Source organism: Xenia sp. Carnegie-2017, unplaced genomic scaffold (genome assembly GCF_021976095.1).
Source record: "Xenia sp. Carnegie-2017 unplaced genomic scaffold, XeniaSp_v1 HiC_scaffold_13, whole genome shotgun sequence".
Classification (NCBI taxonomy): Eukaryota; Metazoa; Cnidaria; class Anthozoa; order Malacalcyonacea; family Xeniidae; genus Xenia; species Xenia sp. Carnegie-2017.
In genome coordinates this window covers 3,681,165-3,742,324 of record NW_025813436.1, presented here as the reverse complement: position 1 = coordinate 3,742,324, position 61,160 = coordinate 3,681,165, and the positions used below count along the sequence as shown (strand labels likewise).

The 61,160-nt window shown below is 34.6% G+C and overlaps 4 protein-coding genes and 2 long non-coding RNA genes across 7 annotated transcripts; 1 reads left to right on the top strand and 5 right to left on the bottom strand.

Annotated features, from left to right (window-relative positions):
- Positions 1–10,076: 10,076 nt before the first annotated feature.
- LOC124459607 (adhesion G-protein coupled receptor G2-like) lies at positions 10,077–27,564 on the bottom strand. Of its 2 annotated transcripts, XM_047009077.1 has the most exons (12): positions 19,239–19,385; positions 18,940–18,969; positions 18,001–18,518; positions 17,107–17,404; positions 16,228–16,490; positions 14,844–14,996; positions 13,835–13,929; positions 13,118–13,730; positions 12,796–12,917; positions 12,115–12,383; positions 11,418–11,484; positions 10,077–10,843 (listed from the first exon to the last, which is right to left on the bottom strand). In XM_047009077.1, exons 1-12 carry the CDS (start codon positions 19,273–19,275, stop codon positions 10,315–10,317), a joined length of 2,994 nt encoding a protein of 997 aa, XP_046865033.1. In that variant the 5' UTR covers positions 19,276–19,385; the 3' UTR covers positions 10,077–10,314. The 2 variants fall into 2 exon arrangements, with proteins under 2 accessions (XP_046865033.1, XP_046865034.1); XM_047009078.1 differs by lacking the exons at positions 18,001–18,518; positions 18,940–18,969; positions 19,239–19,385 and adding an exon at positions 27,299–27,564 and having other exon boundaries at positions 17,107–17,403.
- LOC124459612 lies at positions 20,060–21,537 on the bottom strand. The gene is made up of 2 exons (XR_006953708.1): positions 21,109–21,537; positions 20,060–20,215 (listed from the first exon to the last, which is right to left on the bottom strand). It is a non-coding gene; the product is annotated as an uncharacterized LOC124459612 (long non-coding RNA).
- LOC124459613 lies at positions 21,536–23,097 on the bottom strand. The gene is made up of 3 exons (XR_006953709.1): positions 22,906–23,097; positions 22,796–22,825; positions 21,536–21,564 (listed from the first exon to the last, which is right to left on the bottom strand). It is a non-coding gene; the product is annotated as an uncharacterized LOC124459613 (long non-coding RNA).
- A 4-nt stretch (positions 27,565–27,568) lies between the features above and the next one.
- LOC124456548 lies at positions 27,569–52,860 on the bottom strand. The gene is made up of 15 exons (XM_047006970.1): positions 52,721–52,860; positions 43,822–44,190; positions 36,859–36,885; positions 36,104–36,568; positions 34,268–34,933; positions 34,154–34,180; positions 33,563–34,015; positions 32,826–33,131; positions 32,279–32,620; positions 32,169–32,198; positions 30,461–30,919; positions 29,248–29,559; positions 28,577–28,918; positions 28,275–28,304; positions 27,569–27,816 (listed from the first exon to the last, which is right to left on the bottom strand). Exons 1-15 carry the CDS (start codon positions 52,806–52,808, stop codon positions 27,569–27,571), a joined length of 4,164 nt encoding a protein of 1,387 aa, XP_046862926.1. The 5' UTR covers positions 52,809–52,860.
- On the top strand, positions 39,843–41,464 carry LOC124459610 (piggyBac transposable element-derived protein 2-like). The gene is made up of 2 exons (XM_047009080.1): positions 39,843–39,903; positions 40,161–41,464. Exon 2 carries the CDS (start codon positions 40,167–40,169, stop codon positions 40,899–40,901), a length of 735 nt encoding a protein of 244 aa, XP_046865036.1. The 5' UTR covers positions 39,843–39,903; positions 40,161–40,166; the 3' UTR covers positions 40,902–41,464.
- A 5,616-nt stretch (positions 52,861–58,476) lies between the features above and the next one.
- On the bottom strand, positions 58,477–60,141 carry LOC124458335. Its single transcript, XM_047008373.1, has 3 exons — positions 59,829–60,141; positions 59,193–59,338; positions 58,477–58,689 (listed from the first exon to the last, which is right to left on the bottom strand). The coding sequence occupies exons 1-3, from the start codon at positions 60,076–60,078 to the stop codon at positions 58,633–58,635; spliced, it is 453 nt and encodes a 150-aa protein (XP_046864329.1). The 5' UTR covers positions 60,079–60,141; the 3' UTR covers positions 58,477–58,632.
- Positions 60,142–61,160: the final 1,019 nt, after the last annotated feature.

Genomic DNA, 61,160 nt, shown 5'->3' with positions numbered 1-61,160 from the left:
ATGATAAGGACTCTTAAAAACGTCATAGAAATACTGCATAAAAGATCTCTTCTTTTGACAAAAATTAAATAACTTAAAAAATACATACGATCTAAAGAATTAAAAATGTAATAAAAGTACCATGAAAATCAGTTCAACCAACCCAATATTATAAAAGTTAGTTTTAATTAATAAGTGCTGTCAAATATCTCCACAGCATCTCGTATTTTTACTGGTTAGCACTATTTTCCACCCAGCAAACCGCCCTTTATTTGAAATATAATATTTTACACAATCTAATATTTTACACAATATAATATTTTATGTAATATTTTACACAATCGTCGAAAAACGACATATTTTCCAGCCTGGATTATAAGTTTATAACTTAAGATGGTTGCATGAAAATTTATACTGCAACATTTATCTCTAAATATTTTCATATGTTGATATTAAAAACTGTATTATAAAAATATAAAATTACTCGCCATCTCAAAACGACCTAGCACCAGTGCATGCATGGTTTCCTTTTAGCTTTTGATTCTTTCCCATTAGCCGCCATCTTTAATTTATTAACGATTGTGTAAAGTAAAGGGCGGTTTGCTGGGTGGAAAATAGTGCTAACCATTTTTACTTGGGATTTCTATCCCAACTCCAACCCAAAACCCACCCAAACTCCTCAATAAAATGGTGCAAGATTCGTGATTGTTGTTGAAAATAATATACGAAAAAAGTTAAAAGAAGCTGTTTTTGGTTTTACTGATTAAGTATTATTGCAAAAATACACAGATATTCTACTAAAAGCCTTTTAATGTCGCTATGTCAAAAATTGTCAATCCATGTATAGGCAACAAATCAATCATTTAATGCTTTGCCTTCAAGTTGCTTCTAAAAGAAAATATTTATTGCTGTCAAACAAGCATGTTAATGAAGCAACACAATTTTTAGAAAAGATCAGCAAGTATATGAATAAACTGATAATTTTAGGTATTTGCTATTAATCAGTGGCGAAAAGTTATTTCTGGAATATAGGGGAGGCAAAACTTGAAATAGTCTCAAGAATTGTGGTTAATTTTGCATTTTTATAACACTTATGGATGCAACATTTGAGAATTTGTCATAATAGCTCCAAATTCCTTGGACGCAAAGGACGCAAAACTGTAATCATGAACAAGTCAGACTATATCAACAAAGCGAAGACCCTCTTACAAGACACCAACACGTATGAACCTCTACAAACAGACCCCAACAAAACCACTACCAACCGCATCAACAAGAAATTAAAACAACTAAAAGACAAAAAGAAACTTAACGAAACCGTCTACAAAAGAATCCGACCCAACGACTCCTCCACCGCCAAATTCTATGGACTACCAAAGATTCACAAAGAAAACAACCCGCTACGACCAATTGTATCTCTTCCTGGATCTCCCACGTATGAACTATCAAAATATCTTTCTAATATTCTGCACCCACTAGTCAAATCATCACATCATACTATCAAAAATGCCACAATAATAAAAATGTAAATTTCCTCACCAATATTAAAAATGTAAAACTAAAACCAGACGAAATCATGATATCTTACGATGTAGTGTCACTTTTCACATCTATACCACTAAACATAGCCAAACAAGTCACAAACGAACTATTTACTAACAACAACTCATGGAAAATCACAACCGAACTAGACCAAGATGATATCATCGACCTGCTCGAGCTCTGCCTCTCCACTGAATTGTCCTTCCAAAATTTATATTACCGACAAATCTCAGGAACACCAATGGGTTCTCCTTTATCCACCTTCCTTACAGAAGCTGCTATGCAAACCTTGAAAAGCAGTCAGTAACCAACAACACACACATCAGACTATGGAGAAGATTTGTTGACGACATCTTTGCTATCGTCGAAAAAGACAAAACAGAACACATTCTACACACAATAAACAACACCACACAGAACATAACCTTCACCATGGACAAAGAACAGAAGAAACAACTTACCTTCCTAGATATTCTACTTACCAGATCACATGACGGCACATTAAACACACAAGTATTCCGCAAAAATACACACACAGACCAAATACTCAACTTTAATAGCAATCACCCAACACAACACAAAATTAGTTGCATACGAACTCTCTTTAACAGGATTAAAACACACTGCAATACAGAAAAAGCCAAGAAGAATGAACGCAACTACTTATACTCTACATTCATAAACAACAATTACCCACGAAACTTTATCAACAAAGTATGAAACAAAATACACAACAAACCACAAACTGAAAAACCTAACGAAGATACAGACGAACCAGTAAAAATAGTGACATTACCATACATAAACGGAACATCAGAAATGACATCAAGACTACTCCGACCATTCAAAATAAACATCGCACATAAACCAACACACAAACTCAAATCATACTTCACTAAACATAAAAACCGAACAACGACATTTGACACAACCAACGCGGTCTACATGATACCATGTAAAGATTGCCCCAAACAGTACATAGGACAAACATTCAAGAAAATTGAAACAAGACTCACTGAACACAAGAATGCCATCAAACGACGCGACCCAAAATCACTACCAGCAGAACATACCTACGATACCAACCACACATTTCACTGGACAAAAACACAACTTCTTGGACGCGCACAGACAAAACACGCACGAGAATTCAAAGAGGCATGGTACAGCAAAGACAACAACACAATAAACAGACATATTGACATCCCCATCATCTATTCACAACTAAAGACAAAACCAAAACAACAAACTAATAACACAACGACTAAAATAAAACACTCGAATTTCATTAACGCAATCCATACACCCGAAACCATGACAACGCATCTTATACCATCCAATAATATCAACTCAACTACTAACCAACCAATCAGACGCTCCAAACGCCTACAAAATCTTCGCAAATAATATATTCTCACATTCTGACGAAGGCTCGAAGCACCGAGTTGAAAGCTTAATAAAAATTTCAAAACAAAAATCCAGAGAATCCTTTATATTATCATATATATATATATATACTGGGCATAATGCTTGACATTGCTACGCCCATTTTTACCTAAACACGCTCATTTTACTGAAACATATCCAATGGTCTTGCGAGTTGCAAATACAGATGCATCGCAAAATTCAGGGGCCTCACAAACGTGGATCTAGATGTATATGGGCTGCTTACATGAGCCCTGCTAGCCGGGCTAAGAGAAGTAGCCGTCTCATAAGAACTTCCTAATAAAACAAAATTTAGTTTACATGAGCCCGTTTGTCGAGATCTCGTTTGAGCTAGCCGGGAAGCCCGGTTAAACGGAGTAATTTTTCCAATGTAAACATGTCATCCCGGCTGACCGGGCTAAAAGTAGAATTACCATGGTAACTAGCTACGGTCATTTTTCGTTCTTTTGTGTAATGACGTCGGACAAATGTATTTTTTAATATATTGATGACCAAAACCGGTACATTTTAATGAAAACGATCAAAAAAACAAAAACAACTAATACAAGAATTGTTATATGTGCAGAAATGTTTGCCAATGTTAGGTTTTTTAATTTTCGCGCCAAACACCACCGGCGACTTCTCACGCGATTATTGCCATGTAAACCCGGGCTTAAAAGTAGTTTGGTCGAAATGGAGGCGGAGTATACAGTATTACTTAATCGCGACATGTAAGAATAAAAGCGAAGAAGAAAAAGTCGCTATGTGCATGATCGGTCGACAAGGACAAGCCATCAGAGATACCTTTGAATTCGAGTTATATAAAGATTGCTAAGAAATAGTGACAGTACCAATACTATTTCAGAAATTCGAACAATATTGTAAACCACGGAAAAATTTAATCGTGGAGAGACATAGATTCTTGACAAGAAATCAGCAAAAGTCGGAAACCATCGACCAATATGTAACTGAACTTAAGACCTTGGCAGCAAGTTGCGAGTGGGGTGAGATCAAGGAGGACCTAATTTGCAGCAGAATTGTCAGTGTTATCATTTCAAAAAGAGTCAGGGAAAGACTTCTTCGAGAACCCGAATTGAAACTCACTCGAGCGATTGAAATCTGTCAAGTGGATGAATTATCGTTACAACAATTAAAACTGTTCGATAACGACAAAGAAATCGATTCCATCCACAGTCCTCGTCATCCACGACGAGAAAACTTCTAAAAGACAGCACGTTGATAAAAGATAGAAGGAAAATCGTGATGAATATAACATAGAAAAGAAATGCATGCATTGTGGAAACAAACATCCTAAACAAAAATGTCCAGCGTTTGGTGGGCAATGTAATAAATGCAAGAAATTCAATCATTACGCCAAGATGTGTCGCTCAAGTGGAAAATTAAACTCAATTGAGACAAAGCGATCTAACAATGGATCTAATCAAGAAGAAGCAAGCGACGATTTCCTATTCCTCGATACAATACAAGCTGCCATAAACGAAACAAGACTTAATCAAAATCAAGCGGAATATGCGACACTGTGCGTGAACAATACTGAAGTCAAGTTAAAACTAGATACTGGGGCAGGGGTGAACGTCATCCCAGTTAAAACATATAAATCGTTAGCAAGCACTACAAGACTACCATTAAAAAAGCCAGCAGTTAATCTTACCGCATACAACGGCAAGCCTGTTCTCGTTAAAGCTGTATGTACTCTGCATTGCAAATACCGAGAAGAAGAGCACGATTTGGAATTCTTTATATCAGATACACCCAGTGAGCCTATACTCAGTATAGCAGCCTGCAAAGAATTAAAACTCGTCAAATTTACTCAAGGACAAAATCACAAGTATCCGATGAGAGCGCGTCAAAGTCAACACAACATGCTTCTACAGATGAATATTCAGAACAAATTCGAACCAAATAAAAACATGTATTTACAGGTCTTGGCTGTCTCTCAAAACTATATCACATGGAAGTGGACCCTGATGTACAGGCGGTCATGCATCCGCCACGAAAACTTCCACATCCTCTGCGAGAGCATCTAGCAAAACCCTCGAATATATGGTGAAGCAAGGAATATTGGTAAAGTCGATGAGCCGTCGGATTAGGTTCAATACGCATCTGTATTGATCCTAAGGACCTCAATAAAGCTTTGGAAAGAGAACATTATCAGCTTCCGACTATCGAAGAAATCACTGCTCGAATGCCAGGTGCATGTTTCCTCTCGATGTTAGATGCAAGATCGGGCTGTTGGCAAATACCTCTGGACGAAGAAAGCTCGAAGCTCGCGACTTTCAATACACCGTTTGGGCGCTTTAGATTTCCCGAATGCCGTTTGGAATCCGAAGTGCGCAAAAAGTGTTTCACAAAAGAATACATGAAATCTTTAAAGATATTGCTGGAGTCGAAACAGACATCGATGACATTCTTGTTTGGGGGAGAACACTTAAAGAACGCGATGAACGTCTCAAGGTAACGCTGGGTCGACCTAGAGAGAGCAATCTAAAGTTTAGGTTAGAAAAATGTCACTTCAGAAAAAAGAGTGTGGTGTATATTGGACATCAGCTCACACACAAAGGTGTCAAACCAGATCCACAGAAAATAGAGGCAATCGTGAACATGCCACAACCCGAGGATAAAAAGGGAATTCAAAGGCTTCTTGGTATGGTCAATTATGTTGGAAAATTCGTACCAAATTTATCGGAAATCACTTCACCTTTACGACAGTTACTTAAAAAAGACATAGCGTAGCACTGGACCGAGAGACATTCTCATGCTTTTGAAGAGATAAAGACCTTACTCTCAAGTCCACAGCCTGGCATCTTAGCATATTATGATTTAATGAAATTAGTTTATCTTCAAGTAGACGCCTCGAAATCGGGACTAGGAGCAGTAATTATTCAATCAAATAGACCAGTAGCATACGCTTCAAGATCTTTGACACGAGCAGAAACAAGATATGCACAGATAGAAAAAGAATTGTTAGCGGTCGTGTTTGGGTGTAATCGTTTCTATCAGTACATTTATGGCAAGCATGTCATAGTAGAATCGGATCATCAGCCACTGGAAACCAGCAAGAAATCATTGGATAAATGACCACTTCGCTTGCAAAGAATGCTCCTGAATTTACAGCGGTTTGATATTGAGATAAAATATAAACAGAGAACTGAATTATACATAGCAGCTACGTTGTCCAGAGCCCATTTGTCAAATTACAAATCAGAGGAAGAAACACTTGATTTGGATTATCAAGCGATCGCTATGATCTCAATGCTACCATTGTCTGACGGCAAACTAAGAGAAATTAAAGAAGAAACTAATAAGGATGAAATGATGAAAGAGCTAGTGAGAGTGATTACTGAAGGTTGGCCAAATGATAAGAAAAATCTTTCAAGCTTCTTAAAACCATTATGGAGCTACAGAGAAGAACTGACAGTAATTGAAGGTGTGGTGCTCAAAGGAGAAAAGATCTTCATTCTACCCTCACTGCGAGGAAGTGTTTTAAATAAAATTCATCTAAGCCACATGGGCATTGAAATAAGTAAACAGCGTGCTCGTGAGCTGGTATAGTGGTCAGGTATAAATAAAGATATTCAGACAGTTGTTGAAAATTGCTCAATTTGTGCTGAATATAGATGCGGCTAAGTAACTACAGTTAAAGAGATAACTACGGCAGTTAGCGTTAACTATAGTTAAAGTTAACTACGTTTTTATACATCTGGCCCCAGGTAATTTCTGTACAGATCAGTGGTTGCTAAGTATTTTTGAAAAAGCAATACTTGGAGTAATGCCATCACATGTTTGTAAATGATGATCGTCCAGGTTAATAAAGTCCTGAGAAGGACTGTTTTTGTTGTTGTTGACTGACGTTTCGACAACCTTAGCGGTAGTCATCTTCAGAGTCAAAAAAAAAATTAGTTACAGTGGTAACTAATTCAGACTAATGTCGTATGATCTTTTTTGTGTTATTTTAACTCATAGAAAATTCCTTATACTTTAGAAGCACAATGTGAAATGCCAAGCAGACATAACAATCCGTCCGCAAAAACACGTGAGGTCAAGAACCACTCAAACAAAACTGCCAAATATGATAAGTAGAGGTATAGACTTTCCATTTCGACGGTCTTAATTTTGTGAAAAATCCAGCATTACGATAATTTTATGCTAAGGTACGGAGGTTGAGTTCATTTCAACAAAAAATCACAGCACACAGACGACGTCATGTGAAATTGAACATTTTGAGGACAGCGCTGTATGGTCTGATACAGAAAGCACGTTGACGATGAGCAATAGCTACAATGGATCAGACTCACAATGTTCAAATGAGTTAAGCGAAAATGAAGAATCCGACAATGACAATGCGACGTTAGTACCAACAATCCAGTCACCTGACTATTCTTTACATTGCTTTTCTCTGTTATATGTTTCTCAGAACGCTACGTTTATCTCTCTCTGATTCTGATGGTAATTTTTATGTTATAGGAAAGATGCTCAAAATGAGAGAAAATACATAGTGTTTGATAGTTGCCAGAGACAGTTAGTAATTCAATGCCCATGTTGTGGTGAAAGCTGTTCCACTGTGACCAAAACGACTGGTGGTATGGTTAACGTACTAGCAAAATGTCATTGTGGTTATGTTCGAGAATGGAATAGCCAACCTCTGCATGTGCAAATGCCTTTGGGTAACTTGGTCTCTGCTGCCAGCATTTTGTTTAGTGGTAGTAGCCCCAGAAAGTTCTTCAATTCCTTCGTCACTCAAACATACAATTTCTGTCAGAGCGCACATATAGCTATATTCAAACAGCGTATTTGATACCCAGTGTTTCAAATGTTTGGCATATGCACCAAAAGCATCTTCTAGAATCAATCAGAGAAAGGAACATTAACCTTGGAGGAGATGGAAGATGTGATTCGCCTAAATATAGTGCCAAGTATGGGTCATATAGCTGCATGGATTTGGAATCTAACAACATTTTAGACACACAACTTGTTCGGTAACAATTCTTCAACAACTGCACATAAAACATGGTTAGAATACTCACATAATTATTTTAAACAGTCCAATGAAGGGACCAACTCTGGAGCGATGGAATTTGGGGGATTAAAAAGATGTCTGGCAAAGTTTGATGAAAGTGGGATGAAGGTGAAGTCAATGACCACAGACAGACATGCTCAAATCAAATCCTACATGTCAAAACAAAGACCAAAAATCGAGCACTACTTTGATGTATGGCATGTAGCAAAAGTTATAGATTGTCATAACAAACCAAACTTTTACACATTTCATCAATAATCAAAATCCAACAGGAATCAAAAAGAAAATTTTGGCAGCATCAAAAAAAAGTGGTTGCAAATTATTGTGAGATTGGGCCCAATCAATTTCCAACCATGTATACTGGTGTGCTGCTTGTCAAGGCAAAGTGGTTGCCAGTTCTCAACCATATATGTGACATCCACGAGGGACATAGTGATATATTCCCAAAATGTGAACATGATATGTTAGAGCCTAGAATGCGGATAAAAAAAGGTATTGTAAGCGAATAAATTTCAAAGTAACATCAACATTCTTTTTTTTGTTAACTAACTTCTCATCTTAGGTTCACAAGCTTATGTTGAGCTGTCTTTGATTGTTGAGTCCAAGTATCTCATGAGAGATATTGGAAAACTCAGTTATCAGAAGCAGACTTCGTCCATCGAAGGTTTCCACCGAGTGGTGATTCTTTTTGCACCAAAACATACCCATTTTTTCTACAGATCAATGGAAGCAAGGTAATATAATTATGATTTGTGAACGATTACTTAAAAAAGTTATCATTGCAAAAGCAATAAGTTGCAATAGTTGTAAACATAAACTTAACATTCATTTGTTGATTGTTTATTGCCTCTCTTCATTTCAATGAGAATGGCAATAAAGCTCAGAAAACAAAGAATGGTGGGCAAACAGAAGAGGCAATTATTTGGAGAGTGGCTTATTCAAAGTCAAAGGAAGGACAGGGGGTCATCAAACCAGTGAAAGTTGACAGCACTTATGGTTAGCACAGAAAAATAAACTTACCTTTTCTCAAAGTGCAATGCAAAGCCAACATAAATAATGATTTGCTTTTCAGGATATGTTAAGGACTTCATGAAAGAAGTTTTGTACTGCAGACGCATTAATCCAACACTGTCCAAAGCTCTTGATGTCGCTGGAGTGAAAGAAATACCTATCCCATTGACTCGCCACAAATCAAAAATCAGCAAAGCTGAAGCCATTAAGCAACATAAATCTCGTTTTGATAAATAAAATGCAACTAACCATTCAACATTTCCAATTCTGTGAATATATTCATCTTTGCTTTCCGATGACGAAAAATTGTCATCATTATGGACCACCTTTCGCGTTGGCCAAAGGCTCAAACATGTAAGGTTGTACCTCATTGTTATTGATGACAATATTATAATCGGCTTCTTCAGAAGGAGAATCCATTAATTTTTGTTAAACAAAAAACAATAACTAGCAAACTACCTTAATAGCAAACTACCGAAAGTCGTGCAAGTCGTAGAACGATATAAGAACGATGCTTGTTTATGTCAACTAATACGTCACTCTTTCCCAGTTCCCAGACTTAAACAATCTCACGGCGTTTTAGCTTTGGGACAAGTAGCAAGGCTTCACGTGCCGTCCCTGATTTCGACTGATTGTATAACACGCGCCACAGGGCGACAAGATATGATGATGATGACGGCGTTTTAGCAATGTTCATCGAATACCGTGTTTTTACCGATTATAACCCTAAATATCTTTTGAAATATTTTGCAGACGACTTTGAAACTTTGTACGTCTTATTTTCACGCTATAGGCCTTACAATAAAATAAAGTTGTCCTCTAGCTTGCATGTGTCCTTTAATCGACAGAATGAAATGAAAAATTGTTAGGAAAACGACATTGCGATCTTTTCCGATAAAACAACGAACACACTAAACGGCCCTTTTAGTCATAGCTCGTACGTCCGACTATCTCCGAGAATAAGGACATACAAACCGCACATGCGCAACGGCTACCCACAAAAATTCTGAAGGGAAGAAAAATTGTACAAGAATGAATTGAGAATATAATTAATCACAAGAGGTGATTAATTAAGGGTGAATTCAATGGACAAGTTAATATATTCCTTAATTTTTCTTGTTTATAAATGAACAGAATTGTTATAGAAGAAAATTGGCTATTATACTGGTAAAACAGCAATTTAAAGTTACTTCTCTCTTCATCATGCAAGCATTGTATACAAATTGTAAAATGTCAAAGGTCCATGGTTAATTTTAACAAAAAATATAACGGTCGTTTGGTTTTCTGGTTGGTTACCAGAATGTACACTGGATGATTTATTACGCTTTAAAAGACGTCATTTCCAGTTTTTCCTGCTCTGGCAAGGTCGTTGAAGTAGGGTTGCTGCTTGTGTAAACATTTCCTTTCTTCTTTTTATTCATGTTGATCTCATGGAATCGGCCTTCGGATGTCGTCTGAGGAGTGTAACGCTTTCGGCTATTTTCCGATCCACGTTGAGTTTGACAAAGTTTTGCGTACTTGGCACGTGTATCCGAAGATAGCAGGCAATAAAATACGAATACTAAAAATCCTTGAAAGGAGTTGAGTATGGCAAACAAATATTGAAAAACTAACTTTGCGTCGCTTAAAGCAAACACGCCAAATATCCAGGTTAGTCCAAGTACAATCAAAATGGCGGTTCCTCGTCGTACGTGCTGCAAACCAGTAGCTTTCTTGTCAGCGGCAACCTTAGATCCAGCATTCAACAGCGAGTGAATTATGAACACAAATGCGACTGCATTAAGAGCAATAATTAAAACAACTGGAGTTAGGAAACCATAATAAAACGGCGAACCTTGTACACGACAGCTGTGAAACAATAAAAGGAAAGATGAAAAAATTCCAATTTTAACAAAAATACTCTACGAGAGGTTAACAAATAATTATAGAATGGTTAAGCAGTTTTAAACTTTTTTATTTCTTTCCAAACGAAATATACTTTCTTTCTTTAGCTACAACTCACACATTAACAAAATCAAAACTCATCAAGGCTCTAAAAGTTGCAGAATAGAGCGGCAAAGACAGATCATGAATGTAAAGAATGAAGATGGTCAGTTAGCAATAACTTATAACTTCTTGGCTGGAAATTATTTGAAAAACTCAGAGCAGAAATGAAAGCTAGGATGAAATGAACAGTCAATTACCAAGCTCATAGAAGACTGTGTGAAATAATTCAAAACGTCAATAATGTAACTGATTATAATCCAAGAGGTTTTTCAACGCAAAAAAAGAATTCGCAATTCCTTTTAGAAATTTCAAATGCTCTTGCACAAAAGGCTACACTAGACGTGTAATTTATTATTTCCACAGAAAACATAAAGACAAACTTTTTCTGGAATAGTAAAATCAATAGATTAGGACAACAATGCAATCATCTACTTACAATTGCTCATCACCATATTTTTCGACTTCTACAGCAGCGCAAATCACCACAATCAATGCTGGAAAACCTGTAAGACACGAAGTTCTGTTTGTCATTCGAACCACATTAATTTTGATGATTGATTTTTTATCTTGCAAATAAGAAATGGATCTTCTCATAATATTTAGGGGTGCTTATGGTTTTTTGAAGACGTGAATGGAAGAGAGTTTGGTTTTTTGATTTTTACCTTTTTCTTCAAACAAATCTGGCAAAAAGTGGTTATATCATTTTACTATTAATGTAACTCATTCTACTAATAATATATATACAAACAACGCGCAAAAGAAAGTTCCTCACTAAACTATGGCTAAATAAATTAATCCAATTGATACTTAAGCACAGCACTAACTAAGCTTATGGTAATCTGATAAAGGCCATCTTCCCATAGTATTTTGCAAGTTAGCTACCACAAGTCACATTAGTGCTTGTTTTTCACATGGAATCGATTTCGTTAGAATTTATGATAATTTATATCCAAAAGTTTGGTTGTGCTAGGTAAAATATTTTTGTTTTGACTTATTGAAAAACAATGAATATAAAAATAAAAAAAGTATCATCATCTCAAATTTACATAACATGACCAAACTCGACGACTGTCGGCGCAACTGCCCCTTGCCAATGAAAGCACGAAATTGGAAAAAATGCTCAAAATACAAACCCCATCCAACAACACAACACTTCAACATGAACTTAGAATAGTATCTTGGCATCACTTTCACAAACGACAAATACATGTTATAAGCTTGGATCGATGTCCAAAAGAACATGGATAACACAAAGTAGTGCATTGCAATGGCCGCTGTCCGACATAGGGCCATCGAGGACGTCCTTGATCTTTCTGCACCCGCAAGAAACACAACTAGCGTCAGAGTCAAAGCCAAACAGAAGTTCAAAAGGATTTGCGTAGGAATCTTGGTTCGAAGATCTCTATTTAATTTGATAAGGTGTAAAAAAAAGATATGACAATGGAAATTTTACAACCTTACATTGCAAAAACCACAAGTCTCTGAAAAATACTATACAATAAAAAGAAAAATTTAGATCACTTTAGCTTCGCTCTGTACACAATGTACAGCTCATGACTGAGTAGATGGTGTAAATAGTCTCGTAAGACTCTTCTAAAGCACTGAAAGTCGATATTGATCATTAAAATAACTGAAAACTGAAAACTGAAGAACGACTTCCTTTTTCGTAGACTGAAACACATTAAAGCAATAAAAATGTAAATGCATTTATATTTTTTCGCTGCCATTTGATGGCTTAGATTCAAATGTAGTACTGGTATGGGAATTATGCTGAATATATATCAGAATTACAAAACTGTGCAACGAATACTTACTTGAATATTAGTACAGTAGTCATAGTCAAAATGAGACCGACCAATGAAATAGCACAGCCAACATAGCTGATTATACTTAGCGCCTGGTCGTGGGTTGGATTTCTGTCGTGGATATAAACATCCTAAAACCAATACAATTATACAATTAAGTTTGAAAATTTGTAGTCCAGGCATTTAATACATAAAAGATCTTTTATCTTTTATGTAATTATACAATTATATAATTTTATGTAAGAATGAACGTAAAAGAAAGCCATAGCGCAATGATCAATCAAAAAGCGAGAGTAATCGTGAACATTTATAAATAAGAAAATTTATTTACCATTAATATTGCAAAGTTGGTCAGATGTGTACAATGACACCTAACAATGCCATTCTTTATTCCTTGAAAAGAACATCCATCCGGTGCCCAGTCTCCAGTGCCGTTATTTGCAGTAAAGTTCCAAAACACGCAAGCTGTTGAGTCATCAACAGCTGCTCTCAATGGCTTATACGTTGTGACCACCGGCTCTGATAAATCCTTCAGTTTTTGTCCTTTCACTGAGCCTGATATTACGTAACTGTTATTTTCACGAACAGTGTTAGTTGTCATGTTTACTAAAGCTTCTACAAAACTTGCAAAGAACAAAGTAGAGCGATATATTGCAAAGGAAATTCGTTGGTTTTGATTTTTTGATTCAATATCCAGGTTTTTAAACAATGACTGAGGCAACGTGATCGAGACTTGTGAAGAATTTTGTTTTACATCCAAATCGTCATTATAGACTTCAAAATCTTGCCTCACAATTTCATTGATGGAAGCAGCTCCTGCTCCTTCAAATTCGCGGGGGTTGAAGTCCTTTGCAAAAACAGCAATGTTTGTTTCATTTTGCCGATAATCAGTTCCATAATCAAGAGGAATGTTGTCCAAAAATGTTTCAAGGACTCTGACAATCCTGAAGGCATGAAGAATAGCGAGTGTATCTGCATGCTCTCAACAAGTTCAAACATGAGATCATGGAATGCATACGATAAAAATTTTATATACAAGGCAACACACCTGGCAGAAACGTTGCTTTTCTGTTGTCCCTGCTTCAGAACATTGTATGCAGTATTTAGGAGATTATCAATAATCTTAACAAGATTTGGTCCAGTCTAAAAAAATTCAACAAAGGAAAACAATTTAATCAACGAATACGTCTGGTTTCTCAGCTTAATTTTTTTAGAGGCGAGTTTCACTCTCAGTTGGTTTATGTTTCATTTTGTGATTGTGCAAGTTAAGCTACAAGGCCAAATAAAGAGTTAAAATACTTGGGAAATGTTGACAATGTCAAGAAAATTTTGAGAATGTTGGAACTAACAATTCTTTGTGCCAAGATTGTAGAATTTGACTGTAGAATGGTTGAGTGATTAATAATCATCCTTTGAGATCTATTCAATGACTGTGATGGGCTCATTGCAGTACAGTTTATCTGTAATTGCACTGCAAAAATGTGCAATTGTGCAAGAAGTATAATTGCACTGCAAATACTGTAACGGGATTGGCTGAAAAGCTAAGAATGCAAACAAGCTTTTTTTCAATTAAAAAAAACATAGCGGCAATTTTAAGAAAGCAATGATTTCCAGTTGAGTTTTAACTAATGTTTTACTAAATAATGTTTATTAAGGAATGATTATAAAAGTTAAATAACGCAATGAGGCTTTTTTGAATCAATAGAGAGTTCTAATTGATAGAAACATCTTAAAGTTAATTATTAGCAAGTGATAGTTTGTGCAACTACTGTAAAACATGCACTCGTAAGTATTTTTTTATTGAAACTTTTAATTTAAGTTGCTCTTGTCTGTGATACTTAGGCCATAATTGCCATTTACCACACCACTACCTAAGTATTTAAGTTAATACTACTTAAGTAATTAAGTTTGTTACTACAACTAGGTCTTTATCTTCTAGTTTCATCATTTCTATCAAATGATGCAACTCATTTGCAATTGCTGAGCATTTCGGTTGGGATGAAAGACAATTCACTCTCTTTCCTGTTATCGCTAACTAAATCTACCTATTATTTTACCTTTTTTAAGTCTTCAGTCTGTCTTACAATCCCTTCCAAGATTAGTGTGCATAAAAGGATATCATTAACGGTAAATTTGGTGACAGTTTTCTGAGTTATGTTCTTTAACTCTTCGGTGGCTTTCTGTTCCGATACAATTCCACTTTGAAATAACTAAAAATAGCGATAAAAACTTACGCATGACACAAGTTTGTTAAAAAACATTTATCTCTAGCTTACTATCCTCTTTTCATTAACTACATTTGGAAGAAAAAGGCAAATCCCTGTCAAAAATTGAACTTAAATACACAACTACTTTCACAAGTCAGCCCAGATTTGCTTGCTAACGATTTGAGGTTGTTCATGGATGTTGTTAGGAGTTCATTAGAATGAAATCGTATTAAACAATTTCATAATTTTTAATGCCATGTCCAGAAAATAAAGTTAGCAGCCCAGTTAAGAAATAATTTTAATATAAGTTTTAAATTTTTTTATTCAACCTTTCGCAAACTGTGCACTTTTCTTCGACAACAAGCCACCAAAAATTAGGAAAAGGAGACAGACACATGCAAAATAATCTTTTCGCGGACAAAAAACGTGTATTTTACGTACGCATCAAAGCCATTCAACTTATTTTATTATTTCAAAGGCAGTATCAATATTAGTTCTAAATTTTTTTTAAATACGAGGCTTTTTGAATTTTGTTTGAACGCCGTGTGTCAGAGATAACGAAAATACAAAGTTATAGATTAGTCTTTAAAAAAGAAAACAAATTAAAGTTGATTTTGCAAATAGAAAAATAATGCAACAATCATGTACATGGTACTGATACTTTTAATCACGTCCACCTCTGTCCGACACATTATCGTAGTATTTCAGATGTATGACATGTTGTGACATATATGGAACATGATGCGTTCTCTGATTAGCTAATACCTTGCCTGGATTAGGCCATCCAAACATGGAAGTTGAAATTGCTGTTGCTAGAATTTTGAGCATGCCAGCGCATGCTGAAAAAAAAGGCGATTTTTTGCTTAAATTAATTTTGAGAGCATTTCTGGCAGAGCAAAATGTGAACTTAAGTCAATAATAATGAATTTTCTAAACTTTTAAAATTGTAGTGTTTTTAAATTCGTTGTTTAGCTACTACACTTCAGAGCTTCGTTTCGCTTGGGGGAATTTACTTTTCATATTTCTAATTATTTATATAAAGCTTCCAACTCTACTCTCTTCTTTTTTAAAACAAAAAAAATTCTTATGGCTTTAAGTGTTTCAATGGCCTTAACCAAACACTCGGTATTGTTGCTTGAGTTAAGAAGAGCGGTGCACAATACTCGCCTTCAACATGTCGTTCGCTCGCGAAAATTTAAATTAACCTTATAGCTACAATGTAATAATTCGATACCTGATACAATTTTGAAAGGGTTTCTGTTGTAGGTGGATCTTCAACTATAGTGTAATCACACTCTCTTGTGTACGGTTCTTCCCAAATCGGATTCTTGCACGTACTATCCTGGCATGAGCAATTTCGACTTGCGTTTTGCCTAGGGCCATTGGGTTGTAAGTGGAGAGGACAAGTAAAAGTCTGCGAATTTTTTGCATCCTCAATCGTCCAAAGAAATAATCCTTGAGCAATTTCCTCACCCGTCCTATCATTTGGACACTGTCCTATATTTATATGGATAAAACGATTGCATATTTGTTTGTCTGTGTGAACAAAAAGAAACTTGCAACATGCAGCGGGGCTTTAAAAATAAAAAGTTTATGGATGTAGCTGTGTTGAGTTTTTGAAAACTGTCAAGGTTAGTGGATGTGACGGCAGTTGAAAACAGCAAGTACTTTTTATTCATAAAAATCGTTTTGATACCAACTTGGGCAAACTAATTTAAGAGTTATAGAGGAAGATACTACAAGTAATTGGAAAAATACCATTGGTTGTAGGCTGCCCCGGGCTATTCCTTCTAATGAGCGAATAAGACACTGCCTGTAGAGCTAAGACGTCGCCTATCACACGTTCAGTCGGGCTACTCTAGAACAGTGTTTGGATATATTTGCGTGTTATAATCGTTGCTAATTGGTACAACAAAATTTACGGCAATGCAATCTTACATGTGGCAATATATTATGCATCCAGAACTTCATGTCAGTCAAGCATCACTAGTATAATCTTTCGAAAATACATGAAAATCCGAACTTTAAACTCGGCTTATCTTGGGCAGCCAGAGTTGTTATTATCATGAATAATGTAGTGATAATGAATTACAAATAAAACAACATAGCATACCATATGTGTTGATGTCGAATTCACCAAAAGCACCTGGCAAGCCAGATGGAGTCTTGAGGGAAGCAATTTTAATGTCGTAATCCGTGCCAGGTTCAAGAATATCAAGTATAGAGTAATTGCGGGAAGATAATATCTGGTATTGATAAGGAACATTGCTACCACGTGGCTTGTATAATACTGTCGTGTTGATGTTGTTATTTTGGGTGAAGTTAACCTCCAGTTTTGTAGATCTTTGAGTAATTTCTATTTTTCTTGGTGGAGGTGGACCAAATTCAACATTTCTGACGATAGACGGAACTAAATTTTGCGAAAAGAATATGAGTGAACTCTTTTCTCGTAATTTCAAGTACAAAAGTAGGTAAAATATCCGACTTTTAAACCAGTTAAATAAAGATCACACTGCTCTGTTTATAAGCCTACTGGTAATAAAAAGAGGCAACAATTTTGACCAATGCATGCAATTACGTAACCTATCACATGAGCTTAATATGTGTTTGCTAGATATGCACTTTTTCATTACTTTCTCAACAAAATTCCAGCTGGAATTAACTAATAAGTGAACACTTGCTGAGAGCATGGCAACAAAACTCATTGAACTAGCACAGGATTTCTTTAATTACTCTGTGCCAAATGCTGGTAACAAATAAATAAAAATTGTTTGTCGCGTTTTTGTTTAGTGTGTTTGAACTATGATCTATTATATCAACAGTAGTGTTAATAACAAAACAACTACCCGTTAAATCCATTATCATTTAATTTTTTAAAAAGGGATCAATTTCATCCCTCCCCTGTAAACTGCAGAGGGTTAAATGTCCACGCTTATAGCAACTGTCCACTCGTACAATCGATGAATGAACCTAGCCTTTGAAAACAATTATAAGTCAACAAACATACCCTAACACTATCATTGGTGAACCATTGCTGGTCTTGGCAGCTGATGTTAATTAGAGGCCATTGAAAACTATATCCTATGACATTCAAATCGTTTATAGCCACATTACAAACTCCTCCTCTGGCTGTCATTGATAGACACACACGTTGGTGCATGGGCATTATGGGACATTTTGGCAAATGTAGGTGACAAAGAACAAGAACTGTAGCATTAAAACATCCATTGTAGAAAATTGTAAGATTACGCGGTACTCCTGGTCGACGCAATGCGCTTAAAAATGTGGAAAAGCTACTCAATTTGTACACAGCCTCATCTGTAGAATTGTGTCCAAAATAGTTGGAGAAGGGATTAATTGTTCTTGAGAAATACGTCCTGTTTGTTTGCTGCACATCCTCATCTCTTGTAGTCTCGGATACTATTGAGCAAATAGGAGTAAATGGAGTAGTTATGCAACTTTCGTTTACCCTTGTTGCTCTTCGACGTCGCTGGGGAACTATGAACGGAGTCGCCGACGGTGTAACTATTATAAAAGACCAATGATAGCACATACGTAAAGTCAGCCAAGAAGAAAATACTATAATGATGAACAAATGGGAGGAAATTCATTTTTATTTGATATTCTCCTTCACGCAAATTTGTTTGTCACCTTCTTTGTTATGTTCAAAATAACGAAGAATGAATAAAAGAACTCTATTCTTAAATTATTCATTGATAAAAATAACATTAACGACGACCTGTGCATAAATGGAGGTGCTTGATTTAAGCTTTTTTTCGAAAATTATAACAAATATGTCTTCTACATGTACCATAAAAAAATAACGTTTTAAGTTGATGAATGGATTTGATCCATGTTAAACAAACCTTTTGTTCCGTACGAGTTACATAATACACTTCTTTGAAAGTGATGGCATTTATGATCATAAAAAATTATCTTTACATACCTGGGACAACTTCAACTTCTTTTGTAAGATCTGAAATGAAAAGTTTCAAACAGTTTAAAACATGCAAGTTCGTTGAATTTTTAATAAGTTGTACGAAGTTAAACATAGCGTATTTTCAACATCATGATTACGAGTACAGCTAAAACGTTAAAAATCGTTATGAATCTGAAACATCTCGATCAAACTTGTTGCGTCATCATTTTAATAAAAGATACATTTGATATGATTGACTGCAGCCTTAAATGACATTTTTCGACGAAGACAGACATAACCAAGCTTCTTTTCATGTTCATACTTACTATAGCAAAATGTATCGTTAAAATTTTCGCATTTCATTTCCGAAGGCCAGTAGAATTTCGAGTGGCTAATAGCGAACGTGCAACTTCTGTACACCTGTTTGCATGTAGCACGACATGGCTTCTGACCTCTGTACGTAACTGGATCGTAGCGGGCAAAAGTACTGAACATAAAAAGCTTCAATTCACTTGAACAAAATGTGTTCACAAGTGGATAAAATGGAAAAATCTTTCTCTAGCTTGTTCAAAGGTTCTGTCTCCATACATGTTTGGAAGCAAAGCTTTTCTGTAGTAGTTATAGCAAGGATCAAAGAAACGTGGCATATCAACAACACCAGCATCTAAAACAAAAGCAATTTTAATACTTTCATCGGTGTTTGAAAACTTAACGCTGCTATAAGTTAGTATTTGAAATACTGGGCAGGACACGATGTAAATGGGAATATTTATTAGCTATAGACGTCAAAATTTTATATACGGTATATCATAATGTTATGATACTTTGACGATTGTCAATTGCATACAAATTATGTAAATTTATATACGTAGACTGCAAATTAAACTTATTACTAAGCAATTAACAATTGTGGGACAGTAAGAGATCAACTAGCTTACGTAATAAATATTTTTTATCTAATCCGATGCTGGACGATAAAAATGTTCTTTACCAAGTGTCCTCTGTGTCAATGTAAGAAAAGGTCCAGGAATACTTGCCACACCATCTAATGTTGCTACTTTCAATTCATACACAACGCTGCTCGTTAATTTCTCAATGACCAACTGTCTACCATTATTACTTTGAAGAAACAAAAAATTTTCGTTTGATGAATTTTGTCGATACAACACGCAGACTGCAACATTCCGAGAAAGAATTGGAGGTGGCGAGTAGCTGACAGTTAAAGCGTTGGAGGACGTCGAGGATATCATGGGATTATTTGGTGGTGGAGCAGGATAGTTTGCAAAACGTGGTATTGTGTAGGCTATAGTAAATGCAAAGTAAACGTTAATCGCAAGCAATAAGCGGTCTCTTCCATCTTATAGCCTAAAAAAGAGTATACAAGCATCTAAAGAATAAAAAAGTGCATGAAAGTATCTCAGTACAAGTTCTAAAGAACCTAGGAGTCATGCCAACTTTAGACGTGGAAAGTTGTACGCTTACCAAATAAAAATTGGTTTGGAGAGTTCGAAAAACTTTAGGAAAACGTCACTGAAGTGTGTTAGAAAAACATCACCGAGCAACATTTTCAAATAACGTTTGGTGGAAACAGTTAGATAGACTTCCAATGCTTTATCTTTCAGTAAAATTGTGACAAACAACAAACTCTTTAAAATGCAAATTGTGTTTACTGAGAAGCATTTTCAAATAGCTTTCGCACCTCAATGACACAGCTAAAGAGAATCGATCGAGATAACAGGGTTAGATAACTAAGTTTTGGAAATTTTTGCTTATGCACAAACGCGAGCTCTTAGCGTTCACAACGCCAGCTATTTTGAATTCTTGCTTTTCAATTTCCTTTATGCCTCACAATTATGCATAAATATAAGCTTAAATTAATTCAAAAATAACTAGTTGACAAGGTTTAATATAATTTGGATTTAAAAAGTCAAAAGGCAAAATAATTCGTCATTTGAATGCCTAGCGTTCGCGCTGCCTGAGCAAATTTTACAAAAATTTGTTAGCCTGAATAAAAATGCCGTATTCTTAATCTAGGTTTTACAATTGCTTTTGGGTTAAAGCTACTTGGCAGAAATCAACATAAATTATGACGTTACATGTACACTCTGGACCAATGAAACAGTACGAGAAATGAGCATTTTGAAACTTGTATATGTTGCTTGTTGCTTATTTTATCCACACAATCATAATACTTACTTTGTATCGAAGTACTGTTGACAGAAAACCAATTCTCATCACTACAATTTACTTGCGGATATAAGAGGTAACGTGGTTCCATAGTTTGTCGGATGAAAGGAAGGCCGCGAAGAGCAAGCTCTCATAAATCTCTGACAGTAACTGACAGAGAGAGTTAATCGTGGGCAAGCTGGTAAATGAAGATGACATAATAAAACTGTCATGGCGTCAAAGCAAGCTCGGTTAAATTCTCTCAAAGTGCTAAGCAATGGCAAATATCGACTTAATTCAAAGATGGCCTCTTCAGTCGACGAGTGGTTGAAATAATTTAAAGGTTTGGTTGCGGATGTTGATTTGAAAATGGCAACTCTTCTGCGATCATTAAAGACGGCCATGATATCAAGGCACATTTTCGTTGTGGTGGGCTTGCATTGTTCAGCGGATCGCTTTTCCTGAGTGCAGATTCAATGTTTTCAACTGGGAAGTAAAATGATGTCATCAATAATGTTTGTTTTCTAACAACTCCAAGGTGCAAATTTTTTCCAAAAATATCTTTTGCAAGATCACAAAATCACATTTCATACAAGGGTTCTGAATTTGAAATTATATAACAGCACTGTATCTCAAACAATTTAAAAAATTTGTCAAGGGAAAAATACTAGAATATGGCACTGTTGGTCAAAATAAAATAGTAGGATCCAAGAATATTTTGAATTGACAAAAGAAAAATATTTGAGTCATAAATTGATTACTAATTTTTCCAGAATATTCTAGATTACCAGAAAACATGATACGAAATTTGCTCATGATATTTCAAATTAGCAGCGCTTAAATTTAATAGAAAATCCCGACATTTTATATACAGTTGACTATTGGAAAAGATCTTGTGTGTTTCTTGAAACAGACAAGGAATAAACTATACCGTAAAGTTAAGCCCTATAACTTTTCTGTCGATGACTATTAGTCGTTCTCACTGAATCTAGTATTATATTTTAACGGTTTTGGTGTATTTTGTATAAGAAACATAAAGTATCACAATTAACATATGATTCATGTTTCCATGTTTCATCACTTTCACTATATGTTTGGAAAAACGAAAGTCATGAGGCGCTAAATTTAAAAAATTTACTCATTCGTTATTATATTCATTCGTTGGATTGAGTGTATTAACTTCCTGAAAACATTTGCTTCACAGAAGACAGAAAGAAGAAATATTCTCATCCCGCATGGAATTTGTTTTTGTAAGATGAGAGTAACAACACAAGTCGATTTTAAGGAGGCTATATCAGGTCAGGAAATAACTTGTATTTCTAGTACTTGATAGGACGAAAATTTTATCTTCATAAGAACATATGTATTGAAGATATAACTTTCACTTTATCGAATCAAACTATTATAACAATTCTTCTTAAAGCTGCTCTACAAATTCAGGATGCTGCACAGGTGTATATATCTTGACGATATAGTTTGAGCAAATAATCGAAAAACGTTTAAAAGTAGAACTGCGTTTTCTCCTTTTACGACAATTCCAGGAGTCACATACTTCCACGTCCAAAAGCTCACGAAGATAAAATTTTCGACGTATCAAATATATTTGAAATCTTTTTTAAATCGATTTTCTTATCTGAAGCTATTTCTCTGACCTGGTGTAGGCACTTGAAACTTCTGCTGCGATTACATTGGTTATAAGCAAATTTAAAAGACATACTTCTACGATTTCTTACTGCAGACGTCGAATCTAAATCAAGAAAAATCAATGAGACAGTGCTTAACACTAAGAATAGTCAAAGCTCCATGTGCAATCATTATTGGACTTACTAAAGCAGCTTCTCTCTGTAAATTGACTGCACCTCCACTCACGAGGCCACAAAAAGTTCAAGCGCCTCCTGGCATAAGAACACTCTCGAAAGACTTTTTCACAGCTCGAGCGACATGCTGGTCTCTTTCCCAAATTGTACATGGGCACCACAACCGAGCAGAGGAAGGGCACTAAATATTCGCTGCACAATGTGTATCTCAGGATAAAAGGATAAAGTCTTTGTCTAATAGCATTTAGGTTTCTGTCGTTAAATCTATTTGGTAATAGATACTGACGGTAATATTCGTGCACGTATAAACTGGATGTAAGTTGGTACAAATTGTGATCCAGAACATCTGAAAATGATTAAAATCATTATAAATACAATGCACAATAAATATCAACCAAAAATGAAGGCTAATGTACATGTCAAGTGAAGAAAATTCAAGTTGCAAACAACAAAGGTCATAAACGTGCTTTATACGAAGTATTTTTTAACTAGTTGTGGAGTCACATTTGACAGATATTTACACTAAAACAACACAAGTGCATACATACAAACTACTCTTTGAAAATATCCTAGTGCTCCAGTTTCAGTATTGACATACGCTAAAAACACATCGTGATTGTTACGCAAGATCAGTGATAAAGGGGAAGTTGGTGCAGTTGTTGTTCTGTGCAGATGTTGAGCGTAAGTCGCTGCAGTTTCAATTGGCTTATAAAAATTACAGCGTTTGCACTCCTTGCAAACGATGACTAACCAATTAAAGATACTCTCATTCTTCCTGTTGTTTCGTAATGTGCATTCAAAGGTGGGGCAATTTTTCTTGGCGATTTTGGCGATCGTAGATACCTAAAGTAAATGTAAGTATAAGTTGTAGTAATGTGGTCAAGTTTTCAAAAATTTTCAAACATTTTTGTGGCAAAAGCTTTGTTATTGGAAAATACACTTAAAATAATTAGTTGTGTATTCTTGCAACTCGAATTTTTCTGAACTCATTCAAATTTAACTGTATTACTAAAATCATACTTCCCTATAAATATTTGGTGAAACAAGGCATTTTTTCTGCTATAAATACTTTATAAAACAAAACTACATTTTTGTAATTTTGGATTATTTTGAAATGTTGCACTTCCTTAGCTACTTTTTTATGTTGCAAAGTTTCCCTTGACAATATTGCATGCTTGTAAAAATAATCATGAACACTTGGTACAGGAACTCTTGCCTTTTTGAATTTTTATTTTCAACTCTGATGTGAAACTTAATTTCTACTTACTAATAGTCGAAGTAACATTTCGTTTAATGAATCACAATTCACTTGAAAGGTGGCCATTTAACAGTATAAAAATAGCGTTGTTCAATCATCGTTAGGCAAATTGCAAAATGAAATTGACTTCAAAATAATTCAAGCAGTGCTTTGCGTACACGATAACTTTGCTGGCAACTGGCAAGTACAGGCGACATAATATGTCAGCGAGGTTCATAGCAATGATCGTAATTTTGCTTTAAATAAAATTATCTTTGTTAATTTGAAGTAAACTAAAAACTTGTTATGCTTTATTCAATGTATACAGCTTGTTTAAGGAGCTAACAAAAATTGCAAAGTTCTGTCCACTAATTAAAATATGGAATCGAGCATTTTTTTTGAAACAAGAACAAATGTGCTGCTCTCGACAAACTGGCAGGATTTATTCAAAAACAACTATGTAAGATATAAATATAATGATTTCCTAAAATTTATATCATAATGAGGACTAAATTAAAAATTTATGATAAATTTATGTTACACAAAAATTTTAAGAAAAATAAATAAAAATACCCTTTATGACAAGTTGAATTTAGAAAACGTAAGAAAAGTGTCAATAATTTGCAATTGTTCAACACTAAACATTAGGTTAGTTGCATAACTATATACTTACGATAAAACAGGTTTAATTTTACAATTAGAATTCTTCCACTATATTTAAATATTTAATTAATTTATTAATAAAATCTTAAAATTCTTGAACAATCAATCTCAATGGTTGTAAAAATATAGACTTTAATACAAAATAACTTAAATTAAAACAAAAAGAATTTCAAATCAGGAATATCATGTATTTAGAAGGTTCAAATTAGAAAAGTACAAAATTTCTCATTTTTTGGTTGAAAAAATATAATTAGAGTTTTGTATAGTAAAATTTTAATAGAATTTTTTGTATATTTTCAAACTTTAACAGTAATTTGGTCTTCAAGGCTACCAAAAGATTTTGACTATCTAACAGAACATGAAAAATCATATTATGATAAAAGTAATATTTTCAATGTAAGATTTTTTACAAAGATCAAAAAATATGGTATTCCTGATTTTTCTTATAAAGATTTATGTAGATAACGATGATATCATATTTAAAGTTATCAAGAAATCTGATAATTAAATTGACAGAAATTGAAACTAAATCTTATAAAAAGTTAGGAATGAAGATCAAAGATGTGGTATATTAAAGAACATTGTATAAAGAACAAGCTTAAAATAAAATTTAAGAAAATAATGAATTGAAGCTAAAATATTTGAAAAAAATTTTAAAACATTGATAAATTATTAGGATTTAAGATAAACTTAAACATATAAAACTATTAGATAAACATCAACTTAGTTGTTTAATAAAAATGGTGTATAGATGATTATGGTTGAATTAATATAGTATAACTTCTGTTTATATGATAAATTTAAATTAGATAATTAAAATACTTTATGTTATTTGATTAAACACTGTTAGGCCGGGTTAAGTACCTGTGGCACTGCTTCAATCATCATTGTAATTAATACACCATAGCGAATAAGATTCAAAATCCTGAAACAATTATTAAAAACACTTTTAACAAAAATTATATAACACTCGCTTGACAGACAAATTAAAAAAAACATATAGAACCCATATTTTGTAAAACATTGTATTATTATACATGCGCTGATGAAATGTGCTATCTACATTAAACAACCATTGTTAAGAACATGCACTAAGACACGCGCTGCTACTGATATTTTAATAACACTTGATTATTAACACTTGATTATTAAAGACGGTTTTTAAGAGCATTTCTTAAGCCTCTGTTCTCGAATATTCTTCGAATATTCTTCGAATCAATGGGAGGACACCAATTTTCACTTCGTGAAAATTTTCCCATCGTCGCCTAGAATTTGATGGGGCTCCATCCCTGCTCGAGCACTTTGTGCTCTGCGCTGCCGAGCCCCATCAAAACCAATGCTTTATTAACACTTGATTATTAACACTTGATTATTAACACTTGATTATTAAAGACGGTTTTGAAGAGCATTTTAAGCCTTCTTATTCTCGAATATTCTTCGAATATTCTTCGAATCCAATGGGAGGCGACCCCAATTTTTCACTTCGTGAAAAATTTTCCCATCGTCGCCTAGAATTTGATGGGGCTCCATCCCCTGCTCGAGCACTTTGTGCTCTGCGCTGCCGAGCCCCATCAAAACCAATGCTTTATTAACACTTGATTATTAACACTTGATTATTAACAATTAATTCTTAAAGACGGTTTTTTAAAGAGCATTTTTTAAGCCTCTGTTATTCTCGAATATTCTTCGAATATTCATCGAATCTACGGGGTCGTTCCGAATTTTCACTTCGTGAAAATTTTCCCCGCCGTCACTCAGAATTCTCGAGGGCTCCATTCCCCTGCTCGAGCATTTCATGCTCTGCGCTGCCGAGCCCTCTCCGAACCGATGCTTTCTTAACATTTGTTTGTAAAGACCGTTTTTAAAACATATAGATTCCATATTTTTAAACTATAGATTATAACCTCGAGATTTTTACCCACTGGTGTAGTAGTAATACACATGGGGGATTCGAATACATAAAAAGTAAACTTTTTATGGATTCGTACCCCCATGTGTATTACTACTCTCTGTTTATAAGCCTACTGGTAATAAAAAGAGGCAACAATTTTGACCAATGCATGCAATTACGTAACCTATCACATGAGCTTAATATGTGTTTGCTAGATATGCACTTTTTCATTACTTTCTCAACAAAATTCCAGCTGGAATTAACTAATAAGTGAACACTTGCTGAGAGCATGGCAACAAAACTCATTGAACTAGCACAGGATTTCTTTAATTACTCTGTGCCAAATGCTGGTAACAAATAAATAAAAAATTGTTTGTCGCGTTTTTTGTTTAGTGTGTTTGAACTATGATCTATTATATCAACAGTAGTGTTAATAACAAAACAACTACCCGTTAAATCCATTATCATTTAATTTTTTAAAAAGGGATCAATTTCATCCCTCCCCTGTAAACTGCAGAGGGTTAAATGTCCACGCTTATAGCAACTGTCCACTCGTACAATCGATGAATGAACCTAGCCTTTTGAAAAACAATTATAAGTCAACAAACATACCCCTAACACTATCATTGGTGAACCATTGCTGGTCTTGGCAGCTGATGTTAATTAGAGGCCATTGAAAACTATATCCTATGACATTCAAATCGTTTATAGCCACATTACAAACTCCTCCTCTGGCTGTCATTGATAGACACACACGTTGGTGCATGGGCATTATGGGACATTTTGGCAAATGTAGGTGACAAAGAACAAGAACTGTAGCATTAAAACATCCATTGTAGAAAATTGTAAGATTACGCGGTACTCCTGGTCGACGCAATGCGCTTAAAATGTGGAAAAGCTACTCAATTTGTACACAGCCTCATCTGTAGAATTGTGTCCAAAATAGTTGGAGAAGGGATTAATTGTTCTTGAGAAATACGTCCTGTTTGTTTGCTGCACATCCTCATCTCTTGTAGTCTCGGATACTATTGAGCAAATAGGAGTAAATGGAGTAGTTATGCAACTTTCGTTTACCCTTGTTGCTCTTCGACGTCGCTGGGGAACTATGAACGGAGTCGTCGACGGTGTAACTATTATAAAAGACCAATGATAGCACATACGTAAAGTCAGCCAAGAAGAAAATACTATAATGATGAACAAATGGGAGGAAATTCATTTTTATTTGATATTCTCCTTCACGCAAATTTGTTTGTCACCTTCTTTGTTATGTTCAAAATATTTCAAATATTTCAAATATTTCAAATATTTCAAATATTTCAAATATTGTTATGTTCAAAATAATGTTAAATTATTCATTGATAAAAATAACATTAACGACGACCTGTGCATAAATGGAGGTGCTTGATTTAAGCTTTTTTTCGAAAATTATAACAAATATGTCTTCTACATGTACCATAAAAAAATAACGTTTTAAGTTGATGAATGGATTTGATCCATGTTAAACAAACCTTTTGTTCCGTACGAGTTACATAATACACTTCTTTGAAAGTGATGGCATTTATGATCATAAAAAATTATCTTTACATACCTGGGACAACTTCAACTTCTTTTGTAAGATCTGAAATGAAAAAGTTTCAAACAGTTTAAAACATGCAAGTTCGTTGAATTTTTAATAAGTTGTACGAAGTTAAACATAGCGTATTTTCAACATCATGATTACGAGTACAGCTAAAACGTTAAAAAAATCGTTATGAATCTGAAACATCTCGATCAAACTTGTTGCGTCATCATTTTAATAAAAGATACATTTGATATGATTGACTGCAGCCTTAAATGACATTTTTCGACGAAGACAGACATAACCAAGCTTCTTTTCATGTTCATACTTACTATAGCAAAATGTATCGTTAAAATTTTCGCATTTCATTTCCGAAGGCCAGTAGAATTTCGAGTGGCTAATAGCGAACGTGCAACTTCTGTACACCTGTTTGCATGTAGCACGACATGGCTTCTGACCTCTGTACGTAACTGGATCGTAGCGGGGCAAAAGTACTGAACATAAAAAAGCTTCCAATTCACTTGAACAAAATGTGTTCACAAGTGGATAAAATGGAAAAAATCTTTCTCTAGCTTGTTCAAAGGTTCTGTCTCCATACATGTTTGGAAGCAAAGCTTTTCTGTAGTAGTTATAGCAAGGATCAAAGAAACGTGGCATATCAACAACACCAGCATCTAAAACAAAAAGCAATTTTAATACTTTCATCGGTGTTTGAAAAACTTAACGCTGCTATAAGTTAGTATTTGAAATACTGGGCAGGACACGATGTAAATGGGAATATTTATTAGCTATAGACGTCAAAATTTTATATACGGTATATCATAATGTTATGATACTTTGACGATTGTCAATTGCATACAAATTATGTAAATTTATATACGTAGACTGCAAATTAAACTTATTACTAAGCAATTAACAATTGTGGGACAGTAAGAGATCAACTAGCTTACGTAATAAATATTTTTTATCTAATCCGATGCTGGACGATAAAAATGTTCTTTACCAAGTGTCCTCTGTGTCAATGTAAGAAAAGGTCCAGGAATACTTGCCACACCATCTAATGTTGCTACTTTCAATTCATACACAACGCTGCTCGTTAATTTCTCAATGACCAACTGTCTACCATTATTACTTTGAAGAAACAAAAAATTTTCGTTTGATGAATTTTGTCGATACAACACGCAGACTGCAACATTCCGAGAAAGAATTGGAGGTGGCGAGTAGCTGACGGTTAAAGCGTTGGAGGACGTCGAGGATATCATGGGATTATTTGGTGGTGGAGCAGGATAGTTTGCAAAACGTGGTATTGTGTAGGCTATAGTAAATGCAAAGTAAACGTTAATCGCAAGCAATAAGCGGTCTCTTCCATCTTATAGCCTAAAAAAGAGTATACAAGCATCTAAAGAATAAAAAAGTGCATGAAAGTATCTCAGTACAAGTTCTAAAGAACCTAGGAGTCATGCCAACTTTAGACGTGGAAAGTTGTACGCTTACCAAATAAAAATTGGTTTGGAGAGTTCGAAAAACTTTAGGAAAACGTCACTGAAGTGTGTTAGAAAAACATCACCGAGCAACATTTTCAAATAACGTTTGGTGGAAACAGTTAGATAGACTTCCAATGCTTTATCTTTCAGTAAAATTGTGACAAACAACAAACTCTTTTAAAATGCAAATTGTGTTTACTGAGAAGCATTTTCAAATAGCTTTCGCACCTCAATGACACAGCTAAAGAGAATCGATCGAGATAACAGGGTTAGATAACTAAGTTTTGGAAATTTTTGCTTATGCACAAACGCGAGCTCTTAGCGTTCACAACGCCAGCTATTTTGAATTCTTGCTTTTCAATTTCCTTTATGCCTCACAATTATGCATAAATATAAGCTTAAATTAATTCAAAAATAACTAGTTGACAAGGTTTAATATAATTTGGATTTAAAAAGTCAAAAAGGCAAAATAATTCGTCATTTGAATGCCTAGCGTTCGCGCCTGCCTGAGCAAATTTTACAAAAATTTGTTAGCCTGAATAAAAAATGCCGTATTCTTAATCTAGGTTTTACAATTGCTTTTGGGTTAAAGCTACTTGGCAGAAATCAACATAAATTATGACGTTACATGTGGCACACTCTGGACCAATGAAACAGTACGAGAAATGAGCATTTTGAAACTTGTATATGTTGCTTGTTGCTTATTTTTATCCACACAATCATAATACTTACTTTGTATCGAAGTACTGTTGACAGAAAACCAATTCTCATCACTACAATTTACTTGCGGATATAAGAGGTAACGTGGTTCCATAGTTTGTCGGATGAAAGGAAACGGCCGCGAAGAGCAAGCTCTCATAAATCTCTGACAGTAACTGACAGAGAGAGTTAATCGTGGGCAAGCTGGTAAATGAAGATGACATAATAAAACTGTCATGGCGTCAAAGCAAGCTCGGTTAAATTCTCTCAAAGTGCTAAGCAATGGCAAATATCGACTTAATTCAAAGATGGCCTCTTCAGTCGACGAGTGGTTGAAATAATTTAAAGGTTTGGTTGCGGATGTTGATTTGAAAATGGCAACTCTTCTGCGATCATTAAAGACGGCCATGATATCAAGGCACATTTTCGTTGTGGTGGGCTTGCATTGTTCAGCGGATCGCTTTTTCCTGAGTGCAGATTCAATGTTTTCAACTGGGAAGTAAAAATGATGTCATCAATAATGTTTGTTTTCTAACAACTCCAAGGTGCAAATTTTTTCAAAAAATATCTTTTGCAAGATCACAAAATCACATTTCATACAAGGGTTCTGAATTTGAAATTATATAACAGCACTGTATCTCAAACAATTTAAAAAATTTGTCAAGGGAAAAAATACTAGAATATGGCACTGTTGGTCAAAAAATAAAATAGTAGGATCCAAGAATATTTTGAATTGACAAAAAGAAAAATATTTGAGTCATAAATTGATTACTAATTTTTCCAGAATATTCTAGATTACCAGAAAACATGATACGAAATTTGCTCATGATATTTCAAATTAGCAGCGCTTAAATTTAATAGAAAATCCCGACATTTTATATACAGTTGACTATTGGAAAAAAGATCTTGTGTGTTTCTTGAAACAGACAAGGAATAAACTATACCGTAAAGTTAAGCCCTATAACTTTTCTGTCGATGACTATTAGTCGTTCTCACTGAATCTAGTATTATATTTTAACGGTTTTGGTGTATTTTGTATAAGAAACATAAAGTATCACAATTAACATATGATTCATGTTTCCATGTTTCATCACTTTCACTATATGTTTGGAAAAACGAAAGTCATGAGGCGCTAAATTTAAAAAATTTACTCATTCGTTATTATATTCATTCGTTGGATTGAGTGTATTAACTTCCTGAAAACATTTGCTTCACAGAAGACAGAAAGAAGAAATATTCTCATCCCCGCATGGAATTTGTTTTTGTAAGATGAGAGTAACAACACAAGTCGATTTTAAGGAGGCTATATCAGGGTCAGGGAAATAACTTCTTGTATTTCTAGTACTTGATAGGACGAAAATTTTATCTTCATAAGAACATATGTATTGAAGATATAACTTTCACTTTATCGAATCAAACTATTATAACAATTCTTCTTAAAGCTGCTCTACAAATTCAGGATGCTGCACAGGTGTATATATCTTGACGATATAGTTTGAGCAAATAATCGAAAAACGTTTAAAAGTAGAACTGCGTTTTCTCCTTTTTACGACAATTCCAGCAAGGAGTCACATACTTCCACGTCCAAAAGCTCACGAAGATAAAATTTTCGACGTATCAAATATATTTGAAATCTTTTTTAAATCGATTTTCTTATCTGAAGCTATTTCTCTGACCTGGTGTAGGCACTTGAAACTTCTGCTGCGATTACATTGGTTATAAGCAAATTTAAAAGACATACTTCTACGATTTCTTACTGCAGACGTCGAATCTAAATCAAGAAAAATCAATGAGACAGTGCTTAACACTAAGAATAGTCAAAGCTCCATGTGCAATCATTATTGGACTTACTAAAGCAGCTTCTCTCTGTAAATTGACTGCACCTCCACTCACGAGGCCACAAAAAGTTCAAGCGCCTCCTGGCATAAGAACACTCTCGAAAGACTTTTTCACAGCTCGAGCGACATGCTGGTCTCTTTCCCAAATTGTACATGGGCACCACAACCGAGCAGAGGAAGGGCACTAAATATTCGCTGCACAATGTGTATCTCAGGGGATAAAAAGGATAAAGTCTTTGTCTAATAGCATTTAGGTTTCTGTCGTTAAATCTATTTGGTAATAGATACTGACGGTAATATTCGTGGCACGGGTATAAACTGGATGTAAGTTGGTACAAATTGTGATCCAGAACATCTGAAAATGATTAAAATCATTATAAATACAATGCACAATAAATATCAACCAAAAAATGAAGGCTAATGTACATGTCAAGTGAAAGAAAATTCGAAGTTGCAAACAACAAAGGTCATAAACGTGCTTATACGAAGTATTTTTTTAACTAGTTGTGGAGTCACATTTGACAGATATTTACACTAAAACAACACAAGTGCATACATACAAACTACTCTTTGAAAATATCCTAGTGCTCCAGTTTCAGTATTGACATACGCTAAAAACACATCGTGATTGTTACGCAAGATCAGTGATAAAGGGGAAGTTGGTGCAGTTGTTGTTCTGTGCAGATGTTGAGCGTAAGTCGCTGCAGTTTCAATCATTGGCTTATAAAGGAAAATTACAGCGTTTGCACTCCTTGCAAACGATGACTGCAACCAATTTAAAGATACTCTCATTCTTCCTGTTGTTTCGTAATGTGCATTCAAAGGTGGGGGCAATTTTTCTTGGCGATTTTGGCGATCGTAGATACCTAAAGTAAATGTAAGTATAAGTTGTAGTAATGTGGTCAAGTTTTCAAAAAATTTTCAAACATTTTTGTGGCAAAAGCTTTTGTTATTGGAAAAATACACTTAAAATAATTAGTTGTGTATTCTTGCAACTCGAATTTTTCTGAACTCATTCAAATTTAACTGTATTACTAAAATCATACTTTTCCCTATAAATATTTGGTGAAACAAGGCATTTTTTCTGCTATAAATACTTTATAAAACAAAACTACATTTTTGTAATTTTGGATTATTTTGAAATGTTGCACTTCCTTAGCTACTTTTTTATGTTGCAAAGTTTCCCTTGACAATATTGCATGCTTGTAAAAAATAACATGAACACTTGGTACAGGGAACTCTTGCCTTTTTTGAATTTTTATTTTCAACTCTGATGTGAAACTTAATTTCTACTTACTAATAGTCGAAGTAACATTCTCGTTTAATGAATCACAATTCACTTGAACAGGTGGCCATTGAACAGTATAAAAATAGCGTTGTTCAATCATCGTTAGGGCAAATTGACAAAAATGAAATTGACTTCCAAAATAATTCAAGCAGTCGCTTCTGCGTACACGATAACTTTGCTGGCAAACTGGCAAGTACAGGCGACATAATATGTCAGCGAGGCCTTCATAGCAACGATCGTAATTTTGCGAGGAAATAAAATTATCTTTGTGCAATCTTGACAGTAAACTAAAAAACTTGTTATGCTTATTCAATTCGTATACAGCTTGTTCAACGGACGCGTGACCAAAAAAATTGCGAAAGTGTCTGTCCACTGAATTAAAATATGGAATCGAGCGATTACTTCTCCTCCGAAACACAGAACAAATGTGCTGCTCTCCGACAAACTGGCAGGAGTCATTCACTAAAACGAACGATGTAAGATATAAATATACATGATTTCCTAAAATTTATATCATAATGAGGACTATGAATTAAAGCATTTGATCGCCATAAATTTATGTTACACAAAAAATGTTGTAAGAAAAATAAATAAAAATACCCTTTAGTGGAGGCAAGTTTGAATTTGCTGAAAAACGTAAGAAAAGAAGTGTCAATAATTTGCAATTGTTCAACACTCGACGTTAGGTCTCACTTGCATTAACTATATACTTACGATAAAGACACGGTACTGTTTTCGTCAAGTTAGTGCAATTCAGCTCCACTGGCCATTTAAATTTTAATTCATTTATTGCATAGGAACAGGACTTCACAACGTTCTTGCACAACGATGGACATGGTTGTAAAAGTGTTCGATTTCTTGCAAAATAACGTGGGAAATGTGCAGCACAGAGAAGAAGTTTCAAATCGGAGGAGCATCCTGTATCTAGCAATGGTCCAAATTGGTAGAACGACAAAATGGTCTCATTTTCGTTGGCATGACCAAATATATTTGGTAGTTTTGTATAGTTATAATCGTCTGAACAGAATTTGATTGGTATATTTTGAATCTTGTCCAACTGTAATTTGAATCTCTCAAGGCTACCCAAGATTTTGACTCTGCTATTTACAGAACCGATGAAAAAGTCATATTGAGTGTTAAAAGGAATAGTTGTTTCAAATGTAAGATTTGTCTCTGACAAACGAGCAAGAGCATATGAAGTATTCCTGTCTTCTCTTTCCTTATAAAGAATGTACGTAGATACGCTGCTATCATATTTAAAGTTATCAGGAAATCTGTTCCAATTAAATTGCACGGAATTTCCAGAAGAGGTAAATCTTATAGAGGGTGGAGGAGGTGACAGACCTCCAAAGGATCGCTGGTATATTGCTTGGTACATTGCTATAAAGAGACAACGTCTTAAATCTTACACTTTACTTTGAAAATAATGCAATTCGAATGTCTAATCATATTTGACAAAAATTTTAAAACTTTGCTAAATTAGCTTAGGATTTATGATTAAACTTAGAACATCATAAAACTCCGGATAAACACCCGATAGTTGGTTAATACAACATGTGTGTATAGGTGGATTGCATGGTTGAATTCAATATACCATTCTTCTTGTTTACATTTCAAATTTCAATCAGCATAATGAAAATCGCTTTGTTATTTGATTCCAAGCCACTTATTCAGGCCGGGTCTAAGACCACGTTGACACTGCTTCGGATCAGTCACCGGGTTGCGTTATTACTGCACCAGAGCGGAACTGTTTGAAAACGTCACTTTTTCACACTTTCTAAACGCGGTCGAACGAAAACGGAGCGCTATGCATTGTCGTGTAAACAGCTAATTGTTAATATTTCGCTACATTTTAGATAGCAGTTCTCTTTAATTCGTCACGTGTTGTGGCGCATAACTGAAAATGGTGATCATTTTATGGTTTGGAAAGCTTTTAATGACTGATTCCGTTGTAATTATTAAAAATCATTCTTTTATATGACTTATGACTTATGACTTGAGATATAAACATCTAGCTATATGCATTTAGGAAATGGAAATCTCTCACAAACAACTAACAAAGTTTGACAGCGAGAGACATGTGTAAACACCCGCAAAACTGTAGCGGAATTCAAACGGATCAATGTAAATACAGTCAAACTCTGCCGTTACTTTTTTGCTCTAGCGTAGTTTAAACGTTGTCTGAACATTCTAAAAATTCGCCAACGTTAAGAATTTGCGCGATTCAGCAATAATTTATCCCAAAGGAGGCGTAAATGCAATTGAAATGAATTTCACTCTTTAAATTTGCAATAACCTAATGGTGCAAATCGTATGTATCATTATTTTCAATTGCGTTTACAGGTCTTCAGTGATAAATTACTACTAAATTAGGCAATTTTCAAGCATCGGCGATGTTCAAAGACGTGCAGACTTTTCAGATACCCTGCATGCATTAATACAAAAACAATTAAGCGACGCAACAAGAAAATCAATTGGCACTGATTCATTAGGCCTTTTGTTTTCACACAAAACTCAATGAATTTACGATAAATGGGTTTTAGTACTTACGATCTCGACCACGACTATTTGACAATGATGTATTGAAGTTATCACAGTCAACATTGATTGTTGGCCATTTTATTACGTATCCTTGTTGACGAAGATATCCAATGGCAACGGGACAAACACGATTTAAAGTTTCGTTACATTGGCTTGCCGTGATAGGATAATCAGAAGACACACTGACACCACAATTGGGTAAATACAGATTACATAAAAGAAATCGAATCTCGTTTAAGCATTGGCTAACAATACTGGGAGTTTCGGGAACTTCCTGTTGAAGTATCAGAAGATGCACAAGTTTCGTGTGCAAGCTTAACTCGTAAATGGCTTGTTGTTGACTGCTGTGATTAAAGTAGTTAGTAAATGGCTTGTTGACTGTTTGGAAGTACTTATCTGAACCGTTCATGTTATTGATGGAGGAGCAAATGGGCGTTCCACCTTCGTTAATGGTCAGAGAACAATTTTTTGGAGCTAAAAAAACATTTGCATTGTTAGCAACATATATAGTACCAATACGCATGTAACAGTTTGAGTAAAGAAGGAATAAAGCTTGAAAATAGTAAAAAAAGTATTAGTATAGCAAAAAAGCTCTGGAGCAGAGTATGCCATGTAAAAACAAAGAAATTAAACTTATATTAAACAAAGACAAATGGAGTTGTCAAATGAAATGAAATGAAATAATCAGCTCATATAAATAATAAGTACACAGGTAAATTTGATGGAGTTGCTGATTGTAATAAATCTTAAATTTTCGATTTTACCTTGACGTGGCGAACGCAATCTTGTATCTAAAATATGAGGAATCAATCAACACAAAGTAAAGAAGTCTGAACTCAATCTATTAAGAGAGAGTCATCAGACGCATATACACATAAAGTTAATTTGCGTTGCTTTGGGGAGCGGCAATTGATAAATGGAGAGTCAATAGCCACTGAACAAGAAATCTATGAAAAATAATATTTCTTGATATGCTTTTTTGAAATATAAATTTTGAATCAAGTGGTACTGTTTACAGTTGTTTAAAATTGTTCGAGGAAATAAACACACATCAATATAGACACTGAACAAGTTTTGCGAAATATGCAGTGGCGAAGCCAGCCCGAAAGTTCAGTCCTGCAGTGCAAATTTCAGTATAACATTATTCATTTCTTTAAAAATCTATTATTTTCATATGCAGTGAGCGAACACACAAAAATTTGCATGGCTTCGCATATATGCGTAAGAAAAAAAATTTGATTCGAACTTTTATGCTCTGTAACTTAAAGAAATATTTAATTAATTCAAAAATTTTTAACAGTTAGTGTAACCTCTTTTGTAAGAGTTGAAATAGGAACGAGTGAATACGGCTCAAATGAAAATGTTTAATTAAAATTGCATATAGTTCTATACTTTGAGATTGAGCAATATGCCATAATAAAAAGCCGGAAAGAGTTTTCAAAACTTAGCTAAGTAGTAAAAAGTTACTGGAATCCAGTTACACTATAAAAAGAGATTACTAGTCAGGCAGATACTGGTATGAACACTTACGGTTTTTTGGAAAAATTCAATTTTTAGATAAATGTATATTTTAAAGGCTGTTTAACTCGATTCCGCATGTTGGACATCCTTAATTTACTTGAGAGATGAATCCAACTACAGTCTTCTCTTCACTTGTATTCAAATTAGTTTGCCGCCATGTTTTATGATTATTTTATGTTAGAAGCGAGCCCACAATTAATTTTGACCAGCGCCTAATTGAAAAGTCATGTATTATGGACGCATTCATCAAATAGCGCAATTAAAACATAACATTGTGCGTCAGTATTTTTTAAACATTTCGAAAAAGCTGAAATCAAAACATTTTATATAAGTTTAACTTAAGTTCCATCTAAAAAACGAAAGAAGGTCAAAAGCAATGCTTGCATCATAAATTGTCGAAACCAAACGACCGAAGGTATAACAAATTTCAGTGAAAAATCTAGACAAGCAGTTTATAAACTACATATAGAACTACACGCACAGCAAGACAAGTCTTGGAGAGTAGGGAGGAAGTAAATAATCCTTTGTTATGTTTTTGGAAAATTTTCTCGCACTTATTTACCGGCGCACTCATTTATCACAGAAGTTATATTAATTTTATGTATGATATTTTTTTTTAGGAAACAAAGATAATAGTTAATAGACCTGTTTGATTTAGTCATTGATATGAATATTATAAGTTGTACAAAAAAAGTCGGATGACTATGAATGCTGTATTGGCGTGAAAAAATAAACCACTAAAGATAATAGTAGATACAAAGCTTTACAAAAACAGAAAACTGAAAATGGAACTCGAAATTTGCAGCAAGTGGTTGTTTTAACTCAAGAGAGCAAAAATTTGTGATGCAGAAGTCACATTTACTGATAGCCCGACAATAATCGCACGGGAATTACATTATCATGGGACTTGTTACATCGACTTCACTAGAAAACGATGCGCAAAACAGAAACATATACCAGGTGTTCGAGGAGCTAGTTGCTTTTATTGAGAAAAAAGTTGTTTACTGGCCGTGAACTTATGCGCATAGCTGATATTTATAAGCAATATGAAACTAGGGATCCAAGGATAGTGCAAAGTTTCTCACAAAAATGTTCTTAATCATGGCAGATAAAATTAGTTTCAAGAAACTTTTGCATCGAACTTTGGCGATTCAAAAAATGCTAAACTGAAATTCATTTTGAGAAGTGCTTATCAAATCCTAAACAGTTTGTTTTTCGACGAATAGCTACAAGTTGCTCCAATATTGCGTAAAGAAACGTTAATTTGTGTGCGCACGTATGTAGCGGATACATAATAGAATGTTTGCACCTACGTCAAAGAATTTGATTATTTGCCATTATGGGGGAGTGAAGAGTGGTGCAGTAATACAATTTACTATTATATCGAAAAAGTTTTTTCTCAATTTATTGCGTTTTTGCGTGGTCTTAAAACATTCAAACGACAGCAAAAGGGCCTTTCCTTTTGATAAATGCACAAAATAGTTTGCGCAGTAGTTTGGTAGACGACGGATGATTGTAGGCAGTTTCTGTTAAGTTGGGCAGTTTTGTTTTTGTCGGCACTTGCATGTTTTTGTTTGTGTCTTTTTGTTCGCGGTGTTGTCGTCAATTTTGTGTGATGTTCTCAATATATGTTTGTTATGATTGTTGATTATTTGTTCGTTATTGTTCATGCAGCTGTAGCTGAGTTTGATGGTGTTACGGTTGAATATTTTCCTGAGTTTATGGTCTATGGGGGAGTGTTTGTCGATTAATGAAAGGAATTTGTGCCCAATGTTCGTGTGGACGTTTTTGCTAAATGGAGGGTTGTACCAAAGGATATTTTGTCGAAGTCTGTTTTTCCGTTTGGTAGTAGCGTCTGGGTCGAATTTTAGAGTGTATCGGTATGGTGCTGTTATTTGGTCAAATGATGCTTTGTCGGATGATAAGGATGATAGACGTTTGTTGATGGTGGCGGGTATGTTCTTCGTTATGGTTGGTGGATGGTTACTTTGGCTGTGGACGTATTGAAGAGAAGTGTTGGCCTTTGTGTAAGGTCGATAGGAAGAATTGTCAAGATTTAACCCTTTCATTCCCAATGATGCCATATGGCAACATTGTCTTTTATGCTACATAGCTTACATGAAGTAAGCTCAAAAACAAAAATCAGGCAAGCGTTCTTAGGTTTTGATGTGGGTGATGTGATATGTGAGGCAAATCTTCGTAAATTTGTTTTTATATGAGTTTAATTGACTATTTCACATGGTGTCCTACGGAAGTAAGTGACAGCAAATTTTCGCGCATTTTCAAAGGTAAGTTTGATTATAATATGTTTAGTTTTGTGATATATAAAAATATTAATTGATTAAATTATTGGTCCTCGTCATATTTAAGCAATTATTTTATTAAAAGCGCGATCGGCCCACATAGATTTTCTAATGTATAATGTTGTTGCCATATGGCAACAATGGGCAGATCAATCTCTGGAAGATGTCACTGTAGAAATAGTGTTAATTGGATATAAACTAAGCATTTTCTTTCTATAACTGATGTTTTTATTCTTTTGAAGAGAGTTATGGATTTGACTGAAGCAGTAGAGCTCATTTTTTGTCCTAATGGTGAAATATCAGATGTAAGCGACATTGATGATGGTGATGATGAGCTGGAAGATATTTTCCATGCTGAGGATCCAGATTTTGTTGCCCTTCCAGACAACATTGAAATTCATGCAGTTCATGAAGATAGTGAAGTGAGTGATATTGAAGATAATGATGAACCTGTAGGGCGATCTAAACCAGCAAAGCGATGCAAGACAAAAAAGTGTAAATGGCAAAAGAAAGATGCTCCTTTTCCCGAAAACCATTTCAATGATACATTCCCAGATCCACCTGAACAACTGCATTCCTCTTTGGAATATTTCAACATGTTCATTGATTTTGAAATGATAAAACAATGCACTGAACAAAGTAATATTTATGCAATGCAGAAGGATGGTAAGGAATGTGCTATCCAAAATGATGAAATAGAGAAGTTTTTTGCCATCCTCTTATACATGGGTCTGTTTCCTGCACCATCATACAGAATGTACTGGGAAAATTCTTCTCGGTTCAATCCTATTGCTGAAACAATGGCAAGAAATCGCTTTGAAATTATCCTGCGCTACTTGCATTTCAATGATAATTCCAAACTGCCGGGAAGAAATCATTCTGATTATGATCCTTTATTCAAGATACAACCGTTATTGAGCAGTTTGAGAAAAAACATGCTCAAAGTTGACCCAGAGAAGGTAACAGCATTGATGAGCAAATAATTCCCTTCAAAGGTCGCAGTTTCCTGAAACAATACAATAAGAACAAACCCCATAAGTGGGGTTTCAAAGTCTTTACAAGGGCTGGTGCATCCGGAATGATGTATGACTTTGAAATATACTCTGGAAAGCAAATGAAACTGGAAGGAGATCTTGGTATCTCTGGCAATATTGTACTCAGACTTACCAAAAATTTGGCAGATCACAAAGATTACAAGATATATTTCGACAACTGGTTTGCATCAGTGCAGTTGGTAGAAATGTTAAAAGAAAGAGGCATTTGGGCAGTAAAATTGTTATAGTTGTAAATATTTCTTACTTGTAGTATTGCTATTTTGTACATATTTTTTTTCTTTTACTTGGAGTAAATGGGAGCCTCACTGATCAATTGTATTTTTAGTTAATTTTATGGATTTTAATACAGGCAAAATCATTATAACACTTCAATGTTCAATCAATAAACATGAGTATTAAGTATAGAGCTATGTCACTATACTCCCAATGTTGCCATTTGGCAACAAAATTTTAATTCCATGAAAATATAAATTTTTAGACTAGCAATGAAATTCATGACATATTTAACATTGTTTCTATGCATATATAGCGCAGAAAAATTTTTTTGGCCACGGCTAATAATTTGGGAATGAAAGGGTTAAGGTGATGTCAAGGAAGTCGATGATTTTTTTCTTTGCTTTGATAGTTATGCGTAGTCCATTGTTGTTGAAGATGCGGCATATCTCCTTTTTGATGTTTTCTGTTCCTCTTGGTGAGGTGTTTGAAATGGTAAGTCCGTCGTCTCGATAAAGTCCTATGTCTGTCGTGATGTGTTGTAGTTGAGAAAGGAGGTAGCTTTCTACGAGTTTGCATGTCTCAGCACCGTCGAAGCTGCCCATTGTGACGTTGAATGTAGAGTTATGTTTCTTTTTCCAGGGTTGTTGGTTGTGTATGAGGAATGAATTCTTAGCGTGTATAATGTTTTTTTCGGCGTTTGTGATGTTGTCGTAGATTGAGGCAAAATCCATTGCTTTGTTTAGTACGTCTTGGTTAATGGATGGATAGAAGTCTACGGTGTCGAAGGATGTGAAGGTGACGTTTTTTTTCAAACTTTATAAGTTTGAAAATTGGTAATCCAGGCATTTAATACATAAAAGATAAAAGTTTCATAATACATAAAAGATAAAATCTTTTAAAATCCGGAGAAATTTTTATCTTTTATGTATTAAATGCCTGGATTACCAATTTTCAAACTTATAAAATCGACATATGGGATAGATACATACCCATCATATACTCACAACTAAAGAAAAAGGACAAAAAAATACAACATTGCACTCTAATAATATTAACACCGATCATATTCACAATACACCAAAACCCATGGCAACGCTTTCCACCCCATCCAATCACATTAATCCACCCGCTAATCCAATTAGACGCTCTAAGCGTCTACAAGCAAAAAGCACATGTGAATAGTAATTTCCTCACTCTGATGAAGGCTCGAAGCAACGAGTCGAAAGCTAAAAACAATCATTTAAAATCCGGGGAAACTTTTATCTTTTATATATATATATATATATATATATAGGAAGTTTTGTTTATTTGAATCTCCGTAAGTACAGTGCTCGATGCTTAAGAGCAGAGCGTAAATATTGATGAGAAAAAGAAAATACACAAAAACTACAAAGATTCGAAAAAGTTCAAAGATTGGTATTCTAGGCATTATATTATTTAAAAAATTTGTAGACGCTTAGAGCGTCTAATTGGATTAGCGGGTGGATATATATATAAATTGTTAGTTTAGAATGAAACAATTAAATAAATGTCTTAGTTGATGTGAGTTGAAGTTGGTGTTAAATGCTCTTTTAATATCGCTGAAAAACTGATAATAAATCTCTAAAAAATTATAAGCGTTGTTGCTAGACACCCCCCGGAAAGTTTACACTATGACTGACTGACTCGTGTGAATTTTCGCCACTCATCACACTACTACAAAGTTCCCATGGAAACTTTTCACTAAAAATCAAGTCAAAAGTAGTTGAGTATAGAATAAACTGCCAAACAATTAAAGTCCAGACTATTCGGAAACATATTAACATACAAATAGGTATGGTTCTGTATTGCGTATCATTGTCTAGTAAAGTCGGGTAAAAAGTCCGATTTTACTATATAGTTCCTGTGCGATTATTGTCTGCCAATCAGTAATTGCGACTTCAGAAAACATGGCGGCAAACTAATTTGAATACAAGTGAAGTGGAAAAATTTCGGAATCATCCCTCAAATTCAAGATGTCCAACAAATGCGGAATTAAATTAAGCAGACTTTGAACTATACATTTATCACAAAAATGAATTGCCCGAGAAAACCGTAAGTGTTAGCCTATTTTACTATGCCTATCTTCCTAACTATATGGGTCAACTTAAATTTGATCTGCTCCAAACAATTCAAAAAAAATATTGAATGAGTTAACCACCCAATGGTTACGTTCATGATTTACATGATTTACATAATTTAAACATTTCAATAAAAGGCAAAATTTAATTAATATGGATTTCTCTTGCCTCCAGACGCAGTTTTAGCACTGTTGTGAAAATATGTAACTTGAACAAACATTTTTATTTCAGGCGTCATTTACTTATTTTTTCATACTGTGTTTCAACAAACGTCATAGCATTTAGAAATTCTTATTTCAATATTTACAAATTTACTGAGTATAAATGTTTGCTTAAACTTTTTCACACACACTGTGTATACGTGGAAAAAAACAGTTATGATCTCATAGGTCGCTGCTATTTTAAACACAATTTTAATAAATCATTCTAATTGAAATGATTCACATCTATATCATATACTGATGTCTACTAGGGATTTTGAAATAAGTTGTTCTTTATAGACAAAAATTGCATAACATTATAAATTGACTTACTGTTTGATATACACATTGAAGTGTTGCTTGTGTTAAATTTTTGGCATGATATTTTATCAGGCCAATAGAAATACAATTGTTCCATCGCGTAGTTACAAGCGTTGTAGACTTCCTCGCAAAGCGACCTGCAAGCCGGCTGTATTCCGCGGCCAACATCGTAGCGTGGAATGTGCACCAAGCACATCAAATAGATAACATTTGGATGGCAAAAAGTAGCAATGAGTGGTGAGAAACGGGACATTTCTGTGATGGCTTCGGTTTGCGATGTATGATTGAGCATGTTTGCCATTGTAAATGAAGTGAAATTGTAGTAATTGCGGCATTGTGGAACTTCAACAGGCTGCAAGCCTACAGGAAGAGGAAGAGCCCCTGGGAAAATAAAATTGATCAATGTATTGGATAAATTAAGGAGCAAATCTAAAAAATTATGAATCAGACAATAATGATAAAATAATACCGCTTAATACGTCAGACCAATTCTCCATAAATTAGTTATAAAAGCTTGTACAGATATTCTAATGGTTAAAACACTGATTGACCTAGTTCATATGAAATGATCTTAGAATCAACAATGTTTAAAAATTCATACAGGTTTTAGGTCTTATTATGTTAAGTCAAAGCAATACAACCCACCAACATTGATGTTGTTAAAAATTGAAAGTTTTACAAGTTTAGTAATATACTTTGAAATATTACTTGACTCTAGTTCGTTTATCTGTAAATGTAAAATGAAAATGCGTAAATGCACTGTAAGCAGTAAATACTACAATCAGTTTGGCAGAAAAGCAGTGAAAGCTTAAATAATTTTCATTTCAATTCAAAAAACATGGCAGAAATTGTAAGTAAACAAACATTTTCATAAGTACAATTGCATTGTGCGTGTGACACACGCCATTATGCATGTCACAACATTATGTCTCATACGCTTAAATTGATGCATCGCACATTTCAACAAGAAGTCACGCACAAAGATAAAATTTATCAGTTTAGCAAAAGCATCCATGGTGATTCTAATAGGTTTTAAAGCGGTTTTGATGACGTTGGAGTTTGAACTTTGAAATTTCATCACTCCCCTTAGTGCACGACTTTGATGGCTCGTTGGTGACTCTAGTAACAGTAACTTAATGACAAAATATATCTCGAGTCCGGGACATGGCATTTCAGAAATCAAATTTAAAAAAATTCCAAGGCCCAGGTGTGTTCTCGGACCTACCTAAGCTCATTGAGGTAATGCCGTATAGGCAATCTCACGCATTTGCAAATTTGAACCTCGACATCCTTGAAACTATCTAAAATTCAACACAACAGCAAGTTTTGCTTTTTGTGTGAATATTTACAACAATCTGCGCTGGCAACGAGGCTTTCTGAAGCGATAGAAAGGTAGAAGGCGGAACAGTGCAAGATTGCGTTGGAAATTTGAATTCTGTGGACAGTTGGTCTCATCATCAATGATCAGTTCAATCATTCACCTCGGTCCCAGTTTTCAATAGCACGATGTATTTTAATACATAAGTTGGTTTAATCCTTTAATACATGGGCACGCGGGTGGATTATGAATTGACAATTTTAAGAAGATGGCAAAACGCAAAAACGCAAAGGAGCTAATCAAATATACAGGATATCATGCTTTCTATAAAGATGTCGCTCTAAGTAAGGGTTAGAGCGACATCTGCAGTGCGGTGTTTGAAATTATAACAATCTTTCATATGACATTCCTTTCACGGGAAAACATTAGCCCAACAAATTGACCTGCTCTCCACTGTGTCACTTCATAGCTCAGTTGGTTAGAGCACTGCACCGGCACCGCAGAGGTCATGGGTTCGAATCCCGTTGAGTCACCTGAATTTTTCAGGTTCATGAGACAATTGCTTAAATTGTCCAGCAAAGTGCGAAGATCATATCTACATTTAATTTCAAACACCGCACTGCATATAACTTTCATAACTGATTATCAGTTAGTAATGATTGTTTCAATGTAAGAAAATTAATTAAAATTTCAAAATGAAAAAATTATTATAATATCCAGTAATTTTAAGGTCGTTTATTTTAATCTGTGCACTTAAAGACATGAGTGAACTTAGTGAGTTCGAATTGTTAGAATGCCAGATTGCAACTCAACATTTGTTGAAAGATGAAAGAGAATGTGACATAACTTTGTACTTAAGTCTGATTGAAAAGGAGGAAGAAGCGTCCACATATTTTTGAGATCCAATGCAAGTAGAAGAAATTGAAAGGAGAGAGAAACAAAAAGTTCCAAAAAAAAAACAAGAGATAATACGGCGTAGGAATTGACTATTTCCAAATCATGGGCAGAATATCAAAATGGACAACTTCCAACATTATGTGAACAATACCCTTATGTTCCAAATGATTTGAAAAATGTTGGTGTCAGAGAAATGAGTCATTGGTTAACACGTTGTATTTTATAAGTAATGAATCGGGATGGTTCCTCGTATCCTGCTAACTCTTTATAAGCAATTACATGTGGATTGATCAGGAATTTCAATAACGACTTTGCACAATGCAAATTTCGACTCGTTTCGAAAAGCGTTGGATTCTCGCATGAAAGAAATGACTGCTTTGGGAATAGGTACAAAGGAACAATCGTCAGATCCTCTATCCAAAGATAACGAGGAGAAATCATGGTCTACACTGTAGACTCTACAGGAACTATGGGTTTTCAATCATGAAGAGCACTAAGTTATGGTGTGCTCTTCTATAATTGGAAGGTTTTCGGTTTTCGGGCAATGAATGAGCATGTAAGTTTACAAGTTGAACAGAATCAATTTGGAGAAGACAAAGATGGCGAGTGTCTTGCTTTTAACGGACGAGCATGTAAAAATATTCGCGGCGGATTGCAGCAACGAAAAGTTGACGTAAAAGCAATATGCACAGGCAGCAAATCCTAGGTGTGTGGTGGAGCTTTTCAAAAAGTATTTGAGAGGTGTTCCATCTGAAGGTCGGTTTTATCGGAAATCTATAGAAAGATCTGAGCCAGGGGACAATCTATATAGTTCAAAATCTATTGGAGTAAGCCCATTAAGTAAATATTTACGATCAATGTGCGAGTTCGCTAACATTGACATGAAAGGACGAAGATTTTCAAATCATTCTGGAAAGTGACGTGCGCAACAGCGCTGTATGAAAGTAGGCATTTCGATGAACAGATCATCATGTCTCGTACTGGTCATCGAAGCACATCAATTAGATGCTACATAAGGCCGAGTTCTACTCTTGTTTATTCAGTTTCAAATGCACTTCAACCATTTTCTGCAGTCGACGTTTCAAGTTCAAAGATAGCGAAGGTAGACAAGGAAAAAAAAACATGTGGTAGCACCGCAAATACACAAGAGACAAAGACTTTGTTGGTTTTGAATATGGGAAACACGGTTGTCGTTTCATTTTAAGTGATAGAAATGTGTTCGTTATTAATTTTGAGTGCAATATTAAGTTTTTCTGATTTGTTTGTAAGAGTTGTTTTTTTTAATTTATGTGCAACATGAATATGTTTATTTCATAATAATATGTTTTAAACGCCTGAGATTTTATCTGTTGGTTAGTTATTCGGATATGCACTATAGAGTTACTACAGTCATTAGTATTTTTTAAGCTCATTAGTATTTCCTATTTAAAGAATACGAATAAGGAAATGATAATAAAAAAACAATATCCAAATTAGTGTTCTCTATATAGGGAATACTAATGAATTTAGACAATAATAATCAGCTATTATATTCCATTGTTTTCTCTCCATTTGCGCATTTTCTTAGAGCCTTAAAGCCCATACCAACTCGTAAACTCTAGGCACTATGAGTATAAGATATAGAACATCAAAATACTGGATGCTGATTGGCCGAGTGGCTTTGGCCATGTTCTAAAGAATGCTTAATCTGTATGTATTCTTGAATCCAGTGAAAGCTTTTACTACGGAAAAAAGTAACCTGGAACGAAGCCAGTTTGTTAGAATTAATCAAAATGCCCCGCATGGCACACTGTTTCGTGGAGCAGGTAGAAATTTGTCCTACTTTTCCTAAGTTTACATTGATAAAAACATAGAATTAGCGTCAGAAGTAAACAAAACCACAAATGATAAAACGATTGACCGGCTCTTTCAAAAAAAATAAAATCTTTGTATCTGTTGGCCTATAGCAGAGCATGATAGAGGAGAAGTAACCAAAAGCTAACTTAACAATGAGTAAGATAGCTGCTGGAATATAGGGAGGATTAGGTAAAGTACGGACGACTTCACGACAGCAACATTCCAATGAAAGATCAAAGTCTATATTACAGTGTTGTTTATAAATAATATAAAAAAGGACAAAAATGCATACTGAATCACGTCTCTTTACGTACATTCGAAATTTTTTATATTATTTTAAATTGCAATTTAATGTAAAACCGTTTGATTTTTCTTTTGTGTTCAAAAATATTCCAATTTCATTTTACTTTTAACTTGATTAGATATTACATATGCAAATAACTTTGACTGTATGGAGAAACATGATTTTAAAACACTACAAAAATATAAAAAATTGAAGTTTAGCGCTTAACCATCAAAGACGTGGAAAAATGTGTCACCGATAATTTTCCTTGATGCCGTGTCTACTAGATTTTGCACTTGCAGTAAAGGACATATAAAATTTGATAGTCTTATACCAAAGCTTACAGAATTGAAAAATTACTCAAATTCATTGAATGTTATTCAAGTTACAGAGCGACAAATTCATATTCACAACTTTTTATAAAGTTCCTTTGTATTTACGTAGGTCAACACATACCACAAATATATATTCTCGTTTAATTTCCGTTTAATTGTGTTTGGGGCAATTTTCAGCACGCATCTTTCCAAACAATAGGAACATGTTTTTTCCAATGATTTTTATATCATATCGACTTCTTTTCTCAAAATGATTGAAAATTTTGAGTAACCAAAATTTGTACATTTTTGAAAGTGGCGAAACCAGACCAAAATTGCAATTTTGTTACTAAACATGTATTTAAAAAATTTTATGTGTCTTAATTGTTGTATTTCTAGCGAATAAGATAAAATTCTCTTCAAAAATCAGCTATAAAATAGACATTAAGTAGCTATAGCAGTTTGCTCTTTATTGAAAACAAGTTCAAATGATCTCTCTCTATCATGGCTCCTTCTCAGCTTGCACTAATGTAAGCAATTCGTTACACTTTACTTTCGCAAAACAGAGCTATTTAAACTCAATGCCAGTTATACAGCACAAATCACAGATTTCTCATTTGCAACGAAGCAAACTAGATCACAAGGACGTAATTATTGAACTAATGTAACTGGGTCGATGTGTACGAAACTCAAATTTAAAATTTTATACAAGTATTAATTTATTTCTCAAGAGTAACATTTGTCCATTTTGATGAATTACTATCATGATATCAATATTATTGCAACGCGACTATGACTTTTATATGACATTAATGATGTTCGAATATTCAATATCTATGATCTCTTAGATTTTCATTAACTCTAATTGATTTGATAAATATAATGGTATTGACAGTGTAAAATATTTAAACTGTTGGTTTTTTATATGAAGAGAGTTATAACGAATACAAAAGCTCTCTATCGTTTTGAATATGAAAATAATCATTATAACCCACCCACAAAATAACTTAAGCCCCACATTTTATCGTAATAAATCTCACATAATGAAAAAAAATAAGTTTTAACAAAATAAGTTAGTGAAATGAATATATTATTGTTATCTACTTTCACACGGACATATAAGATTTGCATGAATCAGAAATAATTATTATTCACCTATTTTGCTTAAAGGTCTTTGGGAATCGAGTATTGCTGAATCATGCACATTTTGAACGGCGGCTTATTTCAAAGACGAGCAGGTTGTTTTGAGACACCCTTCATATTTTTCATACAAGCACCAAAGCTTTTCTTCTCCTAGGAAGTCGAGATAACCTCTAAAGCCTGGTTTTCATTAGCAACATCAGCATAAGGACAAATAAAGACAAAAAAATTCAAAAGAAGGCAATCAAGCGACTGACACAATCATCAGCATCAGCATAAGCATAAGGTAGAACAAAAGCAAATGGAAAAGAAAATCCCTTTTCTTTTATTTCCTACGACCTCTCGAGAATATGCTTTGCTTTGTTTTATCACTTGTGCTTGTGTTTCAAGTGAAAACCAAGTTTAACAGCAAAACATGTACAACACAGTAAACATGACAAGACAAATTGATTAAATGCATACTTTATGTGAAGCTCACACAAGACGAACAGCATGTAAGTTGAAATAGAGCCAAATATGTCTTTATCATTTAACTTACTGACAAGGATATTTTGCATTATTTTATTACATTATATCACCAAAATCTTGTCAGTCTATGCAACGTACTTTTATCAAATCACAAAATTTCCCCAAAACGATTTTGTTGGATTATGTCAAATAATGAACTTGACCCCAGATGGATATATCAAATAACAATATTTGTCGATATGATTTAATTTTGTTTTTTTAAATAACTGCAATAATATTTTAACAATTGGCGAGCCAATTGACGTCACAACTGAATAGTCACACGGCAATCTATACTATAGTCTATCTATAGAATCATTTATCTTGAATTAACTCACACATTATTCGCATACTCACATAGAAAAACATGTGGTAACGTTATCTTGTTTGCCGTAAGCTTCATCTTGTCTTGTGGTATTTGGTCGTGAACAAGGTGTTCTTGCAATATTTGTTACAATTAATTCATATTTCACGATATTGAAAGCGCTTGTCGTCTTGCATAATAACGGCCATGTTTCCAGCCATGTTTCCAGCCAGATAAATGCAGCCAGATCACAATGTAATTTATAGTGCCAAGGACAAGTTTTTAACCAAAAACTAAAATAGTTCGGCACATTGGCAGTTTTTTGCGTTTTTCGAGGAGAGACAGTAAATCGCAGCGAGTCTTCTATGTCTTATCAGTCAATTCGATATCGTTTTTGAAAAATAAGTGTTTGTAGAAACATTCAAAGTAGAACTTGAATACGGACGACATGTCGTCTGTCCTGGCTGTTCATCAAAGTTCTAGAGGTAAGGGTCAGTTTATTTGCCTATGTTTTTTCTTGGACTGTGAATAAATCCTGCTCTGCAGTATTTATAGTCTTAACTACAAACAACAAATATTATTATTGGTGGGAGTAGTTCCTCTGTTTAAGCTAAATATGGTACATAAGGCAATTTAAATAACGTCAATAACTGTTCCTTGGCTCTTAGCCGTGTGGGAACGGATACATTGATAAACTAAACTACGCACATACTATTTCCTTAACATGTTTTTGTGGTTTATGAGCATGACTCAACAAATTGCCTTTCAATATCATACACGTCGTAAAAACATTGATCTCGTAACCAATACAATTCAATGAGAGAAACTTATAAAACCCGTAGAATACGAATGACGAACGTATATTGTATTAAAACTATTTCTTACCTTATTTCCTTTATATCCTGCTTAAAGGCGTTAAAATTGTTGTCCATATGTGAATCAAAACCCATCAATTTTATGAAAAACTACTCTCCATAATACTAATCTATATACATTCTGGCCAGTTTATCTGGCTGGAGTAATGGCGGACGCAAAAGATGCGCACTTAAGAGCTGGGTACAAGTAGGGGACAGATTTTTCGCTGAGTGGCGCTTCTGTATGTATCTATTCTGTGATATAAGTACGATACATCGACTGACGAGGTGTTAGTTACATAATATAATAAAATAAAAAATGCGAAATATGCTTGTTAGTAAGTTAAAGAATAAAAGCAAACTCGACGTCCGATAAGTTCAAACACTTAGCGAAATAACAAAGAAAAGAGTTCAATGCTGTTTACAAAGTCAAGACGATTCAACAGTACAATATCGAGATCATATTTCAATGCCCACAACTCTCACTCCGTTGAACATATTGTGAAATAATATTGCAGTGTATTGCATCTAACAATCGTAGAAGTTTCCTGCGTTTTCAAACAACCTTTTTATGAATTTTTAACTTGGTTCACAAGAGGTAAATTAGCATAAGCAAAAAAAGACGGGTTAAAAAAAACAATCAAGTGAACAACGCAGCCTGTGACATAAGCACTAACATATAAATACATAGAAGAACTAAATAAGATTTAAAATAAATGCCCATTTTGGTTTATATAATGATCTAGACAAATAAAACAAAACGAAAGCGTGGTCGATGTGCAAGTTTATCTATCTATATACTAAAATTTTACATAATCATTTATTTCTATGTAGCTCTTATGAATTACCAGTGCATGTTGATGTATGAAAATGTGTTAGTTTTATTTTGACGTCGTTAGAACAAGAATTGCGTCCAGCCATGCAGTTATGATGGTTATTTCACTTTTGCAAGTGAACGGGTGACATGATCTATCTGGATAACTGGATTCTGTATCGCAACTTTATAAATGAATATCGCTATACTCCTGCCGGAATTAATATAAATGAATGTAGTCCCTATCTTAAAACGAACGCTCGTATATTGACAACTACTGGGTGAACTTTGCCATGTACCTTTGCTTTGAGAAGTAACAAATACAAATCGCAAGGTTATATGTCAATGTGCATCATGCATTATTTAAAATGTTGGATTAAAGAATTACTACATAATGATGCAATTAAAGCTTTTGCGACCAGCATAAAAAATGTAGAACACGTTGTTGGATGCTTCATATAATATCGTATATAAAGGTTTTTTCACTTTTCAGTGTGTTCAAGTTGCTTATAAACCCATAGAAATTTGGGGCATTTTCATATTTCAAAAGGTTACGAGCGACTGCTTCTACATAAATGCACATTCATAATATTTCACAAGAAAATGAGTGCTTTCAAGTCTAATTTAATAAATTAGCGTATTACCTGATTGACCGCGAACACGGGCATTCCACAGCAAAGGCATAAACAAACAGAACATCGCCAAGCGTTTCATCTTTCTATCTAATAACATATAGCGAAGCGTTTCGCTCCGAACCAAATGCTTTTAACATTTAAATTAAGGAAGTACGAAAATGTCATGCAAGTGCTTGCATTAATACAAAGAGCATTTTGATCTTTGACAAAAACAATTGACCACCCCCTTCATTATTTTGTCGAAAGAGTTCGCTAAAAATGTCAGAGCCTCATTGGGGAAAGGATTGTGTTCGGTTAAATAACATATATATATATATATATATAGCGTACCAAGAATAATAGATCTCTAAGGAAGTGTAAACAAAATTGAAATGAATTTCATGCTTGAAATTTGCAATGTAAATAACAGCAATTCGTGCGTAATATTGTGTTCAACTGCGTTTTCAAGTCTTTAAGGTACAAATAACTGCTGAATCATGCAAATTCTAAACATCTGCTGGCTTCAACATGGCCTTGTTTCTTTCAGAAACAAAGAGGTGCCCGACGGTGTATTCCGCGCATCATATTTCAGGTATCGTCACAGAATAGATACATATCTATTCTGTGGTATCGTGGCCAGAGATTGCCAGTCGGAAAGCGGATTTTTGCTGTAAACAAAAAAGCACAACATAATACTTTTAATAAAGCATTAATAATTACGTTTCGTCTTTAACTAAAGACATCTTCACATATTATAAAATAATAAATATTTACATTGAGCTTTAAATATAAGCATATATATAAGCATAATGTTGCCCTCATATGTTAAATTACATAAGAGGAAAATAGGAAGTTTGGATGACAGGTCAGAATGGAAAGGGCAACATTAATGAAGGGGCATAGAGAATGTGAAGGGGATTGAGTTGCTTTTGAGTGTTAAGAGAGGTTGGTTTTAGCTTAGATATGAGAAGACTTAGGAATCATAAGGTTGTAATTGTCAAATAAAGAAGAGAGAATTTAGAAATTGGAAGATGGTGGTGGACAAGAGAAAGGTTTCCCTGTTAAGGGAGAAATTCAAAGTATTCCGATATTCTGATTTGCAAATGACGTGTGGTTTCACAGAGGTGAAACGTCTAGGGGGGATTGTGGGTTGTGACACCCCCACAGTCAGAATGGCAGGGAAAAAGACATTCTTGCAGGGCAAAAGCATGCTGCACGGAAGTTTTTAGCCGTTTCATAATTTATTCAAAAAACCTAATTGAAAAGAAATGATATAACAATAAGTTTCCCGCTTTTTTGCAGCATCTTTCTTTTTGAATACATCACTATAGCGTATTCTTCGATATATTTCTTGAAAAAACTTGTCTACAAAGTAATGTTTCTATGGAATTTCTATTAAAAATGTTTTCGTTATTGTACCATCATCCCCTTGAACACCAGCATAAATCAACACGGGAATCACTTAATTCTTTTCCTTACTTTTCCAAAATGTATATTTTAATATTTGAAAGAAAATCAGCTCTACATATAGGATAATAAATAAATCCTATTAAAATTAATTGTTTCATGCAAGCATGATGTATTTTATGTCCACATTTTAAGAATAAATGTCCAGTAAATGTCTTCCAAACATATCATAAAATCATCGTATGCACTATCTTTTTTGCATACATGAAAATGAAATTCTTTTTTCTTTTCGATACACAAACCACAAGTATCAAAATGAAATAATGCATGTGACCAATTCTACATGAATGACAATACACAATTTACACCCACACATTTCCTGTACACACAATACAATGACGTAAGAACAGATAACAAATACGGCTAACGTGACGTTTACTCCTCATTTGACTCTGAAGATGACTACCGCTAAGGTTGTCGAAACGTCAGTCAACAACAAAAAAAAACAGTCCTTCTCAGGATCTTACTTATTATTAATGATATCAAAGAAACTATTAAATACACCAAGAAGTAATTTTTACGCAAGAAATGATAACAATTGTCTCTACATAGCTCATCATAAGAAATTTCATAATAGAAATTGTGACTGTAAAACTTTTTTGTTATTTGATGATTTTCGTTGGAGGGGAAATATTGTTCATTGGTTGCAAAATCGTAAAGAAATAACTCAACGCAATCAACTGCTACTGCGCGAAAGAAAATTGACATTTATCTTCATTGAAGTACAGTGCTATGTTGATAAATCATATTAGTCTAGGCAAGGACTGCGTTCTTTAAATTTCAATTATCTATAATGGACTTGGGCAAAACAAAACAATGCACAATTCTCACATTGATTCATATTGAGTTCTATGTGCATGGATTTAAATATTTAAATGCCTTGCTTCTGCAGCATTTGAACATAAGAGATTGAGGATAACAAAGGAAAAGATCTTTTTCCTTTTCTAACAAATGAGTAAAATTATTGAAAGAAATGTGTTTGTAAAGACTAAAGACAAGTCACATATATTTGTAAAAGATGACAGTAATGGACTTTTTTATTATTAGAAAACACTTCTTGGAGTCATAATAGTTAGTAGACGTGCATGCAATCCTGCAAATGTGACGATCTTTTCTCTGCTTGTGACGTATTATATTCAAAGCTATACACTATATAGCTACTACACACAATACTTATTTGTTCTTAATTCTGCATTGCAAGAAACTGAGTTAACTATTGGTTAACTAGCCTTAACTATATGAAACAATTAAGTATGCCTTGGTGATTTATAAGTCTATTTTCATCAAAAGCTTGGGAATTTTCTTCAATTCTTATTTCTACTTTTTAAATCATCAATAGAGCTTTCTGCTTCTTAAAAAAATATTGTCAGGAAAGATAGTATGAACATTAAAAATGAACAATTTCTGCAAAGAAAATACATGATGAAATAACAATAAAACTTACTGATCAACTGTCATGTATCTTCTCTGCTTGTGTAATAAACTATATGTATATATATCAGAGAACATGGACCTTCACCACGCATGCTGCCAAAATCGTTTATGTATTTAAAAAACAACATAATTGTATCTCACACAGATAATACATAAGAGACTAGCCATTGACAAAAAATCTTATAAAGCTCATATATCTTTACATGTATGATCATTGGTAGACTTAACAAAACATTTATGATATAGGACCTCTTCGTTTTAACATAATTCAGCTTGTTTTCCAATGAATTTACAGTCCATATGATATTTAATGAAGGAAAATGCTTGGAGGGAAACCTGCAATTCGATTAATTGATACATCCTAGGCTATAAGATTCATTGCTCGAATAACATTATTTCTTTGTTGGTAAATGAATGAATTATACTTCACACTCTCTGGTGGAAATTTATGGAATACTAACATATTTAAAGCATGGGGTGAAATAAAGAAAAGCGCGGGAGTCCCTGTCCATATATGGTAAACCTCTCCATAATAAGGAAACACCCCAGGAACGCGCTTCGACTTTTTTCAAATGTGCGAAGGAGATGCATCTGTATTTTGAGGTAAGTGAAATTTTCTTTGTTTGTTCGTTCCTAGTTTCTCTTCTAGAAAGTATGGGTGATCCATACTCATTTTCGGTGGACAATGAGTTCGTATAACATGCCTTAAATCGACCCGATTACAGAACACGGAAAATATTTGTATGACAACTGAGCAAAACAGTTGCTGTTTGATCCTGAGGCTAAACAGCCAAACTGTGAACCTTCGGCAACGTTTAAACAGTTTTTAGAGACGAATTTTCGCCGCACTCTTTCCTCTACACGGATATTTGGCATTTTAGAGGAAACCTCTGTCCCAGACTTAGATGTATTTATAACCCCTAGACTTGACAAGGCCATTGAGGATCAAATTTCAAAAAAAATTATCGAAAATCAGTCACCGCGATAAGGAATTGTTAAAAGTACAGAGACATGTGTTAAACGTAGGTGCTCCTTCGACTGCCCTCCACGATCTGATTGAAAACAATCAAGACTTATCACATGATGAATTATTAAGTTTTGTTGAGCGGGCTATTTGTTTGCTAGGAAACGCAGCCAACTCTCTTTCCGTGTTGCGTAGATCTAAGATCTTATACGCAATAAATGCAACAAAGATATCTATGCCCGAAGCATTGATTTCTATTAAACTAACTGGATATACAAAGGGCCTGGGAACTGTTGTCAAAAACAGAGTTTGGAGAGTTGATGGAAAGGCATTCATACGACGAAAACTGATTCTTTGGAGTTTTGATGATTTTTGGCTTGGTGTGCCGAGTCCCGATTGCTCATTAGGTGACAGTCGTGTCGTGTACTTTCTTGTCGAGCCATCTAGATGCTAGGTATAACTTTCTTTCTTTTTGCTGAGAATTGTTTCACCTAAATAATAAACTATATTTTCCTAAATAATAAAATAGCTTGATATTTTCCAATTACATTATTATACAGTTTTTTACTATACCTGAAGTGAATGTAATAAGAGATATGTTTACATGTTTGTAAATGTAGATCGTCCAGGTTGGTATAGTCCTGAGGACTGTTTTTGTTGTTGTTGACTAACGTTTCGACAACCTTAGCGGTAGTCATCTTCAGAGTCAAATGAGGAGTAAACATCAGGTTAGCCGTATTTGTTATCTGGTTCTTAGGTCATTGTATTGTGTGTACAGGAAATGTGTGGGTGTCAATTGTGTATTGTCATTGTGAATTAGTGTGAAGTTAATGTTTTTAGTTGATCGTTTGTTTCTATTGTGAATGAGTCGTTTGTAAGGTGCCGGTAATTGCTGTGATCTGTTCAGGGGGGTTTGTTCCAAGATGGTATACCAACTTTCTAATGTAAGCCGTTGTCAATAGTCAGTACTGTAAGTAATGCATTTTGCCGAGTCCCAGTCAATGTTGTGCTTTGCGATTCGGTGATGTTCGGCAATGTGATTAGTTTTGTCTTGTTTCTTTATAGCTCGTTTGTGTTCAGTAAGTCTTATGTTTAAGCTCCTGCCAGTTTCCCGATATAAGAGGCATGGCAGTCGGAGCAGTTTATTTTGTAAACTGCACCTTGTCGTTCGTTGGATTGTTCTTTGTCCTTTATGTTCGTTAGTACTTGTCGTAACGTTGTGATTGGTTTATGTGCGACACATATGTTGTATGGTTGTAAGATACGCGAGATAGTCTCAGACGTACCTTTGATGTAAAGTATCGTTGCTGTTGTCACTGAGTTGTTCGTTTCGTTGAGTTCGTTGGGTTATTTTTTTGTTTGATGAAGTCAGAGTTATAGTTGTTTTTGTCAAAAACACGTTTGAGGTAGTTGTTTTCGTTGTGTAGAGCGTCCGATGAGTCACATATGATTTGTGCACGTCTTGTTAATGTTCTGATTGTGGTGAAACAAAATATGCAAATTTACAATAAGAAACAAAATATACAAATTACGATAGCTTTCATTAAAATGACAGGTATTGAAACTGAAAACGTTTTTGTATCTTTGTGCACAAGCCTACTCATGGTGATAAAATACGTTTTACTCCACCTTTGGTGAGTAATAAGGAATAAGTTTTTGAAGCGGTTGAAATAATGAAGAAAACATTGGATTCTCTCACTGTGTGAATTATGACATAACCTAATTATAAGCCCCCATAAGAAGCAATGGTTGGGAATTATTTGTGTGAAGAATGTGGAAACAAAAAAAGTATGAATTCTTTTAATTTGTGGTGGCTCTTAAAAGAGCCGTTTTTTTTGTTCTGTGAACGATTGAAATGTATTTCTTGGGTGTCTTTTTGCTACCAGGCTTCTTCGTAGTCTTCTTTGGCGTTGTTTTTTTCCCTGTCTTCTTTGCTGGAGATTTGGTTTTACTTTTCTTTGCTCCTCCAGCTGGTTTTCATTAGTTTATTTCTTAGCTGGCTTCTTTTTCTCGGAAGCTTTCTTTGTAGCCGTTTTCTTCGCTGTCATTTTCTTGGTTTTCACTGTTTTTTCGTCAGCTAGCTTCTTAAAGACTGTCTTCTTGACGACAGGCTTTTTGGTTTCTCTGGTTTTTCCTTGTATAAAATATTGATAAAATAGAAAGTGAGACATAGAAAACAAAAGCTTGGTGTCAAAATACCTTAGACAATTCATGTCGCAGATACCTAATTATATTAACATTGCAATACTAGGTGTTTGTCATGGCCCTTGCCAAGGGGGTGTTAGCTGTGATACTTCGAAAAGCGTTTTTTATAACATCTACTGACTTTTAAACAACACCAGTTTACTAAGATTTTTGCAAGTCTTTGTACCTTGATTTTTTTCGTTCACTGTTTTACACAGATGGTGCATGCGTATTTTCACAAAAGCTTTAGAGCAACACTTTAACTTATAAATATGATTATCTGTTGCCACTGAGTCCAGCATATGCTGATTCAGTGTAGTAAAAACATTTCCCTTAGTACACACAGCTAAAACAGTTCTAGAAAGTGCACTGCCAATGTTAGAACCGTGTGGCAAGCCACCATCGCAAGAATTTATCATTTTCATTACACATTTTTTCAGTTTCACGGCATACCTGGAGAACATCGTCAGTTGGTATTTTCAGGCCGCCGTGGCTTTTCCACGATACAAACAGATCAGGAGCTTTATCTTTTGATGTATGCAGAGCAGCAATATATGTGTCACATTTGATCTTTCTTGCAACCATTCTTACAACATAACCTGCATTTGAAAGAATGTTTTATGCAGTGCGTTGTTTGAAATTAAATGAAGATGTGATCTTCGTACTTAAGCAATTTACCATTTCTAACCCTTGACCTCTGCGGTGCCGGTGCATTACTCTGACCAACTGAGCTATGAAGTAACACAACGGGGTTCGAGTCCCGTTGAGTCACCTGAATATTTCAGGTTCATGAGACAATTACTTAAATTGTCCAGCAAAGTGCGAAGATCATATCTTCATTTAATTTCAAACACCGCACTGCATAAAACATTGTTTCATATGACATTCCTTTAACGAGAAAACATGAGCCCAACAAAATTGACTTGCTCACCACTGTGTGACTTCATAGCTCAGTTGGTCAGAGCACTGCACCGGCACCGCAGAGGTCATGGGCTCGAATCCCGTTGAGTCACCTGAATTTTTCAGGTTCATGAGACAATTGCTTAAATTGTCCAGCAAAGTGCGAAGATCATATCTTCATTTAATAACCTGCATTGTAAGATATAGGTGCTTCCTTATACTCAGACACGACAGTTAGATACGTCACAATAATAACGATCGTCTTCATCGACGATCGACGCAATGATCGACGCAACTTCATGTCATGTCTTCTTGCCGTTGTCATATCTAAAATATCTGCAGATAATTCATTTGTTTCACGGTCATTTACTAGGGTCAAAATTTCAGTACTATCCTGAGCAATGCAGTTACCGTGACCTCCTTTGAGGTTATGTCTCATGAGTAACTGCTTGTATGATGATTTGAACTGACGTGACGTTGGGTTGTTACTCCAAACGCCAGCTGCTCGTACTGAGGAAAAGAAAAGATCTAAATGATCTTGGCTCATCTTATAAATCAAAAGATACCTGAGAACGGGGTTTTCACAAACAAAAGGATCCTCTGCTAATCCCTTCACGGCATCAATGCACATCAGAAAACCAAGAAATCCTGTTTTCCTCTTATGTGCAAGAACAGACTTACCATCAGCAGTCTTCAATTCTTTATGTAATCATTTGTCTAATTCAAGAAATTCCTTTGATAAGAATAGTTACACCTTCTAATGGGTGCCTTATAGTCCCTTGCTAGCGGATTTCGTGAATTTAGAACATCAAATAGACGATCAAAAGTGCGAATGAACTTTACAGTTGCATCCTTCGAACTGAGGAAGTTTAAGCGTACCTTCACAATATTCTAAAGCATCTGCTACACTGCTACTCAGTGCTTGCACCGCAAGGTTTACCTTAATTTTTTGAGATTGCCTGTGGATGTGAGCAGAACAAAGCTTGTTGGCTAACAGCAAGCCTTCACATTCCTGTAATTCTACCAGTTTAACCAAGTAACTCCACTTTATAAAATCGTTATTTGCATCTTTCAGTTCTCCCAACTGAGTCAATGCACCTCTTACCAATTTGTTCATGTGACATGCATCTAAAAAGATACAAATTTTCAAACGTGAGTCACATGGATGCAAAAAGTATGCCCGGAAATTATCTTATGAAAGCTTTGCACCCAATAACTTCATCATTGATTGCCATTTCATTCAAGATCAAAACGCAAACAAGTTCTTTGTGTTCTAGCCCCGCTGATTCTGCATTTAACTTCATTGCAACAAATGCATCACGTGTAAAACCTGGTTCAACATCAATGAGGTTGTACCATGTGCGAATTGTGTTTGGATGAGGCAAGGCTAAATTAAACTTCTCACGCACATATTGAAAGGCTTTTCTAGAATCGAACTTCAAAATGAGAGCAAATGATCTAAGCTCATTAGGATACTCCATACCTTTCGAGCATTTATTTTGAGATACTAACCTATTCATT

Bases quoted from the DNA above. Each gene is read 5' to 3' on its own strand.
- LOC124458335 (XM_047008373.1), bottom strand. From the start codon at position 60,078: ATGAGACATAACCTCAAAGGAGGTCACGGTAACTGCATTGCTCAGGAT. The intron at 59,339-59,828 runs GTTATTAAATGA...TTTCAAATGCAG, and splicing joins ACCTATATCTTACAATGCAG to GTTATGTTGTAAGAATGGTT. The intron at 58,690-59,192 runs GTATGCCGTGAA...ATTTTATACAAG, and splicing joins CAACTGACGATGTTCTCCAG to GAAAAACCAGAGAAACCAAA.
- LOC124459610 (XM_047009080.1), top strand. From the start codon at position 40,167: ATGGATTTGACTGAAGCAGTAGAGCTCATTTTTTGTCCTAATGGTGAA.
- LOC124459607 (XM_047009077.1), bottom strand. From the start codon at position 19,275: ATGAAATGCGAAAATTTTAACGATACATTTTGCTATA. The intron at 18,519-18,939 runs GTATGTAAAGAT...CTTTTATAATAG, and splicing joins AGAAGTTGAAGTTGTCCCAG to TTACACCGTCGGCGACTCCG. The intron at 17,405-18,000 runs GTATGTTTGTTG...TCGCAAAATTTA, and splicing joins TCACCAATGATAGTGTTAGG to GTTCCGTCTATCGTCAGAAA.
- LOC124456548 (XM_047006970.1), bottom strand. From the start codon at position 52,808: ATGTTATTAGATAGAAAGATGAAACGCTTGGCGATGTTCTGTTTGTTT. The intron at 29,560-30,460 runs GTAAGTATTATG...CATTTACTATAG, and splicing joins CAACAGTACTTCGATACAAA to CCTACACAATACCACGTTTT. The intron at 28,305-28,576 runs GTAAGTATGAAC...TTTTCATTTCAG, and splicing joins TAACGATACATTTTGCTATA to ATCTTACAAAAGAAGTTGAA.